The 57,046-nt window shown below is 38.4% G+C and overlaps 1 protein-coding gene across 1 annotated transcript; it reads right to left on the bottom strand.

Moving 5' to 3' along the window:
* Positions 1-29,410: 29,410 nt before the first annotated feature.
* Positions 29,411-32,124, bottom strand: LOC149115820 (uncharacterized). The gene is made up of 3 exons (XM_089283857.1): positions 31,937-32,124; positions 31,306-31,421; positions 29,411-29,687 (listed from the first exon to the last, which is right to left on the bottom strand). The coding sequence occupies exons 1-3, from the start codon at positions 32,061-32,063 to the stop codon at positions 29,484-29,486; spliced, it is 447 nt and encodes a 148-aa protein (XP_089139983.1). The 5' UTR covers positions 32,064-32,124; the 3' UTR covers positions 29,411-29,483.
* Between the last annotated feature and the right edge of the window lie 24,922 nt (positions 32,125-57,046).

Here is a 57,046-nt window from a genome sequence, read left to right as displayed (position 1 = left end):
GTGTGATGAAACATGTCGAATTATGTTTATAAAGGTGACTGCGAAATCGAAGGTCTTGCTCGCTCGTCCAAAAATGGCGCAATTGGTCAAAATACCTGTATAGTTTTTCGTCTACCGCGCTCAATTTTCACGGGCCAAACTAGCCATTTAGATATGGTATACCCATAGCATAGCTCTTGTTTTAGAACTTTTTATTTGTTGAGAGATTCGCATACTAGAAGAGTTATGACCCTCTAAAAGTTAGTTGAAATTTTACACGTAAAATTGGAACTCGAGTGCTAACCATATGTAACACTTAAGAAACCTTGCTCCGATGGGGAAAATCATTACAAAAGCTTCAGTCTTATCTGAAATTGGCTAGCAAATATGCGAAGTAGCTAACAAATTTCCCGTGACGAACCCTAAGAGCGTCTGCCTAATAGGCTAAGTTCGTATATTTACGATAGCTCTCAGGAAGTACAAATACTGTCAAGTTCTAAATTAAAGCATAGCTCACCTTAATTCCCACTTTTCAGTGTGCGCGTGAAACAAGAGCCGAAAACCGGATAGCAAAGGCATGCAACGGCGCATAAGTCAGCTTAAAAATTGAAGTTTGTGTTTTTAACTTAAGTGTTGCCATTTTTTGGCTAGCAAAGGATTAAGGGTTTTAGAGAAAAAGGTGAATGAAACACAGGTATCAAAAACTGTGTTCCGTCACCTTATAGGATTGCATAATTATGTTGAAGCATCTCGGAAAGTGCACTTTCTTCGCTCCACTTCAGTAAGTCGAAAAAGGTCAACCGTCGGTCAGGATAACATGTTTATGTTCTTGCCAATTTAACACTTTAAAAAGGGCAACTTCACTAATATTTCAACGCAAATAAGTCAAAACAAACAAATAAATGGTATTTTAAAAGTTTTTAATCATTGCCGGTTGCTATTTTTACTTTGCAAACTACGTAGTTTGCAAAGTAAAAATACATCAATGATTAAAAAAAAACAAGTTAAATAGAATGATTAATATACCATGTCGGCTAAGCCCTTCAGTATGAGGGTTTTTTGGTTATTTTAATCGCCTTAAATTCAAATCCCTGACATTTACACTTTACATCTACGTTCTATGGATACATAATTATAAAGGTCTTTGGAAGTCATTATCAACTTAATCAACAAAGGAGAAAAAAGCTGAAATCAATCTGATAATCAACCCAATGTTGTAGAGCCACGATATGTTATTCTAGCATCAACACCCCCTCGTCTCTGCGTTCTACGCGACGGCGTTTTAGCAGAAATTGTTAGAAAGCCTTTAAGTAGAATTGAGAACATAGTCTGCCATTTAGAACCTATATTGTCAAACGACGACGAACTACTTGAAAAAGGAAACTTTTGCGAGGCTTCCATATTCTCTGACTCTGCGCTATTTCACTCACGACTGACGTACGGTGATAGCTGCTCTGGGAAGCCAGCCAAATTGTCAATTTGGCTGAAACACGAAAAAGGTCACTAGGTTTGCTTGATAGCAAGAATTGTTAAAGTGGGTTCTGACAGGATAAGCGAAACCTAAAACAACCGTGAACTGCAAGGCACTGGAACACGATTAGCAACGGTGATTCGCGGACATTCTTTCTCCAGTAGTCGACTTTTTGTCAGCGCGGAACATGAATGCCGAAGTCGCAAAAAGTCGACCGTTTTCCACCCGACTGCAGTGACGGAAAACCCACTTTGCCAAAGTGTACTTTTCTGCGATACAGGCTATGCTCGGGTGAATTCTACAAACATCGCGCAATTGGACTGAAGAGGACACTCAACAAAGCAATTTGAATAGTAAATATCAAAGCGTAACTCTTGTGGTAAAATATCCTGATTCTATTATTTGTTTATTTGCGTGTATCTCTGTGTCGATTGAACCAGCCGTTCCTCTCATCAATCCGTTTGAGTGTTGAGATGTTGTTTATTTCTTGATTTCCACCTAAATTTCCCTGCGATGTGATCGGTTTTCGTCTGTTTTGGAGCACTTTTGGTGGTAGTTATCAGGCCTTTAAATGCAATTCTTTGTGTTTCAACTTCGTTTGCCTTTTGTTTTTTAATTGTGCCCGCTGTATGGTTAAATTTGTTGGCTTTAATTGTACAGCAGCTTTGTTGGCTTTTGTTGTGAAGGTTTGTTGGCTTTTTTTCCTGTCTCGTTGCAACTGTTGACTTATTGCTGTCCACTGCAATTGCGGTATTCAGTGTTGTAATTTCATATTCACAACAAAGTTCAAATTAGAGTTAGCCTGAGTAAGCTGTTTTTGGTTTTCTTTTTGCCTCTTACATTTTGGTGTACAATTTTGGTGTAAACATATATAGCATTTAAATAATTGCAGTTATAGTGAAATCATTTTTGCTGTATGATTTATTTATCTTTTGTCATAACCTGATAACTTGCCTTATTCCTGAACAATGCCACATCTTGAATGATGCTGTAGCCTGTTCCTGGTTCTCTGTCAGTGGGATGATCGCAAAAAGTGGCAGAGCGGGTTCTGGTAGAGAAAGAGACCGAGAGCCTGGAACAGGCTGATGATGTTGCAACTGTCCTGCATTGCCATGTTGTAATGACTCCTATTTCTTAAGCCTCCAAGAATTTCAAGGCTGCATTGTAGTCTTTTCATCCATTTAAGTTCTCATCATATTCCAACTAAAAAACAACCCTCCACTAAATGTCACCAAATAGATATTGCAGCATAGCACTCAAAAGAAATGACAGCAAATGCTAAAAAATGTGTTAGAATACCGAAATGCTGTGAAGACAATCAGACATTTATTCTATTTAAATATTTTTTTTTTAATTTTAACAAGTTTTATTCCCATAAGCTCTTTTTATTCTGCTTTTATAATCATCTCCTGCTCTTCACAGGTTCACATCAGCCTATAGTTTCAATTGTGACTCTATGTGCCATTTGATCCATCAATTATTTTCGCTTGCACATTTGTCCTTGGACATTATCTGTTCCTATCTTCTCGGAATGGATAATGTCCATGGAGTGGACACCGAATGAAGGCTACTTCATAAAACCTGCATTACCAAATAAAGAAATGATTGATTAACTGAATCAATTTCTCCCTCAGACTCCAGAGGCCCATAAGCTTCATTTTCCTCCAGTGTGCTTAGCAGCTATGCTCTCATTCTGACCATATATGGCCATACATGTCGTGCCTGATCCATTGCTAGTGGTTTTATTTGTGGTTAGTGTGATAGCAGTCAGCGCTGAAAACCTCGATGTTAGCTCCAGAGAATTTCCCCTCTTTTGCTCTGTTTTGTGTCTTCATAGCTCAATGTTCAGTTATCCTTGTGTAAAAATGGTTGAATTTCACCACCCTAGCTTTTTCTTCATTACGTTGTTTAAGTCAATAAGGTTGGTGACATCTATTTTAGTTACTGATATAACAGAAAAGTCACATTTTTTTAACTTCTCATAAATTAATTGAAACTATCGTAAATTTGGGATCTCAAATTAATTCCAAATTGAACTTGTCAATTGATTTATACTGACAATCAAGCTGTGGTAAGCCTTTGTATAACTCTGTGCCTTTAAAGGAAATATCTTTGGCTGTCAATCAATGGGAGTTTAACTAGAGGTGTGGAAAAGTGCTTAAGGGGGTGCAAAAATGAAGCAGGAACTTGTACATTTGACAGCATGATTAAACATATGAAACAAATCGTAGCTCTCATATGCATTTCTTGACAGGTGATAAAGAAATTTTTAAAAATCTAAACTAAGGTGAGTTTAAAACTCCATGCCAGTTTATCATCTGGGGAGCAGGGGGGAGGGGCATTAGCCTTCAAAGGGAAAATGTTCATCAGAATCCCTAAATGCTGTCCAGTGTGGCATTCTGGAAGGAAATTTGTGCATTATGATATGTTCCTTCCAGTGACATTCCCTGCAAAGAAACAAGAAGTGTCTTTAATAACCTGTTTTCAGTGGGCTACAACTTTTAGATGAACAAATGGAGACTATTAGCTGATTATGACCTTGCAAATCAATGGATTCTGATGGATCTATCGGATTAACAGCATTTATCAATTTTTAAAATATCGAATTCCAAACTAATATCAGGGAAAAGTTAGTCACAATTAGGCCGCCGGCAAGGAACTAAGCTGAGTTTTTCATGTAACACAACTATGTACAATCAAGAGAAAATATGGTCTCTCGGTATAAATTATATTTGCTGCAGACCTAGCATATAAAAGAAAATTAAGGCTCCTCTTTCTCAAATAAAATAAAAATAAAATAGAACCGAATCATTAATCAAGCCATAACTATTAACCAAATTACGGATATTGCTCTAAATGTAAACTGTAGTACGATAAAGGTGAAACCTTACCTAATCTGGCTATCTGAAACATGGCTGTTCTTTCCACCCAGCCATTCTTTGCACTTTGAAGGGATTGATGAGATGAACCACGAGCACTGAAGAACTGAAATTCCACATACAAGAAGCCAAGTATACCCTCTGTCGAACCTCCTATTCTTGGGTCAAAATGGCTCTGCTTCGCTATGCAGTGGCCCTCGAAAGGTCAACCAGCTAACAGTTTTGCTCGACAAATTGGCTTCAAAACAGAAAGTTCTCGATCAAATTATCTACCTTTTGAATATTTTGGCCACCAAAAAGTACCAAATAAAGATTCCTCAATGTAATATAAACCACATATTAACGAACCTAAGAAAATGGGGCAGAATATCAGAGCGAAATTCCGCATTTTTATCAACCTCTTGTACTTCAGCCATTGAGCGCCATTTTGAATTTCATCCAAGCGAAACGTGACGTCACACTGGTAGTGATGATTCAACCAATGCTTTGCTTGGAGAAGCCCCCTCCCTCCTGGGAGAGCAACTAACCGTAAAGAGTTCCTTTACTGTAAAAAGTACACATGCAGGCAAACCGTGGCGACATGATAATAACCTGCGTTGAGTAAAGATTATCTACAGACTTATTTAACTTTTTTTTCTTTTTTCTTTTCTTTTTTTCTTTTCTTTTTCTTTTTTTTCTTTTTTTTTTTTTTTTTCTCATGTCTTTTTTTGGTTTTTAGTGTCCCCGCGTGTCTCGTGATGTTAGGGAGTGTACTGTGTTCCTGATTTTATCTACGCCCAACTCGGGGATTTTGATTTAGATGCGGAGCACGTGCTGCAATTTTCACTGATCAAGATTTCTTAAAATGTACTCACGTTTATCTTATGTGGAAGACCAAAATTTCAAAAGTGATGATTTGTGAATGTTTTGATCTTGATCGGCAAGATCACTGACTCTCATAATGCATGACTGTAAGCACAAAAATTGTAAAAATAGTCATCAATTTGAGTTATTCATGCATAATAAGTTCCGTGAGAACTGTTAGATGACAACCTTTTTCAAACCTAAATTTGACCTAAATTTAGCATGTAAACTTCGTTTTCGATGCTAATTTATGGAAACATGCACCATTGAGGTTAATAATTTGTAACAAAATACAGACCAATTTCCAGTCAATCTTCAATATGCCTCGGCTGCCAATCCGAAGCTGTTTTCATTTATACGTAACTTGACAAGTAACTCGACCTCTGTCACCCGGAGTTCAGTGGACACGCCAAGGCCGAATATAATGTATTATTGACTGCGCAGCCTCTTTCTTCGAAGAAAGGAAAAGGTGGCGAAAATTACCGGCCACAAAATATATTCGGACGTCGCGTCGGCAGGGAAGAAAGAAGGCTTTCTAAGCTAAGGAAGCTTTGTAAATTACACACGTTTACTATTTTTTTCCTTTTGCTATTCGGCTTCGTCTACAGGTCATTCTGATACTGGTCTTTACCCGCTCCAAGGTCCTGCGACTTTCTACACCTCCTATTTTTTCAATTATTTTTGCGATTATCAATATCGAACGCAAACGTAGCAAGCTCCGGAAAGCAATACTTTCAGTGAAGATAGGGCTTCAGTCAGTGGGTTTATACACCAAGAAAAGTGAGCGAAGTAAAAAAAGAGAGGGATCTGGGGTAAAGGCCATCTCTCAAGGGTCCTCTCATTATTCTTCGTCCGCTTCCTAACTTCGCGCAAGGTTTCTTCACAAGAGCAAGAAAACTGATTTACAGGCATCAGCAGTATCCACATATGCGCAATGAAAAGCGTTCTGATGTGTTTATTTTGTGGAAAATTGTTGAGGTATAAAAGTATTATTTTAAGTGTAGAAGAACGAATCATGGCGCTAAAAATACGTGTTGCGGTGACGATGTTTCGTTGACTTTTCTTGCAGTGATGCGGTGTTCGTTAATTTTTTTTGTGGTGTTGCGGTGTTCAGAACCCCCCATGTCCCCCTCAGTCATGTACTTGTCAAACTGAACGCCTATTCCTGCGACTATACACAGAACAATTATAAAATAAAAAGATAACAAAACATTATGCTTGTTTTGGTTTGTATCGAGTTCACAACACATTGATGCGTGATGAGGAGAATTCTCAACCTTATTAAAATCTTGCTGACCTCTTTATTTCTAACACCTCTGAGATCCTTTACCCTCAATCCATGAGTTTAGAAGTAAATTTCGCTTCTCTTTCAATCTAAAACTCAATTTACTTTTGTTCAGAACCTACACCAAGATCATAACTAACTCTCAGACTAGTTTCTTTCTTTTCTATAAACAATCTTTTGCATAAGAGTCTCTTGAAAAGGAAATTTTGCATAGATATGATTATGAAATCTTTTGTTTTGGGCGACTCTAATCACCTATTTTATGCGCAACAAAGATGATTGATTTAGTTAGTTTTAGTGAATTAGGTTTTCTGACGTAAATATGAGTGCATGCGTAACTTCTGCCAATTATAATTGAAGAAACGTCGTAAGCCTGACGAATGATACTCAATAAATTCTATGCTGTCGAGGCATGAAATCTGCTTTGCAAAACAAACGACAAACGAGAAAAACTTAGGCTAAACTTTTCAAGATGCACAAACCTTGACTGACTCAGAAAATATGATCATTTTCTCTGTCAATATCGGGCGTAAGTGTTTCCACTTCCCCGCCAACGCACATGTCCTTTTCATGAATGAACAACGAAGTTTCCGCTGCGCCTGTTTTTAAATTTTGCTGTCTTCCGACAAAGATGTGCGTTATAGTTTCCTCGTCATTCATGTTCTGTGTAGTTACACTGTTTTCATTATATCTTTCTTTTAATTTCTTCACTGTTCTGTCGGAGGTTCAATTTTTTTTAGAAATTTCTTCGTTTTAAGTGATTGTTTTTAAACAATTAATTGTTTTCCTACTTGAAATCATTAGGGTCAAGTTAAAGCGGAACCGTTAGCTGTCATGACGACTACTGACGAATGCATCAAATTAACTACTTCCCATTCTAGAGTGAATTGAATCGCATACAGTGTTTAACCTCTCTTTTCCGCTGATACTGTAATTAATATGTCAGTATATAAATAATTTAATACCGTAGCATAAGAATTACCACTAATAGCCATTACAAGTCAAGTTATGTGGATTGTGATCCATATTTTGTATATTTGATCAGCAAAAAATGTATTAATAGTTTTCAGTGGTAGAGCAGTGTCGGATTTGAGGGGTTAAATAGCAGGCTACTTCCCTTCTTTTCAACTCCATATCCCCGGGAAGAAGCCGATTACGCAAAGTTAAGCGTCAAGTACAAATGATATAGGTTTAAGGATTTGGAGTCGCTATGTATAATAAACAGAGGTATCTTAGCGCTTTAAATATTTCCCTTTTCAGCAAACAGGTGTTGAACTAGCCCCAAGTTTAGCCGACAGAAGACGACACGAACGACAATTAAAACAATAATTTGTGAACGACATAAGCTTTCTTCACTGCGGATGTCATGCTCTTAAAGAGAATAATGTTTATATAAAAGTCGCGACAGGAGAGAAACCAAACAAAAAGAGTTCCTTTAGCTAAAAAGTATACATGCAGGCAACCTGTGGTCACTAAATAATAACCTCCATTGAGTAAAGATTGCTTATACACTTAATTAACTTCTATTTTCATGTTTATTTAGTGGTCCGCGGTATTGTGTGATGATCACAAACGGGAGACGACCCCCGCCGCTCATAAGGAAAACATGTAGCACTTAACGAAATAAGTCATAGAGGAAGTTTCCGTGCGATACAAATAAAAATGATTTCACTTAAATACTTAAAAGGACTCTCAACCATGAAAATTTATCTATCAATGCAATACAAAGCCTAAGTCAAACTGAATGTCACGGCAACAAGCTGTGTCAGTAAAAGAAACGAGGTAGGACTGCTTCCGCTCTTAAGCTGGTCTTATTTTCGCCTGCAAAAAAGTGTAAAAGATCAGAGCAATAGCACAAAACTTTTAGCAGCTCCCAGGGATGTTTCTCAGACTTCAAGCCGACACATTTTTTTTCAAATGTTTCCGGGAACAAGGCGAAACCGGTTGAAAAGCATACATGTACAAAACATATTAAAACATTTTTTGCTCGCGTGGGATAAGCTCCTCGTGACGTCAGTACGGTGTTCTTTTAGTTGGGCTGTTTTCACCAACAAGCTCTTCAAAATCATGATCATCGGCAATAGTGTAAGGTGCTTTTATTTGCTGCCAGGGTTTTCACCTCTCCTATCCACGTCACATACATGTAGCAGGCCAATTTTTAAGCAGTGTCGTAGTGCCTGCTTGCTGTGAGAGGTGAAAAATGATACTTTGTAATAGTTGGCGTAGGTTCGTTCGCGTTTAAATTTATTTTCTTTTGCATTCCTTTAACGTTACGACATCTACTACCGCTCAAGGATTCGCATTACCCTTTTTTTTTTACACATCCTTGACTAGTTTAATTTTATGCGTTAAACGTTTTTATGTTCATCTCATTTAGTTGAAGTAACTGGCAATCATCGTTCAACTATTTGGAAATACGTAAAAGTTTGAGACCAAATAGCTTAAATATTTGTCAGTGTCCCGGACCTGTTTCTGGATGTTCCACTTCAATGACTGCCTCTAAAGTTAAGCAGGGTATCAACTTGAAGTGGGCAAAAGTTAAAAAAAAAAAACATTGATCGACGAAGAGCTAAAGCTTGAAAAGTCAGCTTCATAAGCTTCCTACATCGGTTTAGTCGTCAACCTTATCAATAGACGCGTTACTGTTATCGTGTACACAGACTGAGAACGTCGTTTAAAATCAGTTTGAAGCCAAGCCGTTAATGCTGCAAAACTTCCGTCGAACACACCCACACGTAGCCTCAGTTCCAGAAAACTTAGAAGCACACTTTTTCAAATTGGGTTTTCCGTTTCGGTAGTCGTCGGATATGTCTCTTTCAAAAGCAGGGCTTTCATTTTGAATGAATAAGTGCATTATCACTAAACTGTTTCAAAACTGCTCCAGACGCTTCGGAAGAGCCCCAAAAAGAAGCGCTTCAGAAGAGCCCCAAAGAGAAGCGAATTCTTGGGCAGTTACATGCATCCCACATATATGTATACCTGTATTGTGAAAATGGTATAAAAGGGAGCTTAGCCATGAAAATTTCAACATTGGAATCTGAGCTGACCGAAAAGAGAGAGCATCAAATGGCGTTGAAGGGGATTTTTGTAGTACGTATTTTTAAAGAAACTTAAAACTTTGATACTGCTATTAAGATGTTTTCCCCAAGAGAATAGTTTGAATTTTTTTTCTGCAATGTCCTTTGTCCTTAGCTTTAAACATTAATTCCAACGCAAAGAGAAACTTTTTGTGCATTAAATGCCCTAGACTTTTCATGAAATGTTCTCACTAAAAAAAGTTGTTAAACTCCTTTTCACTATATTTCTGTAACTGGATTCTGATATGTCTACGTTGAAAACAGCTGCTCGCACGTTTATCGTGTTTAATATATTAGCAGAATCTTTTTGGTGATTTAGAAGTGTTTATTTGTCTTGTTAATCTTTACCTATAGATTGCTGTCGCGTGCTTGCTGGCTCGCATGGAAGTTGTGTCAAGTCTACATTGCCTGAGCTCGGTTTGGAAACTGAGTCAGAGATCATGCGGTGGAGGCAATCTTATGAAGATTAACAATACCTCTAACTGTCCTACAGTTGCTGGCAGCAAGCAATGTGGAGTAACAGTTACTGGCGCAGCTACCCAAGATACCAGCACACGTAAGTTATTGAAGAAAAAAGCCATTTTTTTTTAAACTCAGTCGACTTCATAAGATTCGAAGTGAAGTTTATCGTCATGATAGTCGTACAAACGCCATTGATTCCTATTATAACTGATTAGAGAAATTTGTTGTCCTCACCAATCAAACACGTTGCAGGTCTAATTTCAATAATAAATAAGCAAAGTTACAGATTTTTGCTGATGGCCGGAGTGAAATAAGCCAATCACCAACAGTAGTCTCTCAGTCGACATAATACAGTCAACCCCCGATAGCTCGAACCTGTAATTAAGGGAAATTGAACAAGGTTCAGGTTGAAGGTAGTCTGAGTTATCTGGAGTAGGGAACAAATGACTAGAATGAGGGGAAAACGGTATTTATTGTGCTTCTATTCATACAGTCTACATTTTATCGAAATTTAATTGTAGAGACGTCGATCGAGTTCATTTACATCAGTACATTTCTAACTTACCTTATAAATCAGAACGTACTAGAAACGTAGTGGGAAAAAAGAGAAAAGCAAAGCAGCAGGAGAAGTCAAGGTACTGAGAACTATGCAGGGTTCAAGGGAAACTGAAAATTGCTTCGAGTTAGCGGAAGGTTCGAGTTATAGATGGCTCGAGTTACCGAGGTTAAAATTGTAGTAAATGGTTCCAGTGACTGAGTGTGCGAGTCATCGGGAGTCGACTGTATAAAATATTTACATGATGACGTGGAAGACATAAACTTTCTAGTGCTTACTGCAGGGGCGCATCAACTCTCGTTTTATTTCGTTTCTTAAAGGATTTAAGATTGAAGAGCCGGACAAGAAGAACAAGCCCGGGTTGTACTGTATTCAGTTCACTGATAAACACGATTCTAATAAGAAATACGCACTGAAGGCCATCAATGGGGTTAGTCTTGCTTTTGAGGTGAGTTCAAAAGAAATCTAAAACACAATGGGATGCGACTGCAGAGAATCATGGTAGTTGCATTTATCATCTTGGCCTGGATATTTGTTTGGATGAAACAACTGCCATGATTCCGTACCATGTCTCATAGCGAGAATTTGCCATTGAAAATAAAGTAGTGTGATTAGATGCATTTACGCCGCTCTGGGTACCAATGGACTACAGCAAAACTAAGCTGGTTTAAAATGCCAAATCATGTATTATGATTATCATCGTCATCGTCATCACTTTTATAATGAAGTATATATACCACATCCAACATTCGACCTATAAGTGGCTCAGATAATTTGTTTTATTTAAGGTCATTCCACTAAAATAGAACCTCTACTGAGACTTTTGTGAAACTTTGCCTATTGATTGTTTATGTTATAGGAACTTAAATTTTGAAATAAAAATGAGGGGTCCCCATGTTCGTTTAGGTGCAACAGCCCTTGTCTATACCCATATAAATCCTTATAATACCATCATGATTGTAGTCACGATTCCTTGCTAAATTCATCTTTCCGACGATTGCTTTTTGTTCTACACTGAGAATTGGTCCATATTTATTTTACACAGAGAAATTTATTACTCAATTCAAAATGATAGGTCACCATACCAGTTTGCGAGAAAATGACGGTTTACCACTATGGCGAGGTCCAGCTGTAAAGAAAAAGCCGCCATGTTTTAATGCGCGCGCTCTAATCACGCGTCAAATTATGCGCAGTAGGGATGCGCAATGCAATACTGGGGAATGACCTTAAGTATGATTTCAGACAGAGTTACCAATAAATCTAACCATAAACAATCGTGGAAGTATCTAGACGAAGCCAAGCTTGTTTACGATTTTACCATTTAGGTGACAAAATTATCGGGGGAAAAATAATTTCTGAAAAGTTTTGGAAACTGATAGAGAAGTGTTCATTCTCAAGAAAAGGCAAATAAAGCTCGCACGCCACGCAAATGTTGCTATTTGACACCTTGTTATTGGATAGCTAAGTTGCCCGTTCCAAAGAGAACGTGCTGATAACCAATCAGATTCGAAGTATTTTGATATAATTATGACTAAGGCTCCGATCGGCCTTTGAGAACACAACAATCATTGACGGCAGAAACACTTGTGTGTGTACCATTTAACGGTCAGGGTTAATCACATGACTGTCGTGAGTTTTGTTTTCCGTAAACAGTTTCTCCGGATTAGTGTACACGGTAGACCTATAAACCGTTGAAATAAAGCTGCGTTTTCAAATTTCTCCGGGGTAGTGTGGGCTAGGCCTGATATGGAAAGTGCTCAAGCGTCGTTCTGCCGTAGCTCCAGCAGTCTGTTTAATTTTGTTACAGTGCATTAGCCGCAAATTATGAATGAATGTCGCGCACAGTCCAGTTTTTTTTTTTTGTTTAGTTAATCAACTCTGTAATTTACTGACAGTTAGTGTTTATATTGATTTGTCATTCTCTTTCAATTGCATTCACAGGAAGGGGCCTGTCACGGTAATATAGGCAATGATTTCCTGTTTGAAGAGCTGGCTACGACCAGTTACCCAACAAGATATACATACAGGCCGAGTAATTACGTGGCCAAGTGTCTAACAGGCCACTGCCATGGAGGACTATCTCTGATTAGCGTTAACAATATGAAGGTTAGGAGATGTCTCTTCCGAAAAATATCTGTGTAAGTTTTGTTACCAAACAACACTTAGCCGGCATGGTATTTAATTCATTGTATTTAACTTGTTTGTCATGTAAGTAACTAGAAGTAGTTTGCAAAGTAAACATAACAGATGAATAAAAATTTTCAAACTACCATATTTGTTAGCCTGTGTAGCTTGGCGGTTCAAGGAAGTGTTTAAGCAATTTGACTCCTGGTGGCTTCGCCGGCTTTGGCGCTCGTTATCACGGCCTCGCCGCTTTCTTAACGCGCTCAAATTGCTTAAAAACCGTCAAGCTACGCAGGCTACCATTTGTTTAACAATATGTTTTGACAGAGTAATATTTTCGTTAAAATGTTATTGAATTTAAATCTAGCTGCGATAACTGGCTTTACCTATGTAGTCACATGAACTAGACCAGCACAGAATTAATTGTTTTAATAAAGTACAGAGAATTAAACGGGTTTTTTACGCTGTAGTCATATATCTCTCCTGTGTTTTTTTCCCCCTTCCTGTTATCGATATCCTTAAATCAACATAACACAAAAAACAAAATTTGCTATTAGACTACCTTGCCCTATAAGAAATTGATGTACTCGTCTCGTTTACTCTCGTACAATTAACAATTATTCACCGAATTGAGGTGAATTGGGGAGACGATTTACCTTGCTGCGAGGACACAGTTTGTTACCGTGACATTTAGTTTGACCTAGGCTGTGCATTGATAGATTACTGTTCGTTGTCAATAAGAGTCCGTGATGTTTCTTTCATTTGTTTCGCGTTTTCCATGGCTCCCGGGGGGAAGTACTCCCAGAAAAGTTGGGTGGGGTTGTACGGCCCACTTCCCATAACCCTTACCCTATTTTTGACCAAAATCTGCGATTTTTCCTACCCTATTTATGACCTGGCCAAAAATTCGATACCCTATTTATGATAGTTGCAGCTGGCGTAGTTGCCTTAAAACTGAAGTTATGAAGGACTTTTGTTGACGTTCTTATTGATAACGATGAAAAAGTAGCTTCTTCTAAGAAATATACCCAATTAATGACTAGAGTGCTAAAACCATACCGTATTTATAACCAAAATTGCCACAATCGATACCCTATTTATGACTAAAACGGCTGAAAAAGCCTACCCTTTGGGGCCGCACATACCTATATAGCCCATATAAGGGAGCATTCCCCCCGGGCCATGTCTCTTAAAGAAAAGTCAGCACGGTAACTTCCGCTGTGACTTACTGAGTACCTGTCTGCCCGTAATTAACTGTGTAGCTCTATACTTTTCGTACAATGATATCGTCCACCAAAATCATTCCATAAAGTTAGGTCAGTTTGGGATTCCCGAATAGCAAGAACGTAAAAAATAAATAAAAATAATAACGAATCTTTAGACAGGATTAACCCATAAGTACTATAAAGTACTGTTATCAAAGGGGTCCTGTAAGATTTAAAAATTTAAAAATTTAAAGAAGGTAAAGAGTTAAAAAGGCAAAACTAGTACATTGGGAAACATAAAAACTCACGATTAAAAATTACAAATAAAAATGTTCGTTGGCCTTTTGCCTAAATAAAAGCCTAGAGTTCAGAGTTCTTATGTCCGCCGGTAAACTGTTAAAAATTGAAGCCCCTAAAAACGAAAAACTCCGACGGCCAAACTCCAAGTTCATTTTCGGCAGTTCGATCGAGGAAAATCTATTTCTTGTGTTGACATTGTGACTTACCCTTGTAAAATAGTTCTTAAAAGGCGTGCATACATTTCCAATTAGACAATCAAAAACATACAGACAGACTTTTCTTTTCAAATAACTGTCAACTGATGGAATACGAATGTCAGTCTTGTTTTGCAGACCTGAGGAAATGCAGCTTAGTCCACGATGTTCGAGGTTGCGAATTAGTTGCCTGCGCGTATTTGAATAGCTTAGTGTGATTAGACTACAATAGGTAAAAACAGGCATAACCATAGCCCTGTAAATGCTTTCTGCAGTTGCACAAGTAATGGAAGAACGAATTTTCCGCAGTAGAGTGACTCTCCCAGCCGCTTTCTTGTAGGTTTTGTTGAAATGGGTTTCAAAACTCAATGTAGGATCTAAATGAACACCCAAGTACTTGTAGGTTGTTGTGCTGTTTATAGGTAATCCATTCACCGTCAGATTGAGCTGTTTACCTTGGAGACGACTCAACCTTTGTGCAGTTCCGAAGATCATCGCCTCTGACTTCCCTTTTTTGAGATTTATGATGAGTTCATTCTTGCGAAACCAGGTAGCCAGATTGTTGATGTCATCATTTAGATTCCTTTCGATAACATCAAAATTGCTTGAAGAAGTAAAGATTACCATGTCGTCGGCATACGTGATGAGTCTGGATGATTGAAGAGGTTTGTGAACATCAGCAAAATATATATTGAACAGCAGCGGCCCAAGAATGCTTCCTTGTGGAACCCCAGTAAAAACGGGAACACCGTTGTATTGCACAGTCTGCTTTCGTAAAAACAGGTAATCTGTGAACCACTTCAGCTCATTGTCGCAAATCCCATAAAAGGGCAGTTTGTTTAGTAGGCCTGAATGACTAATGGTATCAAAAGCTTTAGACAGATCAATAAAAACTGCTCCCGATACCTTGCCATTATCAGCTTCTTTCCTTATTATGTCTGTGAAGTATGTAACAGCCAGTTCAGTAGAGCGTTTAGAACGAAAACCAAATTGATTATCAGGAAGGAGGTTATTACTTTCTAGAGAGGACACCAGTTGACTATACACCACTTTCTCTAGGATCTTTGATAGGATGGGAAGAAGTGATATTGGTCTGTAATTGCCTATCTCAGATGAGGAGCCAGACTTAAAGAGTAGTAAAACTTTGACTTCTTTCCATTCAGCCGGAACAGTTCCAGATCTAAGTGATAAATTGATAATGTAGGTCAGCGGCTTTGCTATCACTGAAGCAGCATCTTTCAACAAGCCAGGCGGAAAGTTAACTAAGCCAGTAGCTTTTTTCCTTTTGAGATTTCTCAGCTCTTTGTAGATTTGCGATTCGTGAACCTCCTTGAACAAAAAGTTTGTTTTCACTGGCTGTAGGTAATTTTGTTGCGTAGGACGGCTCCAGATAAAGTCACGAAGCAAGAAGGAACTTGACTTGAGTAATCGAGCCACATTTGTGAAATAATTGCAGAAGGTGTTAGCAATAAGCTTTTTATCTGTTGTTTTTGTTCCATTTACTAACAATGCTGAGCCTAGCTCTGAGGGTGATTTCGTGGGATACAATTCTTTAATTGCCGACCAGAACTTATCTGGGGAATCCACCGTGTTGTTTAAAAGTTCTCGATGATATCTGTTCTTAGCATTCTTGATTAAGCCAGTCACCCGATTCCGTTGCCGTTTGTAAGATGACCAATCAACCTCACAGCTTGTTCTTCGAGCTTTCCTGAGCATTTTGTCTCTTAAGTTCATTTCTCTTTTAACGTACGGAGTCAGCCATGGACACAACCTTCCTTTAACCTTTTTCTCGATGAGGGGTGCATGTTTGTCAATGCATTGTTGAAGAGAATTTTTCAGGAAAGACCATGCCTTGTTTACACAGGAAGATGCGAAAACATTTCCAAAGTCTTTGGATCTTAAATCATCACAGAATAGTTGAGGGTTATAGTTTGCATAGTTCCGACATGTAATAACCCTAGGTTGATATTTCACGTTGTGGAGTTTGCGTGCACAACCAATTAACTCGTGGTCGCTCAAACCAGCAGGGATTACTTTCGTACAACAGATGTGGTGTGGCTCATTGCTACAAATAACATCAATTAGCGTCTGAGATTCTGGCGTAATTCTCGTGGGGGTTCTAATGAGCTGATTTAAGCCAAAAGATGTCACAATTGATTTGAGTTCTTTGTGATCCGAATTCGCCAGAAAATTGCAGTTTATATCACCTATCAAAAGGCATTCTTTGTTTTGTGTCTTCCCGACCGCCGGTGAATTGTTTCCACCTTTTAAGACTTTTAAAGTGGAGCGAAGAAGGTGCACTTAGCGGGATGCTTCAACGAGTTTCAACGTCATCATGCAATCCTATTAACCATTATAGAATCGGATATATTCCTCCGTCGCTTGTTGACCGTCGAGAAACTCACAAAACAGGAAAAGGAAACGTGATAATTGAGAGATATTTCGTTAAGTGCTGTGTGTTTTCTTTATACGCTAAGTCTTGATAAATTATGAGTGAGAGGTCAGGCTTGTTTATTTGGCCTTGTTTTATCTACTAAACAGGGGTAGTCTTCCGTTGGGGTCACACGAAACGCTCCTCGCCGAGGAAGCGTTAGGAGACGACAGGAGACTATAGAATAAAGCGACTTGAAACGGAGTTGTATTAACAGGCTAGATCTAGTTTTAAAAGAGATCCAGCTAGAGATGGTTCAGGTTCTGTTAGCACTTAACATCTCTTATAAGTCTTATTATGCATAACTGACTTAAAATAATGCTTATTTTTATTATTTATGTTCCCGCGGTCATGTATTATTAGAATCAGTGATCTTTATTCAAGATCAAAACATGTACAGGGCATTTTGTCATCTTTGGAGACCTCACTTTTGAGCCATCCATCTTCCGCACAAGAGCACTGTGATTAAATCTCAAAAAAAATGGATCTGTGAGTTTCACGGCTCATTTTCCACGTCTAAAAGGAAATCCATGGCGCTTGAGCTGGGCATCGTTAAAATTGGGAACACAGTCTTCGTAAAACACGCCGGAACACTGAAAACAGTAAACTTAAAAGTTGCATTGGCTCTTTGAGTAATCTTTACTCGATGCAGGCTATTATCTTGTAACCGAAGTTTGCCCGCATGTATACTTCTTAGCTTAAGAAGCTCTTTGCGGTTAACCTTTTTGATCTGACCCTTTGCGGTTAGTCTTTTTGATCTGAGCAGCGGTTAATCGTCAAACTGATAAATAGCTGGGCGTTATAGTTAAAGTGTACAAAGATCGGGAACATTGTTTAAAATCAGTTGGAAGCCAAACCGTTATAACTGTTGTTGGCAAAATGTCTGTAGAACTCACCCACGCGTAGTATACGTCGCAAAAAAGTACACTTTGCCAAAGTAGGTTTTCCGTTACTTCTTGAAGTCGGGCGGAAAACGAGCGGCTTTTTGCAACTTCGTCATTCATATACTTGCGCTGACAAAAAGGCGACTACTGAAGAAAGGAAGTCCGTGAATCACCGTTGCTATTCGTGTTCCAGTGCCAGCTTGACGTTCACGATTGTTTGAAGTTTCCCCTTACCCGGTCAGAACCCACTTTAGCAATGCTTGCTATCAAGCAAACTATCTGAGACTGTGGTCAACGAATTTGCAGAAAGAACAGGATACTGGAATATGACTCAGGCAAAGGCGATTCACAAACGTTTTCACGTGAATCAAAGGATACTAAATGGCAGACGATGTCTCATACCTTACTAAGCCTAAATATACCATCGTAAAATTAACCAATGGTTCAAATGGCCAATGGCCTTGTTTTGAAATAGCCAATCATCTGTCTCGGAAAAAGACATCTACTGTTCAACCATTTTCTTTCTACTGTTTTGAACTGAATTTTCGCAGATATTTAAAATCCCCAAAGAACATGTCTTGGTAGAGAAAACTTCCTCCACATTGTCTACTGATTTCCTCATATTTCGACGCGAAACAAACCGGGCACAGAACAAATTCAGCTGAACAAAGAACTTCGTGAATAATGACGTGCTTTTAGTGTTTCAGTAGTAACTAATCATAACTGACAACTTGGCTAGCTTCCCAGAGTAGCTATTTCCACACTTCAGTCATGAGGAAAAAAAGCTCCGAGTTATTATTTATTATTATTATTATTATTATTATTATTATTAGAGAATGTGGAAAGTTACGTTTTGTAGTTTTCGTCGTGGCTTCTGTGAAGTTGTCCTGTTTTTTTTATCTTTTTCTTTGCTAAAAATCTTCTGATAATAAAAGTTTGCTATGGCGGACTATGCTCTCAACTCTACGTAAATTATCTGCTGCTACAGTTGTCATGTCAAAGCTAAAGACGAGGGGGTGTTGATGTTAGAATAACATATCGTGACTCTACAACATTGGGTTAACAGGTTGATTCATGTTAGGTTCGATTTCAGCTTTTTTTATCCTTTGTGCATTAAGTTGATAACCACTTCCAAAGACCTTTATTATTACGTATCCATAGAACGTGGAATGTAAAGTGGAAATATAAAAAAGAAGAAGTAGTGGCCCATCCAGAGTATAACTATTCGTACACTTTTAGCAGTTCAGTCCAGTTGGGATTTCAGTGGAACAGTTCGTACGATTCTGTGGAAGGAGTAAATCCCGGATAAAATCACTCGGGAGGGAGGGAACCAACAACAAACTTAACCCAAATAAATTATGACGCTTTGTAAAGTACTCCAACCCACGAGGCTCAGCTGGTAGGTCGAGTCTCCTCACTACTGCACTCCTGACGGTGGAATAAAACTTAATTTATGGCGTGTAACGAGCCAACTGTTTTGAGTGTACTATTTGCGAAAAGCTCTTTAAGAATCTCGGTAGAGAATATACTACTGATTGGTTCACTGACACAAAAGTAGAATCAGGAACATGAGGAGACGAAGGGAGGGGGCGGACCGGATGAATTCATGCAGGCCGTAAGCGAATCCCCTAAAACTTCCACTCTTGTTTCTATTACACGGGAAGTGCAATTAACAGTTGATTTTGTTGATTTTATGATTGAGTAAGCTTGATAATCGCTTAGCTAGGGTGTTGTGTTGAAGTGCCTATGAAGTAAAAAATAATTGCTACTTATTTGAAAGGCTTTTCAAAGTAAAGAAGATTGGCCTTTCCCTTTTTGGAATATCTTTTTTCATTCTAGAGATATTTACGTTTTTGTATTATGCAAATGAGGAAAGTGATGACGTCATAGGTGGTTCCATTTGAACAGTAAAACACTGAATCAAGAATATCTCTAGAAATATTGGAGCTGTGTTCTTCAAACTTGGCACCACAAATGTGCATCACAAAAGAAACAGAATGACACCTTCTGTGTTGTTGCCATGGCAACACTTTTGGCTCCAGTCTCTTTCTGTGAAAAACCAAATATGCCAATTTGCAACCCTTCGAAAAGGGACAGAGGGTCTTGCTCGGAACACACATGACTCCCATATTGTCTTAACTCTCCCCATTAGATTGTTGGGAGTGGATGACCCTTGTTTAAGATAAAATCTGGTAACGTTAGTTTTAATTAAAACAGGACCAGCGGCATAACTGTTGTCATGGTGACGGCACGACGGGTGTCATTTTGTTTCTTTTGTGATTTACATTTCTGGTGCCAAGTTTAAAGAACACTGCTTTAATATTTCTAGAGATATTCTTGATTGAGTGTTGAACTGTTTTAGTGGAACCACCTATGACGTCATCACTTATAACACAAAAACGTGAAACGTAAAATGAAAAAAGATATTCCAAAAAGGAAAACGCCATTCTTCTTTACTTTGAAACGCCTGTCAAATCAGCAGCAACTATTTTTTACTTCATAGGCAATTTAACCTTCTGGTGTTAAACTTGGATTATGCCTCAGAGAGGAGAGGTCAGAAAACTGCACGTTTAAGCGATGAAACGCTAATTCTTTCTATGCCATGTACGGAATATTGACAAATTAAATTTTGCCCTTTTATTTCATGTTCATCGTTTGTGACACGTTATTTGTGTTTATGGAAGTTTCTGAATTCAGTAAGAGTTATTCAGTATTTTGGGGTAGACTGTCATTAATAGTTTATTTTTTTTTAATAGACAGTGACATGCAAGGGAAATTGTTGGTAAAAGAGACTATTTTGCAATTGCTGCTGGTTTTAAAGTTCTTCTCGTTTCCAATTTTTCGTATGGAATTATCAAGTGACTCGAAGAATAATTAGCATGTTTTTAATTCATAGTTACTGAGAGTGCTCAGAGTAATAGTAGGGAATCACAGTTAAGAGGTCACTTCATGATTCGAGCATCTTACCTGTATGTTCGAAGATGACTGAATCTATTTTCTTCCTCGATCTTTGACATCGTTCTTCCTATCTGGTTCATAGTAACATATTTGGATTTTTAACTTTGTTAGACTTTCAAATTTTTCTAAGATTTCACTGAAAAATTAAAGGCTATTCAGCTCCCTCTACGCCATGCTCGTTGCTTAAATGTTACACATTTAAGAAGAAGGTGATATAGCAATTTGCAATAGAGTGTCGTTAAGCCAAAACCAAAGTGATCACTTTAGCCAACCAGAAAGGACACAGAAAATCTGATGAACAAATCCTTGAAGCAAATACACGTAGCTGACGTGAAGCGCGGGAAAACCTGTGCGTGGGGTTTCACGAGTGGCTTTACTTCTGATTGGATTAAAAAGTATCGTGTAGTGTACTAATGCAAAACTGCATGTAACAAATACTGATATCGTTCAACATTCAAGTTAAAACTTCCTTAACTAACGTAAGCTCAAGAAATTAACTCCCTTGATGCCAATTCTTAAAACATCGCGGAACACCAGAGAACGTGTCATTTGAGGAAGCTCTACATAAATGACTTGGCGTGGATAGGGAATGCTATTACTATTTTTACTTACTAGAAAATTGCGTGCCGAATTCATTTACTCCAGTGACCTTCTCACTCCAGTTATGTCTTCCTCGCCAATAACCGCGAACGTTCAGTTTCATAGCTAGATGTTCCTTAGTAGCCCGCAAATGTCTGAATCCTTAAATTTCATTCCGGCTTGCGTTGGTGATCCACTTTCTTCGTATTTCGTTTATTTTCGCCTAATATGGAAGATCTATCACCTTCCGGATACGTGTTTCACATGGAAAAGAGCTTTCGAAAAAGATCTCTATCACATTTTTGACTTATCGTAAAGACAAAAACGCAGTAGCTCTACCTATGAAAGAGAAAGATAATTCTTGGAACTTCAAATCTTCCAATCACATAGAATAACGATGGCAAGGACACCTTAACGTAATTAGAATTTACAATATTTCGGAGAGAAAGCTACATCAGGCTTAGCTGGTTTTCGTTCAGGTCCTCTATTTTGGTGGAATTGGAATTTGGAGCTAGGTGTTGGTTTTTGTGGCGGGAGGAAAACCGGAGACCCGCAGAAAAACCCTCGGAGCAGGGCGAGAACCAACAACAAACTCAACCCACATATGGCCCCGGGCAGGAATCGATCCCTAGACGCATTGGTGGGAGCAAGCACTCTCGCCACTGTGGCATCCCTGCTCCAAAACGCATGCGATATTAGCCAATACGTCTTTCACATGTCGCATTCCGTCATAAATTTTAGCATATTCTGAAAATTACATAAAGTAGGTAGTATCGTTATTTTTTTGCAGGGTCTATTGGTTTTGCGATTGGGTGAAGCCTGATAACGGATGTTTTGAACATAATCCTTTTATGTCTTTGTTTTGGTTTGGACAACGATATCCTCCTACAAAACATACCACTCTATCCCTCAGTGGTTAGTTATTTATCCGTTAAATACCATATGGCATCGTTTGATAAGCCAGGGCCAGTATTTTTTTTTAAGGATGAAAGGCAGCTACTTTAAGGCATGCTTTGTGGTCTTCCAATATTTGGATCCCTTTTGAGCAAAAAAAATAGATTATCTCTTTGGAATAAGATAGTGTGTTTTCTTCGTAGACATAAATTACAATACTGAATTTGCTCCACGATGCGTTTCCTCGAAGCTTTTAGAAAGCGATCGCCAAAACTGATCTAAAGAATTCAGTAGTTTGAATCAACAAGTCATGACAAAAGTAAAACAATCTCTTTAAAAAAGCAGTTAAGGTAAATCACACGTTTGTTTTAGCCATTACGACTTTGATTCTTTCAATCCACGAGCGTTCCAAATGCACTAGCACAGTTTTGACCAAAACAGTATTAAAATTATGAGATTAGAATTAGGACTAAGTTCCTTTGCTTTACAACTCTAGGATACCGACCATGATAAATTAAGATATTACGTCAATTGTTCAATGAAGAAGAAGTACATCTAGTGGTTTTTTCGCGGTAAAAAATGCGAAAAAGTCTGTCTTTGTGAACTATTTTCGATCTGACATCACCACCTCGTGAATGCGCAACCCGTTATAACAGATATTCCATAGTTGCTGTTATTTATCGATTTTAGTAATAGCACTAGATCAGTACTTTAAGTTATGAACGGTGAACGAGTGTCTCTTGGGCTTAAGGTTACTTCCCACCTTCAGAGGCCAAAAAAAATCGTTTTTTCTTTTATTTGACAAAATTTAAGTTCGTCATTTTATTTAGTGTTTCCAAAAGAAAAACATTAAAAATCTCAAAAAGCAGCCGAGTTATTTAGAAAAAGCGTATTTTCAAATAAAGTTAATAAACTAGGAAGGTGTAAGGAAGACAGAAAAAGCTCCATATTGTCAAGGAAGGAAATAAACCTTGCCGAAAGCGACAAAGGCTCTTGGTTTGGCCAAACACCTTCGACAATCTCGGCATCTGCTGAAGATCCGGAGCGTTCGAATATCCTTGGATCAAGTAGCTTAAAAATCAAAGTCAACGTCAGTGCAGGCTGCGAACAAGATTCTTCGTCGGAATCTGGCGGAAGTGATGAAGAAAATGAAACCTACCCAAGGGAACTCATTTTAGCAGTAAGAGTATTTCTCAAGCTGTCCGTCGATTCCTTAACGTCTTGTTTTTCAGCGGTACATTTTCCGCCTTTAACCTTTTTGGCGCGGGTTTTGCCTTTGCCTTTGCCTTTGCCTTTGGCGTCTTTGCCCATATTACGTTGCCATCCTGAATTGAACTCCACTGTTGCAATGCGATGCTTTTCCCGGGAAATCTTGAGCTATTGTCATTGGTTTGCGGTTTTATCAGGCGTGATAATCTCCGGACGTGGCGCGAGTTGTTTACGAACCTTAACAAGCTAAAATCTCGCATTTGATTTTTGGAGGAATACATCCACTTTGAGCGAATTTACAGGGTATGCAGATTTGACGGATTTTCCTGAAATTTCGCCAGAACATTCCAGAGATAATGACAAACCAAACCATTTTTCCCGTGGCGTCCATTTACGCAACACGTCTCGCATATTTTTAGCTACTCCAACTTTAGAAGTGGATATCTAGACAACCAATCAGAATATCGAAAAAGCCCGACACACTTTTCTTGATTGATGCCTTGTGAATAAGACTCTACAGCCATTTTGCTCGTATTGAGGAATCCGATAACCGATAAATTCAATAGAAGAAGCCTGGGTCGTTTCACGCCTTACCGCCTCCTGACACTTCCTAAAAGAAAACATTGCTAAAATTGTATTTTTTTCGTAAAGTACATTTATTAAGCTTTCTTATGATATATAGTTTGTTGAGGTTTTATTGAAACTGGCGCGCGTGCGATTTTTTTCCCGAAGGGCACCCGCTAAGGTGGGAAGCAACCTTAATGTACCGGCTTTGATTCATCAGGTCAACTTCAGAAGACTCTATCCAATTACGGAAACTTAAGCGGAACAAGCTCCCACTCAGAAAAAATAATAAGTAAATTAATAAAGAAAACAACTTTACTTCAGTGCTATATGTATTTATTTGTACAGAATGAGACGAGCTAATTGGAAACACTAATCTAAACTAAAGGAGAGAAAAGAAAGGAAATCTAAATGAGATAAGTAAAGAAAAGCTGACACTAACTATATCAGTAAGACTGCCATTTAACAATAAATACCGTAGTGGATTTCCGTAGGTATCAGTTCTCACTGTGCTCACGAACCTTTCTAAAGTCTGACGTCCAGAAATGAGTTAAAGGAAGTGTTGAAGGAAAACGAGCTCGCGAATCAATGGAAGAGAAGAGTTCTGGAAATCAGCTCGCTTCCTCATTTTATCACTTATGCCAATCTGATTTTAACAAATTGTTGTACCTTAGGGTTAGGGTGTCATGATGCTTGTTCGGTTTGCGAGGGCGCATACGAGTGAGGAGCTTAAGTTGACATGGCAAGAGTAGAATGTGACGCCTGTACTAAAGGTTACGTGACAGCGGTACGTTTAAACCCCCGTGAACACGTAAAGTAAACAAGGCAGGAGTTGCCTGCTGGCGGAAACTCCTTCACCCTTGAAAGCTTCCGTTTCAATTTGAGAGTTCAGTTGAGCAGCTTTGTCGTCTAGACTTTTCATGTTACGCAGTGCAATCGTGATTACTAACTGACTGCAAATTAAACCACAGTCTACACAAACAAGTGAGGGGTAACCTAAGATCAGGCGTTCTTTTCCTTTCTCTTTTTTTGGCGCCAAAAAAGGAACGGCTGATCGCAGGTTAAGTGAAGAGCGCCGGATTTCTTAAGGTCTAAATCATTACAGATGTTGAAATAATGAGTATTATCAGGAAGAAAGAAGAAGAAGAAGAAAAAAAATTGCGGTTACGTTGGATAATCGTTTAGAAAAAAACAAAAATGTATAAATTTGATTGTGATCGATCAATAATCAACAAAACAAATGCTGAAAGTGAAGAATGATCATCGCAGTTAATTTTCCAATTTAAGCAATTGGAAAGAAGAAGCCTGAAAAAATCAGGGCTTCAACGGGATTCGAACCCGTGACCTCCGCGATACCGGTGCGATGCTCTACCAACTGAGCTATGAAGCCACACATTGGGAGCGAGGTCAATTAGTTGAGTTCATATCTTCCCGTGAGGAGTGAAATGATGTGAAGTTTATATGAAGTAATTCATATATGAACTGCGGTTGTAGATGAAAGTGAAGAATGATCATCGCAGTTAATTTTCCAATTTAAGCAATTGGAAAGAAGAAGCCTGAAAAAATCAGGGCTTCAACGGGATTCGAACCCGTGACCTCCGCGATACCGGTGCGATGCTCTACCAACTGAGCTATGAAGCCACACATTGGAAGCGAGGTCAATTAGTTGAGTTCATATCTTCCCGTGAGTGAAATGATGTGAAGTTTATATGAAATAATTCATAGCTCAGTTGGTAGAGCATCGCACCGGTATCGCGGAGGTCACGGGTTCGAATCCCGTTGAAACCCTGATTTTTTCAGGCTTCTTCTTTCCAATTGCTTAAATTGGAAAATTAACTGCGATGATCATTCTTCACTTTCATCTACAACCGCAGTTCATATATGAATTATTTCATATAAACTTCACATCAAAACAAATGCTATTGTTTTTTAATGAATAAATAAATACAACACTGTAATGAAGTTGAGTTTGCGAAGAACACATCCTCAAGCCGTTTGATTTCAACTTTTGCTCTCCAACAACTCCCCGAAGGTTATAATAAAGATGCTATCAGAGATGAAGGCGCTTCTTGGAAAACAACGGCGCCTTATTTGGTTAAAACGCATGCCGTAGTTTAGGATAACTTGGCAGTCAAAATACCCTTTATCGGGAGTATCACAGAAAAGAGATCTCAGATTAATTGATTAAGTAAAGCACCTTGTTTGGTTTAAAATCACTCTTTTAGCATAACGTTCTAATGTTGCTGCATTGCAGCGGAAACCCAGATTTCAGGCGTTTTGAAAATAAGCGGAAACTGAAGCGGAAACTGCTCTTAGTACACGAAACGAGATTTTTTCAACCTGAATAGACCTTTACTTCTACCGTCACGAATGCGTATCTCAATACGAGTAATGATAGAAATGTATAAAAAATGAAATCAGCTGCGTTGTGTGTTAGTTGTAGTTTTTAAATCATGCAACAAAATGCTTTGACCGCCAAAAGAACACCCACCATCCATGTCGAAGTACATGTAAATGAATAAAATTCACTTTATTTTAGTGTCGGAACGCTTAGCACTGCTTCACTAATTGGTGACCAAGCAAACAAAGATTCTAAATTGAACCGAAACTTGTTAAAAATACCAGCTAGTTACAGTTGACTATTTACCAAGCGTGGAGCAGTTGAATTTGGGAGCACCAATCACCGGGCCGCTCCGGATTACAATTCCAGTACTTTAACCAGAAGTCCCCGCCGCCTACACGAGCACTTACTATATACTGATTGTTCTCGAAGCAACTCAATATATTCCTGTTATAGCGTCAACGTTCTTTAACGTTTGCGTTTTCTTTGAAACGTAACAGTTCCTTTTCTTTTCACTTTTTCTATCATAGCGATTCGTGTTCGGTATTCAATTCGATTCAATCGAGTAGAGCTTTCATAGTTTTTCACATTTCGTTGGGGAGCGCCAAGCCATGAGCGTATGAATGGCGCTATTTAAATAAACGTTAATAAGTTATAATTATTATATCTGAGAATCGAGATATTGTTCGAGTCAGTATATTGTATGAGGACTAAAGGGAATTAACAACTGAAGAGAAATATTACAACAAACAAATTTATCTTCTGATTCAAATCTATCCATATATTGTGACAACTGAAGTGAAACATGTAACAAAGAATTCAAAGATCAAGACTGAGTTACGATCTCGGCTAACCCGCGAAAAATTAATATACATGCGTATCTCAATCTCAGCGATAGATCACTTTAATTACTTTGGAAAAGGTTTCACTCTTTCTAATATAGATTAGTAGAATTCTACTGGCGTTTTAATACGAATGGCGTTCTCTTATTGAATACTTTATTCACAGCCTATTTCTGTTCTGTTGAGTAACGTAGCAATGAGCGCTTAATCCACCATAGGAAAAAAGATGGCGGCGGTACATTTTATCACGATGCCTTGCGAACCTAGCACAGCCTATAAGGCACAAAGAAAGCCAAATTTTTACAATATTTGTTCCTGTACTAAGAACAGTGAGAAGCCCAGGTTTGAAGGTTTTATAACGTTTCTGTACGTTTTTTAAAACGTTGTTAAGGTTTTCGTGCTCTAAGAATTGTGGGTAAATGTACTAGTCGCCATCTTTTTTCCTACGGAGGATTGTTAACAAACTGGTGACCGCTTCTTTGCGTTTTCGAAGTGTCTGTGAAGAGTTTTTGGATAAAGTTTTGAACGACTGCTACAGTTATACTAAAACAATTAGATTTTTCGCTCTTGATTTCTATGTGTGAACGCGATAGAAATCCCGTGCTCATAATTGTTAAATAGCCTTAGACAGGAATTGATCTTTCTGAAATATGTATAATAACAAAAAAAATAAAAATAAAATAAAATAATAATAATAATAATAATAATAATAATAATAATAATAATAATAATAATTAAAAGTTCTGTTGTTACGGGGGTGGGATTAGGTCTTAATGCCCCTTCCAACCCTGAAATGAATCAGTGGCAAGCGATTACATGAGATTTCAACCACGGTCTTTCTAGTTCAGTAATTTTGAAAATCAAACAATATCGTGGGTAATCGGGCGCAACCGCAAGCAACGATCCGTAATCTGTGTCAATTAAGGGTTGTATTTGTTTCAGTCGTGATTACAAAGCAGTTTCTAAACGTGGGCCATGTGCAGTCCTTTTTTTTTCTCCTTTTCTCGTGAAACAAGACTGAGACATGGTTACGTTAAATCGTGCTGTCGAAACTGCGTTCTTTGATTGCCAATTGTAACAGCTCAATAATGTGTCAATATATCCACTCTATATTAATTGTTTATATTTGCGTCAAAACGCAACTTCCGGCGTTTTGCGTCACTGAAACAAAGCGATTTTAGGGTGGATACTAGGGATCGCTAGTTACCGTATTTACTTTTCCTTCAACCGAAGGCTCTGGCCTGTTCTTAAAAAACTACCGGATTAACTTGTTCACTTATCCTAATCAGCCTCGCCGAAAATCCATATCGCGTTGTCAACTTGTGGCTAAACTACCCACAAGTAACTGCGATAGAACACGTGCCGGACCGTGGCCTTCTTTATTGCGTGGGTTGAAGAATTGTCAAAATTAGTTCACTTATTTGATTAAAAATCAGAACTGAGGAACGAAGCTGTTGTCAAGCGTCAATTTGGCTTGTGCTTGAGAATTTGACACCGTCGTAAGTTGTCCATGCTGCAGCCGCTGGAAAGAGTAAGCTACTCCTAGGAGAGAGCCAAAGCATTGGCAAAGCACTGTATGCTCCCCCATGGGTGATAAAGGATAACCATGAAGATGTAAGTAAATGGAAAATATCGATCCCCATTTGGACTTACGTGACAGAATGCCCAACATCCCATAGTTGAAAGTAACCGGATTTATGTCTCCTAGATTGGTTACTCTTGCCTCACTTAGCAAAATGCTGTTTAATAAGATTATACAAACAATTTTCTCAGTTTTTATCTCATTTCTTTAGAAAGGCGAATCTGGTTGGCTCTCCTGCTCATAGAAAAGTCGGACACGTTGTCCTATCGTCAATGGTGCACGTGCTGCTTATGAAATGCAAAATCGTTCTTCAATTCTGCCGTTAATAAAATATTGAAAATTGTAGGTTTTGAACTGCAGTCATTTGCAGTGCGTACTAAACCTTTTGCCTAATTGCCCTGACTTTCAACTCGGCTGTACCTCATCGACTTGGTTCGATTCTTCTACTAATGATTTTCTTTCAAGTCTCCAGATAAGACAATAATTCAATTAATTACATGACTAGAATACCGGTCAAACGCAAGAAAATATACGCAAAAATGTTCCGGGACGCTGTTTTGTAGAACCACATTTATAATGTAGAATAAAGTCTCTAAAACTGGTCGGCGTCAAGTGGTGTGTTAATCAGAAGGAGTGGTTTAAAAAGGTTTAATAATGCAAATGGAAAGTCAGTAAGACAGTATCACCTAACTTTACGTATGAATCAAAAACATTTTATTACGTACGGAGAACTCCACAAAAAATACAAATCTTAATCATAACTGCTGGTTTTTATTTTGTTTAAATGATTGCAAATACAAGAAAAAGAACTACCGTGTTGGTGTTCATGGTTTTTCAAAGTAACAACGCCTATCGCGACCGTTCTCTTTAGTTAAACTGATTAAATATAAGGTCGCATCATCACAGCCTTTCTTTACTCCTAGACACATAATGCTATTATCAATGCTGTATTTGTATACACGGTATTTTCCAATTTTTTCCTCCTCAAACTGGAACTCATTGCTAATGGTATCGTTACATCTTTGCTTCTGAAAATACAAAAGAGAACAAAAAAGACACAAATCTAACAAATCTAACCTTCTAAATCAGGCCAAACCTTACAGTAAGTAGCGCTTTTAACCCAGGGTTCCGTAGGAAAGCCTGAGTCTAAAAATGCAAACCGTTCGTCGTCGTCGTCGTCGTCGTACTTGGTCGCCCAATGGGGGGACATAGTCCCAGGCGTTCCTAGCGTAGTGCGAGGAAACTGGAGATGAGAATGTGACAGCGCTCGCTCTTCGTGAGAATGCTGTGATTTGTGAAAAAAGGTTGGGGAAGACTCGAAGAAGATGTCGATCGTTTTCGGAACGGATTGGCCCACGAATTATATTGCTTGACATTTCCAAACAGAGATCGAGCATTCTCAGCAGGTTCGAATGGACATTTCGAACTTGCGGAAAGAATTTCTGACTGCCGGGTATATATAGCTTATTTATTTTCTTGAAAATCCGTGCCTGTAAGTCACGCAAAGTTCATCGGACAACTTGCAAACTCAAATCATTGAATCACATGATCGCGTGGTGTTTATGACCAAAGATCAAAATATTCATATACTCTCGCGAGGTTTCAAATAATAACGATGATCTTCGCGGAAATTGATTATCTATGAATTTTTGACCGCCGGGTAACTAGTATTTTGAACAACCTTGCCAGTGAGTGAAGATTTTTGTAGTATGGCCAGGAGAATTCGTCCACTACTAAAACAAAACGTTATTTAGAGTTGCTTGGTATTTCTGACAAAATATTTTTTCATTGAATTGTGGACAAAATGTCAAAAATCGAGATTGTCCAAGCTCGAAAATTTCCTCAACTACAAAATAATACCTGAAATCGCTTGGCATTTCTAAACAAAGTTCTGCTATTCTAAGTGATAAGTTATTTCGTGAAAATTCTATAATAATTTCAGACTGCCGAGTATCTAGTACTAGTTTTCTGAAAACCCCTCCCGGCTGCCGGGTGTCTAGACACAATGTAAAGTTTTTGTGTTGTTGCATATGCTTACTTGCGGTACGAAGCCTGAGCAAACGCTCTTAGAGCGTCTGGTATTATTAGTATTCTTTTTGTTTCAGTTTGTCACTTCTTTACTGACATGAACATACAACTCGATAAATCTCATGCAGTCACAAAGTGCCAACTCAGTCCTATAGGTACCCAAATTCTTGTCAGTTTAGCCTCGCGGGGAACCATTTTGGACAAACCATCCCCTATAATATAAAGATTTAGGCCAGCCTAAAAGCGTAGCTCCTGGGCCGGGTTGTTCAGAGCCCGGTTAAGCTAACCCAGGAAAAGGTGGAATTTTGATTTGAGTGTTGTAACTTTGCGGTGAGGTTTTCTGTATATTGTTTGGCCTTCTATTTTGAGTTTTAATAATCATCATATACCATTCTGGCCAATCACATAGGACTCAGACAATCCAGAGAACCAATCATAAATCCCGGGAAACGTAATCGAGTGAATCACAATTCCTTTTGATTTTACTACTGATTCTATGACAAAGTAGCGCGAGTATTTGAAGGCACTCGCTCAGCGTAGTAATTTCCCTAGTTTTGTGACACTCATTTGAAAACCACTTTAAACTGATTAGTTGAAACTAGTTTTTGTCACGCTCACCTCTATGAAAGTAACGTTGTTGCTGTTGACGACCGCCTTTAATGCGTAAGTGTATTTATGACCACGAAACTCAATGCACTTCTTTCCTGTAGCACTGATAGTCTTGATCCTAAATTCTTATAAAAAATAATAAAAAATACATTATTAGCGAAAAGCTGACACAAATTTAATCTTGAAAGCTGACAAAATTTCTGTTGTATGCAAATACAATAAACGGAAATGGTTCTGAATTCCCTGTTAAATATTTCTGCCGTGAACTTATCTGCCCAAGGCCCTTGTCTGGTGATTTTAATAGAATATTTTACCGACGCCCCCCTCAGTCCCTCCCTCAGTCCCTCCCTCTTCCTTCCTTCTCCAAAAGCAGAGATTGGGTCGTTACTTTTTTTAAAGCAGATAAATTTTAATTAATCTTGCTGTCAAATTCATAGGAGCTCAGTAGCGTATAACTCAAAGCAATCTCAAATCAGCGAAAACTAAATCTAATGATCCTTGCATCCATCCCAGTTCGTTCAGTCTGGACTTAATTCAACTTGCTGTAATTTTCCTCTGCTATGTGACTATCTGATCAATCAGCGTTCGGCAATTTCGTAGCCTGTGTTAACGCGGACGGTAGCATTATAGCAACACTTACTTGCTTTACTTTCTAGTGTCGACGTCCCATCTAACTTTGCCTCATACTGTCCGTTGGTACATTTATTAGTGTGAATCTTAAGGAGATTTCCTCCGCTGCAAGTCATTCGTCTGTAAAATGATTGCATAGGGCGTGGTCTGTTTAGTTTCAACGTTGATCCGACTTCTACATGGGCCAACAAGAATACTACCACGGTCTACGGATATAAAAATACACCCCATATATTAACATGTACAGTAACCAAGGTAACCAATCAACTGATGCCAGTTTTGCTAGTTGATTCTGCATACAGTACACGTACAGTGGAAACAATGTCTGGATAAAATTGATTACTTTTCTCCAAGTAAGAGGTTGCAAATAAAATTAATTAGCATCAAAGTTAATTTTTTCACAATCTAGTAAATTAAGAAACAAAACTTTAATATCTACTGGAAGAGCCTCAGAAAGCATTGCTATATATATTTAGTTTTTATGTGCTTGACAAGGACATTTGTAGTGCAAGGAAAATACTGTCGTAAAACGAAACAGCTATTGCAGACAGGGATGAAAAACAATGCTGGCAAAATCAGACGATACTTTCGTCGACTTCATACATAAAAAGAATCCCTAATCAAAGTATCAAAAGTTGCAACTAATGACTTAGTCACTGACGCTTATTTTACTTACTAGAAAGATATGTGTTAAATCCATGTTGCCCTCTTTCTAATGAGCTTGTTCTTTTAGATCGAAGTTACGATGGTCTTAACGCTTAGAGCGTCTATTTATACGGTTAGGTTTTAATGCATGTACGATTTATTTTAACCGCTCTTGCACATGTAATTGATTAAAAATGAAAAGAATTTCATTCTGCATGTAGCTCAAATAAAATAGATTACTAATGAATAAAGTATCAGTCCTTGTTAAAACCAAAGCGACGCGACGAAGAACTGACCCACCAGCACCCACATACATAGGTACGTAGGCGAAAATAATTAAGGGTCTTAATTACTTTTTATCTCACAGATCGTTCGACGAAGAGGGTGTATTTTTAAAATGAAGGTCAATAGAGAGGTTGCGCATAAAGTTAGCTAAACATCCAATACTGGGACTCGATCGTGGTCATAATGTAAACAAAGTGGCGAAACAAACATATCTGGTCCATTTGGGTCACAATAATTTTACGGATTTCTCTGTTGATATCAAATTTCAAACGCCGTAGACAACAAATCACGTAGGATGGTATATTAATTTGTTCCTTTTTCATTGCTACACCCCCGTAAAACCACACCTTAGACATGGCGTGAACATTCTTGCCGAGAACATTGACTGAATGATTCAATAGCCATGCAAAGTTTCCTACAGAATCAATCAATACAGAATAAATTGTTTTGAGTTTCTTTAAGTCAATCTCGTTTCTTACTTAGTTTGTATATTGGATAACGTTGAAATTAGTTTTTCCAGCCCACTAACCCACTTTTTCCAAGGTCGTGAATCGGAACTCACGAAACTTTACATAACTCACGCGAACCAGCGAAGTGACTCAGGTACAGACTATTTTCTTCCGAGGGATGTTTGTCTGTCGATTAGTCACGGATAAGTAAGATTGTATAATCAGTTTTCTATGCAAGCGGTGTTAAATAAAGGAGTCCTTGGCTTGCCGAATAACAACACTGTTGTCTCGGGCGGGGAGACGAGTGAGTGATAATATTTGTGACCATAGAATAGGGCACGCGCATTGTTTATGCGCTACGGGTCGTCCATATTTGCCACACTCTTGTTTCCAAACCATACAATTTTCAGTATTTTAAAGACAAAATTGAAGAATATTTCTCTCTTTTAAGAGCAGCACGGGCACTATATCATATTATCATTTAAGCACCAAGCGTGAGAGCCAGTCAGGTCTCGGGGAAAATCTATATAACACGCTGAGTGTACTGAGAAACGCCGCAAAGTAGCTTTCTGTTTAGAGAGGTGTTACTATTTTAGAAGAATGCTGAAACCCTCCGGCTCTGAGAAGACTTCTTTCTCTACTTTGCACCCTTGGCAACATCTAATTGTAAATATTCAAACAGGGCACGAAAAAATTTCTTTGCTCAGTACACTGGAATTGAACTGGTTACTTTATCTGTTTATTATCTCTCGTAAAGCTTCTATATCCCGAGGCCGTTGTCCTCTTTTACTTTAAGCTGCATTTACATGGATTTCAACGTAACTAACTCTACCGCTTATCTTTTACATTGCGTCGGCGGCAGGACCGTGGTTACGTAGAGAAAATATCGTATCATCTCCACGTTTCAGACGTTTCATTGATTTTCCTCTAATGGTTTAATTGACTTTCAAAGACAATACGAATATTTTAAACCTTGAGATTGTCGTGAACGTTCTCAGGTGATCAGGTACGTAGTCCACGAAACGTTGGCTCCTGTATTTTCCCTTATTTGCTAGGCGTACTTAAGACTGCTGCTCGAATTTAGCTTTAAAACAGTTCCTCACAGCAATTCAACCAGATCAGTGGAACGCCCAGGTGAATCTTGAGCAAACAGGGTTACTGGAAAAAATGGAGTTTCTTTGCCCTTTTGGTTTCTTGGAAAGGGTTGAGCCGAATACGGCGGAGCCTGTGTGTACGGTCGGCATATATTCTAGTTTTAGTTTCTGTCGGTAACTGAAGATACCTATGGAAATAAAAATGTAACTTATAGGGAACTACTGTGAATCTCAAGAATGAGGATTTAATAAAGTAAAAACAAACACGCTGAACCTAAGAGTGGAGTATGTATTTTCTTTTTTCCGGTCTTTTCTTACATTGCCTACTATTTACTGTTATTTTAAGGCGAGATCATATATGCATAGGCGCACGAGCGGGGGGGGGGGGGGTGGGGGGCAAGGGGGACTGCGGGCATAACGCTAATGATTCGGGCAACGACAATTGAGAGAAAACATTAAAAAATAATGCTGTTTGCGTGATTTCCAAAACTCGTTAATAAAGTTTCTAGTTAGTTACCTTTTTTAGAATTTTTCTATTAACAAGTTGTAGATTTTACTCGGATTGAGACTGTTGACAGAGTATGATTGATTAATTGTGTAAGCTTTGAATATAACTATTTTTAGTAGTTTCATTAGATGTGGGAATTGTGAACATTTTTTGTTTTTTATGTTATTTGGGTTCGTTTGGATCCCGATTTCAACACTTTTGCATTCGGGCATTGCGTAAATTTTTCGGGCAAGTAGGTCACAGCTCCCAAAGGTATCCGCACGCCTATGCATGTATGTAATCTCGGACCGGATGGTGGATAATATAATAATTACATGGAACCCTGTGCATCTCGCCCGACATGAAGTCTCTAGAAGGGTAGAGTAGGTGGGCGGATATGAAAAGATCAACCTTTTGACTTATGACAAAACGTGCAAAAATTTCAACGTGCAGTATTTGCTAGGCCAGTCGAACATCAGTCAGCTGGATGATCACGTTATCAGGACAACGTTCTGGGAAGGGAGGAGTGACCACACACCGTTGAAATGATTGGAATCACGCAGCCCTTAAACATCCTTTAAGTGACCGTAAATAGTGTTTACCTTGTTAAGATTTCAGAAATGTGACACATCCGTCAGTCTTTCTGGACCGTACCTGGTAGCAATCGGTAAAATTGTGTTTACGCATTTCAAATATATGAAAATAGGCGAAGCTTCGATTCATACCTTCAGTGATGTGTGTTAATGACTTCCAATACGATTTTGGCCTCAATTACTCCAGTTTTAAGCTGAAAGTAAAGAAACTCTTTTGTACACAGCAGTTACACGATAATTTAATAATTGTTATCAATGTAGTTTGCCGGCTCGTAACCGATTTGTCCCCCGGTACTGCTCGTGTTATGAAAAAAAATTTTTCTTACAAATGTCTTACATATTTTCATTTCAAACTCCTAAAAACTCTGATGTCACGTTCTGTTGCATTTGATTGATGCCAAAATACACAATAATTATCAGTCCTGGCTAGAAATCGATTTGCCGACAAATCATCAGTTGCTGTAAGAAAAATGATAAGCAAAGACAGAAGAAGCTTTACTTTTAAAGTGAACGCGTTATAACTGCGTATAAACTTCATTATAGACTAAAGTAAATGCACAGAAACATTGTAACTTTATTGCTTCAATAAAATGAACTTAATTTTACGTTCAAAGCTGAACTCGACAACAGTTTTGTCGTTAAGAAACTAGCGCTCGTGGGACTGCACGACCCAGTTTTATTAGAAATTGAATGTTGCATGTGAGGCGGCGTGAACATGGCGTCCAACGTGCTGGAAAATTAAGGTAATTACCAATTTAAGATTTAACAAACCTCACACTGACGTAATGTTATCTAAATAATATAATCGTTCTAATTCTAGAAAAAGTAATGGGGTATTAAATCAAAATCCGCAGTCGTTACTGAGACAACACAGAAGACAAAGAGATTTCAAGACCCACTTTGTCTTTATTGTAGCAGATCGTAGCATAATGCATGTTTTATCACCGTGACCTTTGCGTGATTTCAGAACGTGGAGCCCCCAGTTGCATGTCTATGTTAATTTAAGCTAATTTAGCGTCGTTTGTTAAACCATCACGATGTCAACAACAATTAAACCCAATCATTCAATTCGAAGTAAACCGTTCATACGACGGACCACCTGGTGAAGCACAATGTTGTGTCGCTGTCTAATTTTAACCGTTGAGCCAAATTAAACTTAGTATAGAAAATGAAAATGAGTGAAAAATTATACATTTGACAGCATAGTGTTTATTATTTAACTGGCCCTAGTAGTCTGTGAAAAAATGTACAATGAATGTGCCCGGAATTCATTTCTCACTTAGCCTTTTAAAATAGGGACTCTTTCCCTGCTGTTTAGTGATTTATATTTACCTTTATTAATGTAAAGTGGTTTAGACGTTACTTGGTAAAGGTTTACGAAGTTGTCAAATAAGGGTACACATCGAGTTTGATAGTGGATGGGGTGAATTGAATGGGTTCCACTGAGATTGTGACAAGCAGATGAACAAATATTAGTCGTGAATGATTAACGTCTCTTCCCTTTACCCCGAGGGGGGCGCGGAGTGAAGGGAAGAGACGGCTGAAATTCAGACTATGATGTAAGATATCGTTTTGCCGTTCATGATGCACTGCTACGTTAGTCTGCCTTATAAACATTTAACTGCTCAGGGGAAGAGACGGCTGGAATTGCCGGTTTTCACATGACGTCACTAAAATTCAAACTACAAAACTATCGATCTTCCTGAGATTTTACTTTAATGATGTATAAGAGCAGCTGAAAACTAATATTCATAGAAAGTTTTGCTCCGAATGGGTTCTTGGTTTTGTGATAGACTGCGCCTGGATTTCTAAGCTTTTGCGTGACACGGCATTTACATGACGGCGAAGAGAGCTGTCATGTTGGTTAAGAAAGTGACTTATTGCGGGGAATTTGGCTATCTGAATAATTCTTGTATTAGAAAAAGTATTATTTTAATGTTTTAGAGTTCCTCCAGAGATAAATGCACGCTTTTGTAGCAAAACTCAGTGACAGATGTTTCTGTTGGTTTCCGGCCGCCATGTTAGAGCCCATCCGGATGGGCACCAACATGGCGTCTCCATACAAATCTCTGTAAATTTAGGTAAAAAGTTTTTCCCCATATCTTGCATAAGAAAAATTGTTGTGACCGGAATCTTGGCGAGAGTCTTGGCATATTTACCTTCTTTCTTTTCTCAGATTCTGGACTTTATCTGTTGAACAGTTTTGATTTTTATTTTAATCTATTTTTTATGGCGTGACACTGAAAACCACCAATTCAGACTACTTACATCACGGTCTACATATAAAGTGCCCACCCATGCGCCAACGACATAAATTTGAACTGGAACGAAGAATTTCAAAACGACTATAAGAACTTAGTGTTTTTACGAATTACACCCACAGCCTTAGAGGAGTACAGCCCTGTTCTTATAGAATTTCAAAAATAAAAACACCAAGGTAGCAGCAAGTTCCGCGCCACTAACACCAAGTAGAAAAAGAGTCGCCCCTGAACACAGCCCGAAAAGTTTAGTTATTTAGAACGACCGGCTGAAGCGTCGCAATTGATGTGCATTCGCTAGAAAAAATACAAAAAGCTGCCTCTAAGATGGTGCGTTTTCATCCGAAAGTGAAAGCAGCTGAAGGACCGCCTTTCAGACCTGTCCCTGCTGATTTAGCGAGACTTGGCGCAGATAAATTCTAACAAGGCACCTCAAATAACGCGCATGGATCAAACTGAACTTGTTTTTATATCGTTTGTTTGTTTGTTTGCTTTTGCTGGCGGTATGTTTACTAACGGCCTTTAGTGGACAGAAATTAGCAGCAGTGGATTGCTTAGGTCGTTAGGTTTCTAATTCAGAGCGAAAATAGATCACGGTTTGCCTGTACCCATATGGTGGTACATGTTTCAATGACGAAAAAGCCGGCACTGTCGCGTTCATTGTTTGGCTTCTTGTTATGGCGTTTTTCAAAGCCAATATGACAGCTTAAAAAATACAGTTTCTTTATCTGTTCATTTTAATCTTTTTCTACCGATATTCTGTTCGTGCGCGTAAAGTGAATCTGCCATAAGGATCAAAGATTATATTCAAGTCCTCTCTATGCGCAAACTTCCGTTCTCGCGTGCGTGTCGCTAACCCGCGTGGATGAGAAAGTATACCTTCAATCTGAGGTCAAGTGGACAGAGGTGTAACGATAGCACGATAGTGGTTTATTGACCACTTGATATTAACTTTAATATATACACAGCGTAGCAGTCTTTTAACGATATGTCACCGCGTTTTCTGCGTTTATCAGATAAGTTGTCTTCGATCGAAATATTTTTCTGTTTTCATCCAGTTCAAAAAATTAGAATTCATCATTGTCCGATATAACAATCCATTTGTCTACCTTGGGCCAAAATCCTTTGGTCCTGTAGACTTTACGTTATTTGCGATAAACTGATATAAGTATTTCTCGGTTACAGTTCACTAAATTTTCGTGTAAATGTTGCGTAGAAAAGAGTTTCTTTACTTTCAGCTTAAAACTGGAGTAACTGAGGCCAAATCTTATTGGACATCATTAACGGACATCAAAGGTATGCATCTATAAAACTTCGGCTATTTTCACATATTTGAAATACTTAAACATTTACCGATTGCCACTAAGTTGGGTCTAGAAAGACTGACGGATGTGTTACATCAGTCTACAATCTTAACAAGGTGAACACCGTCTACGGTCACGTAAAGCATGTTTAAGGGCCGTGTAATTCCGATCATTTGAATGGTGTATGGTTACTCCTCCCTTCTCAGAACTTTGTCCTGAGAACGTGATCATTAATTATCATGCTCGACTGGCCTAGCAAATACTGCACATTGAATTTTTCGCACGTTTTGTCATAAGTCAAAAGGTTTATCTTTTGATATCCACCCACCCACGCTACCCTTCAAAAGACTCAATGTTGGGCGAGATAACTCAACTATTGCGACATACACCGTGTTCCATGTAATTAGCATATTTTACACCCATGTTTAAGTGCTCCGTTTAAACTTAAGCATCCGGTCCGAGATTACATACATGATGATCTCGCCGCGAAATAATAGTAAATAGTAGGCAAGATAAGAAAAGGCCGGTTAAAAGAAAATACTGAACAAACAAGCAAACAAACTACCACTGTTATGTCTAATTTATTGGAAAGTTTTGGTTAAAAAATGTCCAACACTAGCCAAGAAAGGGACAAAACTATATTCATTTGCATTCAGCGTCCGGCCGCCCACTCCACTCTTAGGTTCAATGCGTGTTTTTTTTACTTTATTAAATCTCAACAGTAGAGTATTCATAATTTGCTAAGGGTAGTTCCACGTTAGGTTAGATTTTGTTTTCCATAAGCATCTTTAGTTACCGACAGAGACTGACAGTAGTATATGCGAACCGTACTCACACGGTCCGCTGTATTCCGCTCTATTGGAACCCTTTCCGAAAAACCAACGGGGCAAAGGAATTCTAAGAACCCTTTTTTTTCCTGTGACCCTGTTTGCTCAAGATTCACCTAAGCCTTCCTCTGATCTGGGTAAATTGCTGTGAATAACTGTTTGGGAATCTAAATTTAGCAGGAGTCTTAAGTACGCCCAACAAATTAGGGAAAATAAAGGAGCCAACGCTTGTGTGGGCTACCCGGAGAAAGTTCACGACGCGATCTCAAGGTTTAATATATTCGAAGAGTCTTTAAAAGTCAATTAAACGTTTCCCTTTCCAGCGAGGTCACCCGTAGCTTCGGGCGACGATAATTCTCGGCTCCTCTTAAGGCGGCTCGTCTTGTCGGCTGCTCTCAAGCTATTGCTAGATTTATTGCTCCCCTCAGCCAGGAAAATATCCTAGTAGGAGAAATTTTACATCGCGTCGAAACACAGGAATGTCTTATGCATACTTAACGCCAATTGCAACTAAAAACGGTGTTAGTCCAGCAGCTAAAACATATGTCATTAAGGTTACAGGAGTTATAAGTATTTCTGATGACAACTGGTGAATATTCAGTCCGTATTTCAATTTATAATAAAGCTTCCATATAACGCGCGCTCTGATTGGCTGAAACAACGTGCTTTATCAGAGAACAGAGCACGGGTTGATGACAGTAAGTTGGCTTTCAAATTTTTGCTTCGGAATTTTGACAAATTTGACCCAAATTAAACATCCCCTGTGACTCAGACAAACGCAATAGAAACGAGCTATTTGTCTGTAGTAAATGTGGCTCACAGAGACCATTGTTAGCAACAGTAGCGTTAAAACTGTACTAAAATAACAAGTTTTGCTAGATTCTCGCCAACAAAACACGTCGCGAAATAAACAAATTCTCAACCTAAACAATGCTTCGATAAAAGACATTATGTTTGTTACGAAGGCAGAAATTATACTTAAAAAGTAAAACAACGACAGAAAACAACAATTGAACTGTCTCTGTTTATGATGAGAAGCTTTATTTTTGTAAAAATACTCACTTGCTCAAACAACACTTACATGCAGTGTAGTAACGCTCGTTCTCCAGTCATCTCAGAGAAGTGAACCAACGAGTGGTCAGTGCAAAGCTTGCTCTGATATTCTCTTCTCTGCTCGGAGTAGAACCAGTGGGAGCCGTTTAGTCTTTCTAACTTTTATGCTAGTTCGGGCAATCTTGCTGCATGTGGCTACAAGCCGTAAATAACTGAAGCTCCTTTCAAGTTCAACTCGGCATTTCGCATTTTCATCCGCAAGCTTTGAACTCCGCGTTTCGTAATTTTCACTGGAAAAGTGCACGTTTTCATGGGCCGCAATACGGCCGGATTCCTCTGGACTATAAACCTTTACCTACCTTTAGATCCGTATTTAAAAATTAACTTAAAAGCGAACTTTGAAGGCATCGTTTTTCTCTCGAAAGTCGCTCAAACTACTCGAAACTGAAAGCTTAGATGAATTCCAGTTTGTGATCGACAGCGGTCGCTTCGTTAGCCAATCAAATTATTTGAACAATTCTAACAAGGATTGTGATTGGCTTATTTTAGCGTGCTTTATCAGAGAACAGTGCACGGCTGACGCCACTTTTGCTCGTTTGGAAAATAAAGTTTGGTTTGAAAATTCAGCCGAATGCGTGAGGAAATTATCGGATTCTTTACCATAAAACAAATAAAGAAGCCTCGACTGTGCTCTGTTCTGTTGTAAAGCACTTAGGAAGCGGTAGAGCACACAAGAAGTAGGGAAAAACACTCGACTACGTCTCGTGTTTTCCCCTACACTTCTTTCGTGCTCTTCCGCTTCCTAAGTGCTTTACAACAGAACAGAGCACAGTCGAGGCTTCTTTATTTGTTAATTATTGAGCACATCTTCACACCGCCGATGTGAACATCAATGAGTTTCGAAAATTTGAAAATTACCCGACTTGTCTCGAATTACGGTGTGGAAACTCCAATTATTCTCGTTCAAAACGTCACTTGGGGTTAAAACGAGAATATTCAGAGATAGCATATGACTGGAAACGGTCTATGCAACAATAGCCGAGATTTATTCAGGTAAACAGCAGTTTAATTACAGTAAAAGGAAGGATTTTTCGAACCGCCACGGGGTAGTCAGAAACGGAAATTAGTTTGAAACAACGTGAGGTTTGAAAAATCGAGGGTTCGTTCTCATCACTTGTAACCAAAAGAACAAACCGTTACTTCGAATGATCTGGCGATTCCAAAAATTGAGGTTTCGAAAAATCGTGATCTCGCAACATTGTCTGCACTTGGGTTGCATTCGTCCCGACAATCGGAATTACACGAGAATGTATCGATCGCACGATTGGTTACCAGCCGATCACGATTAGCTGATTTATGGAGCGAGTAGCAACTTCGAATGTGTGAGAAAAATTCTTAAATTTAAAAATGTCAATGTAAAACAGTAAAACTTAGGCAAAACGATATTTTGATTCCCATTATAGGTGGAAATACATGTTTGTAGGGGCGTATAAGATCCGTACATGGAGAAGAGGGGTTTGACTATGTCCTGAATGATACGAAACAAGTTGCGAGTAGAAACTGTGACCCCTTGTTTTTTGACGGTATTTAAATGGATAATTAAATGGCCATGGCATGGTATACTCGTAAAATTAAGAAATCATTTCCCGCCCGTTTTGTTCAAATTCTAATAATTTCCGAGTCTTTACGTTCAATATAATGAATAACAAATTACGACAGTATTACTATAATGGGAAACAAATTGCGCCCACAATCTCTGCGACTGTTTTATTGTATGGAGACGACGTTACCATAGCAATTCTGATCTGTAATTCTGTGTTGGATTTGAGCAGATCGACGCGTGTAAGATTATCGATCGCTTGACTTAAATCTTGATCAAAGTGTGATCGCGTATGATTATTTGAATTCCAAAGATCGCATTGCCGGTGAATTTAGTTTGCAATATCATGGGTGCCAAGTTATTTCTGAATTTTGGATCACTAACACGAGCCGACGATTATCTTCGCCCGAAGGGTGACCTCGCTGGAAAGGGAAGCGTTCCGGACGAGGCATGAAGTGGCAAGGAGAGAAAAGAGCGAGATAAGTCCACAACCATTACCGTAACCAACTTTCGTCTTAAGGATTTCATCTCAACAAATGCATAACACAATCCATGTGGCTAGGTTTCTTCACGTACAGTATAGTGATTTCAAACAAGCTAAGATCGATTTGCGCTGTGACTTTACGTTGAATGTCGCTGGAAGTACGATCAAATAAGTCTCCTATAACTTCTCTGAGCGTATTACAAAAAGGTGAGGCCCATTAAAGGGACGCTCGTAACTTTTCGGATGAAATGTTGTTTAAGACATATTTCAGTGTAATATAAATTATAATGTTTCGCGTGCTATCATGCATACAGAGTTCTACTTGCATTGTACACTCACTAGTCCATTTGAAGTTACAAAGTGTTCTGTGAAAATGTTGTTGTTGTTTTTTTTTAACGGAGACAGGTAGATCATCTGTAAATGGGTCTGGGAAGTGAGGAAATTATTGTAATTTTACAAACAGAAAAAAAAAAAATGTTTATCTACGGTTTCCATCACCACAGCTCAGTGATTTTAGCAGTCGTACAATATGCTTGTGCGATAATTGCATGGTTACGGTATAATTTAACCGATCGAAAGGATTCGCTACAAAACACTCTACACTGATACATTAAAAAGAGACCTGATAAAGTAATTAGAACCCAATGGATTTATCAGTACGATACGCGGGAAAGTTACAATAACAAAAGAGTGTTTTCTGACTATCAATTCACCATTAAACTAGTTTTAGCCCACTACTAAACTGGCTTTAGTCACTACTGACAAAACTCACAGTAAACATCGATGTCTCCAGTGGAATATGCCACAAAATCGCTCTATAGGTCTCTTAATTATAGCTTTTCCAAACAGTCGGTCTCTGTAGATATATAACAACAATCCCCTCTACTAGCTAGCTGAGTCCTTATATACAGTTATTAGGTATCGAACAACGTTCTGGAAGCTTACAAAACAACACTAGTGGACCATTACGATGAACAGTAGAATTAGTAACTTAGTAACTTGCTTGGAAACCTACATGTACTTAAAAGCAAACCTCTCATTTCCTAGTAACGACCTTTCTGGAAAAAATAAAGGAAAAAGGTATAACCTTTAGGAGATGGATAATGGGCCGCGATGGATCACTTTTTCGTTAAATCGCTGTATCTTTGTACTCAACATTTATTCACCTAAGTGGAGGTAAATAATCTTGGATATTTACAACGCGGAAGGAAATGGTATTGATGATAGACACAAAACAGTTTCACCATTTCCTTTGGAATCTTCAATACTTTTATAAGCAACCGTTGGAAGTTCACTTTTGTAAGTTGACAATCACATAAGTAATTCTGTTTTACTTATCTTTTAAAAAAATGGAGGATTGTTCTGATCCTGACTACCCTATATTCATCATATAATGCAAACCTCTAAGCCGATAAATAAGATTCTGGGAATCGGGTATATTTCAGGGCCATAAATATTCAGATATTCTAACGTAGCATGATAGACAATTATAGTTGAACTATCACACACATGATTATACATCTGATTAACTGAGGCGCGAAGTTCGTTTGCATTCGCCAATAGGCCACTTTCCATATACTGAAATTCACGTTTGATAGTGAGGCCTAGAGGACACAGACAAAAGAAATGAATAAACATGGTCTTTCAATTTCCTTTGTTTGTGTCCTCTAGCCCTCGCTGCCAAGCTGAATTTTAATATATCGAAAACGTATTTATATTCCCTCTATGAGATGCACCTGCAGGAAATCATGGTAGTTTTGTTAATCATCTTGGACTAGATAATAATATTATCTGTTGTGATGAATACAACTACCGTGATTCCGTGCAGGGTCGTCTCATAAAACGAATTGACCATTGTCGACGATAGTTTGCAACAAGCGAACGCTGCCTACCATGCTCCCTCGGCGTAAATTATAAACAGTAAAATAACGTTGCGTTAACAAGTGTTAAGTATTCTTCTTATAGGAAAACGGCAGTTTTGTTTTGCTCCGCTTAGTTTGAACTCAAGCCCATGAGAGTGGCCAAACGGAAAGACGATAACCGAATATCATGACGAAATTGGACAAGATCGACCTGTATGGTACTGAGATAGTCAGTGATAGAGCATGGTACCGTAAAATCCCACATTAAAGCCCTGGTCTCATGTAACTTGTAAACGGGGGGACTTATAACCGGGGGGGCATATAAGCGTAATAAAAACATGTTTCGAAACGACGAGATAAAACATATCTGAGAAACGAATTAAGGATAACATACTATTACATTCAAAGGTATTACGTTATTACCCCAGAACTTTCGATTAAAAAAAATTGATTTTTTTAAAGAAACGCAAAAGGAACGCACTTACACATTAGATGGGCTTATATCAGGGGCGGGGGCTTATATCCGGAATAATATCTTTGTTAGCAAAGGGAAGGGCTTATATCCGGTGGGGCTTATAACCTGGGAGCTTTAACATGGGATTTTACGGTATGTAGTGGTCAAACGTGAGCTCGACTTTTAACTATCACTGACCATCATCAACTATTATTGATTGTTAGCTGTCGTTGGACCAGGGCTTAATCTACTAGGTTAAATGCACGCTTTACTATGCCTAGACAACTTTTTAACACGTATAGACTATAAGCGTGTTCAACAAGAAGTCGTGGTGAACGGTAAATGCGAGACTAGCATTTTTCAGTTGCAAGACCGAGACTTCAAAGAACGAGACTTCCAAGTGTTGTAAATGCGAGCTCGAGACGTGCAGGTTCTAAGATGTCATTTAAGCTTACATAAAAAAAAATAAACAAATCGGTACTTCGCGGCTTTCTTAGCCTTGAAAAAAAAAAAAAAAATTGAAACTGTGTGACAGCTTTGTGAAAAAAACGAGACTGCGAGACGCACATAACCGAGATTGCGACACCCATGAAATTCGGCGAAAGGACCATTCGCCAGCCCAACAAGAAGAACATCCATGATTTGATCAGTCAATTATTGGTCTAAAACCGATTAGCACTGTAAAATTATACTAAACATGTCTGAATTTAAACAAGAAACACAACTGACATTCTTTCCATTTATCCTTAGAGTCATCAGAATGATTCCAAGAAATTCTCACAACTAGACAATGCTTTGGGAACACTTGGCGGCAGTTTTGCTTTAAAGTTTGCGAAGCAAAATTTGGCCACTTATTAGGGGTTTTAAGAGAACCACAACGGCAACGGCTAGAGAACGTCGCTAAACGTACAAAAGGTTTACAATGGTTTACAATACAATGGCTGTGCACGTATGCCCGGTTACAATCTACAAATAAACGGATGCACATGTTTCAGTCAAGCACACGCTACTGAAGGGGTGTTTTCAGAACATGGTATAGATAAGAGGACACTTGTTTCGAGATACTGCCAAGGACTGAAATCCTTCTCACTTACCCATCTTTAGCTACAAACCATTAATCAAGGACTGCTCAAGTGAAATAAGTGGCTAACAGGCTATAAATGTTAATGTTGTGGGTCAATATAACCCTTGGTACAAGTTGGTATTTTCGTTTCAGCAGAACTAAGGAAAATATCAAATTTGTACCGAAGGTAAAAAAGGTAGAAGAAAACTAGAAATGAAAATTATAACACAAATGGTTTTAAATTATTTCCTATTCCAAGGGAGGCGCGGTGGCCTCATGGTTAGTGCGCTCGTCTCCGGATCGAGCGGTTCGGGTTCGAACCCTGGCCGGGGACATTGTGTTGTGTTCTTGGGCAAGACACTTTACTCTCACAGTGCCTCTCTCCACCCAGGTGTATAAATGGGTACCGGCGAACTTAATGCTGGGGGTAACACTGCGATGAACTAGCATCCCATCCAGGGGGGAGTAGAAATACTCCTAGTCGCTTCATGCTACAGAAACCGGGATAAGCTCCGGCCTGATGGGCCACTTGTCTCGCATGCAGACTTTACCTTTACCCAAGCAAAATATGTACTTACTAGAAAAATATACGGTGCTTTATCCATTTAGCCCACTTTCTTAAAACTTTTTTAAATCGGGTTAATGGCTATGTCGAAATGCATGGTTCCTGGTACCGTTATTTATACCAATGTGTTTTTGAGAAGTTGCACTATGTGCTGAAAAAGTGTTATACAAGTTTCACAGTCAACGTAACGTTTCCGATTTATTCAATATCTTTGGCGGCTCAACAACCGAGAGGTTTCGGTTTCCTTGAACATTCAACAATAAGACATTGATCAACCTCTTACCTTAGAACTTCAAATCGCTGTTTGGAACATTTATTCATTGGATTATTCATTTATTCGTTCATTTTCTCTCGTTTCTTTGAATTTTTATGTGAAATTTGGTCTTTATATAGATCCTACATTGTGTGAAAATATGGCTGATTCAAATAGCAAAGAATTTTACTTGCTCTCGGAGAAGGTCTCAATGGGGTTAGCCGTTAGCCAGAAAAAGAGTAAAAAGGTATGCCATTTACTAGGTTCACAAGCGACACGCGTCCTGTATACTGCTAGGAAAACGTCACTGTTTGTGTTCAAGTCCTGTCGGAGGCTCAGTTTTTATTTGACCTACCCTCGTGACAAATGAACATTTCATCTTTACCATTTTATTATCGAGCTGCAAATTTACCATCTTTCATTATTTATCGATACTTGCCTCCTATCTTGAGTTAATAGCCTTGTTGTGACCACAACAAGTTTAATATGTTGCGTTCTTATGTCAATTTCCCGATTCCTTAATCGCTCGTTAATGAAGTCGGACGTCTTCATCTAGGCTAGATATGATTACGACAAAACAAGCAAACAAGCAAACTCTGAGAAATTACAGTCAGTATCAGACCAATATTCAAAATGAAGTTGGCCTGATGTTATATTTTTGTGCCTGCTTGTTTGCAAACGCGGATAGAGAGGACAATGTTTTGCCGTTTAATTGACATGAGGCAATAGTTTAAAAGGATCGTTTTTGTATAACTGCGGTCTTCATACGTGAGAAAACTTCAATGAGAAGTTAAAACCCAGGCAGGAAATACTAAGGAACACTACTCAAAGCAAACAGACTTCCGGTGCAGACAAAACGTAAGATAATCAATTCTGGCTATGACGTGTTTCTGGTTGGCGGCTCCGACTAAAGACATGGATATGAATTACGACAGTTCAACTGATACCGAAACTGTTTCGCGACCACCGTTTACTGTAGGAATAAAAAATAGATCATGTTGCTAATGCATCTAGTGCTCTCGGCCTGGCAAGCTTATTTTACAAAGAGGACTGCATATATATAACAAGAAGATCTGTTAGATCTTATAACCGCGCGTTTAAAATTTAACTGTTTTCTTAGTACTACAGTCGCAACGCAGTGCATATTCCTAAGCAATCTTTGATGATTCATTGATTACTGTAGACATCACAGCACTTGATCAACACAAACTCTATTATCGCACCATCAGTCGTAGCCGTTGTGACATCTCCGATGACGTAATAGTCTTAATCTGGAACTTTCTTCGGGATATGTATGGGCATGAAGATACGAACACTATTACAAACCGCTTTCTTTCTTTAAAGTCACAATTCAATTTAATTGGTTTTTTGCCTTGAGTTAAGGGTTAGCACAGAAGTCACACGAGTCACATAATTCAAGAATTGCGTCATCTACGGCTATCTTTAGTACGGTGGTTATTTCCCTACCAATGACGTAATCTTTGCACGTTCTGACACGTTCTTTGCTTGGCTTGCAAATATTTAATTTTCCTTCCGATCTATGAACTGGCTGTGATGAAACAGTCAAAGGATTTACTTCATTTGCGTAAAACCACAAAAAATACTCACAAAATTACAAATAAATTAATGACCGTCGCTTCTGCCGAAATAAACTTGCAAAGTAAACACGATCGTATTTGTCACGTAGCGAAAGTGAAAGCTGCAACGTCAGCGCATTCCATGGCTGACGTAATACCTTTTTTCAGCGTATTTATTCTTCCCTTTAAATCCAACGCTTTGATAAAACGAAAAGAAAATATATTTTACCCACAAAAAAGAAAACAATATCGGTAAAATTGTCCGTGTATTTATGTTTTAACAGCTTCTGGCGGAAAAAAATCACACGTTGCGTGACTCAAAGTTTGGCCGAGCGGAGGTCTGCGTCTGGTCACCGACAAAAAAAGAAAAATAATAAACCACGGGTAAACCTAGAACCGCGCTCGGCCCATGGCCGCGCGGTTAATAAATTCACACACTGAAATGCGACTAATTAATTTTGTTCTGCATCTGATATCGATAATCGTTTTGTGTTATTGCCGATCAGCAGTAGGGATTTTATAGCCCCACATCTAAAGCATGGCTCGCTTTCTTGTTAGCCTAAATGACATACCGGTTAACCCACATGTACATTCTAGCACTCTTTTAGTCTTAACAGCACTTTGGTTAGCATAATTTACCTGGTTAGCTTGTGGTTTACAATTTGTTTTTTTTTTTTGCTATTACTATTTTTTTTTTAACTGCAGTTGGTGGTCCTGGTTCGTATGGCTCACGTGGCTCGCTGGCTCAAAAATTAACAAAACTGTCTCGATGAAATGGCCTGTGTTCTGATCAACTTTTCAAGGCAAAATACTCTTTATAGCTTTACGTCTAGCACCCTTAATTTTCACGGGTCAAACTAGCTATTTAGATATGATATACCCATAACATAGCTCTTTCTTTAGAATCTTTTATTTGTCAAGAGATTCGTATACTAGAAGAGTTATGAGCCTCAAAAATCAGTCGAAATTTTACATGTAAATTAAATTGCGATAGTTGTATTTTTCAAACGGTCAAGAAGTAGACAAAACGTCTTTACTTCAAGATAACTTTTAGCTCAGAAGAATGATCAAAGTGTAGATTACAAACTGTGTGAATATGAAATCCAGCCAAGTTCCCCTCTTTCTGTACTGGCCTGTTAAAAATGTGCAATTTTGCATAACTTCCATCGGCCATTTTCGTTCATTGAGAGGTATTTCGAACTTTCCTAGATTTCACAAAAATGTGAACTCGCTGGGACTTTGGAGGTATATTTCTGAAAATAGTTCACCAAAAGGGTTTTTTGACGCAATAAAAGAAAATCCGAATTTTCCTACCTGTCGTCGGATTCTCCATATTTACAGGCAATGGCTCTTAAATCGCAGTCGCATTTCCGAATGATTTTAGAGTGCAGGAAGTTTCCACTCGATGATGTGAAAATAAAACTATTGAACTCATAAAATCAAATTGATCTTGAATGACTGAAAAGACTGATATGTAAGGAATGTAAAATTTCTAACATTGCGATGAACCATTGAAACAATGCGTTAGTCATGCGTGATATTTTGCACATACTTGCCTTTTTAGCATCATGAACGTTTCTATTTTTGATCGAGCTAACCCCATCTGGAGCATTCTACCTTCTCTAACGAAAGTCGTATGCTAATTAAGCAAAATGTAAACAACGTCTAACTGATTTCACTTTTCGTCCGTGTGTCTTTACACCACTTTTTTATGACTTACTTTTTTGTATTCTTATCAAGGCCTACGCATTCCTTTCAAAAGCTGTGAATAAGAACCAGGAGGTTTGTAGTTTATGAACTATGTAGGTATCACCATCTACGGGTATATTACAAACTCACAAAGTGACCAGCTCCCAGTTGGCTTGATAGCTCAGTTGCGGTATCGCAGAAGTCGTGAGTTCGTACCATGTTCAAGCCTAAATTTTTTTTCAGGCTTAAATTTCAGAGCTGCTTAAGCTGTGTATATAACTGTGATGATCAATCATGTCTTCATATTTTTCTCCACAGTTTGAAGGATATTTAATATTCACATGTATGTAGGAATCGGCCATCATTCAGTTACGATTACGTAACTGTAAAAGAGTTCCAGTCACAACTCACTCAACAGCACTTTACTTCAACCATCTTAAAGATGATCCGGTATTACAGAGATAACAATAAATTATAAGCAGAACTTTAAACATAGCCATCTTCGTGAGTCTTCTTTTCCTTTGTAGCTTTAAACCAGCTGGTTGTTTCTACGTCTCGCTTACGGGACGTAACTGGTACAAACCCAACAGTTTACTGTTTAGAACAGCTTACAGTTTATTTATTTCCATTTCCGATTGCTCAGACTGCCGGTCTCTTTTCTTTCCTTTTTTTGAAAATGGATTACAACGCTATATACTTATTAATTGTGGTTGAAGTACAACTTCAAGTTCCAAATAGCGATTTAAGTTCTAAGGTAAGAGGTTGATTGATGTTTTATTGTTGTGGAATGTTCGAGGAAACCGAAATCTCCCGGTTGTTTAGCCACCAGTTCCTGTATCGCTACTTTTGGCGACAAATCGCCAAAGTCGCTTGCTTTTCATAAGAATTGAATTTTAATCGCAGGACCGAAGGTCTGACGTCCTGATGATAGCTCTGATGGATGCAACTGAAGTTTTTCGCATCCAGGAAGTGTTCCCATGAGAGAGTGCTACTAAACAAACAGTGTGCAGTCATACTTGAGATCATCAGATAAGATCTTGGGCTCGATTACCAGCCGCTGTTCGAGAAAGGAACCCGCGCTCCTGCCCCGAACTCGGAGAGAAACGTAGACCTGACTCGAGAAAGCGGCGGAAATCGAGCCTAATAAGATCTTGGATCGGTTATATTCCTCTACAGCATGTATTGATTGTACGTTCTGACAACATACGTCTGGCGGTCAGTATTGAGGAATTTAACGTAAAGCGATGTTTCCTTTCTACGTTTAACTCTGATAAAAGGCGCAAGGTCATGCTTCTTTGATTGGGGGTGGTTTCTAGTAATATGATTTAACAAAAACCTGCAGTTTCAGATGCGGGTCAATCATTTCCTTCCTCAGTCTAACGTTTGGGATGATCATCCCTCTTTTAGCAGAAAAAATCTATTGGGTCAAAGTCATTTTTATTCAGCAAAATCCACTTTTGATCATTTATTTCTTCTAAAAACGAAATCAAGGAAGATCATTCTAAACGTAGCAAGGTAAATAAATTAAATTTACATCGAAAACGCTCATTTGTTAATCATTACAATTAAAATTCACCACCAATTCTCCGATTTACCGTTATAAGAACGTGGCACGTCACAAGATCAAAATAATATGTTTAAGGTAAGGGTTTTATAATAATTAGGAAGAATTTCAGCTTGATGCAACAAATATATCAAGAGATATAACTCCCGGCATAGTCAATCGAAAGTTCGGAAATCGAACTGAATCGAACCCAATCGAACCCAATCCGTGTATAATTTAAAATGTTTTAACATTTTAAAATAATTTTAAAATATTAAAAAAAATTAAAATAAATTTTAAAATAACTAGACGCTTTGCTGCGTGTACCCAGGCAGTCATTATACTGAGAAGTACTAGCTATATTACAGTTGAGCTAAATGTTCTGCATTTGAAGTGCTACGAAATTCAATCGAATTGATATGCTTAGCTTAAGCTATTCTGCTTTTGATTGCATTTCTTGGTATCGATTAATAGCTTTTTACTCGTTTGCAGGTCTTTAGGGTATGAAATGAGTCAAGGTCTTTATATCAGCCTACAAACGTTTCAGTCTATTTTCCTTAGCATTTGTCGTTGTTATTTGCGTTTCTCAAGCAAGCGAGACATTTTGAATTTCATAGTTATGGCGGTGCGTGACATACACCTACAAACGCGTTTGTCGAAATCATATACGTATCTCGTGATCTTTAGCCCATTCAGAAGTTAAAGTGTTAGGAAAAGTGCTTATGTAAATGCTTGTTTGTTCAGTACAGATAATCAGTTGCCTAGATAGCCAAAGTAAGTTCCAGATGTTTACACTATTTTCCGGCCGCAATGTTGACGTACTGCCGAAGTACACCAACATAGCGGCTCCATACTGGTCTCTGTAAATTTGTGCAAAATATTTCGACGAATATTTGAGCTTGGGAAAACGCACAGACTTAAAAATTAGAGGAGTGTCATCTTTATTAATCTCCTATAACATCACAATTTCTTGATTTTATCCACTAAATGGTTTTCGGATAAATTTTTTAATACGTCAGCCGGGATTGCGTGACAGTGCAAGGCAAGAATTGTTTTGCTGGGGGTCAACATACATTAGTTTCTTTCAGCTTTAATGTACAATAATTCGCTACATGAGTTTCACTCTTGTAAAGACACATAACTCTGTTACAAGAAAATAACGAGAGAATATCGTTTAGTTCGAGATTTTATCTTTATTATACTTTACGAAGTTTCTCAGAGCGTTTTATTTAGGTGTACTCGAACAGATACATTCGTAAACAAATTCTGCTCTTGTTGCTCAGACGTTCTTGAGTTCGTGCTGGGATTCTGCCTGGTTCACGATCACGTCTAAAAATACGATGACGCTTCTGAAGATGCATTTTATCAAGTTGAAGAGTTGCTAGCCCCGGTTGATGGCTCCTTTAGTATAACATGATTCTTGATAAATTCACTCAAAATGATCGCTCGTAAATTGATCTGTCGTAAGGCTTGCGGACCGACCCGTTCCGAAAACGCTTAACGTCCTTTAGTGTTGGTCTACCTCGAACGATGTGTTCGTTTGTATGTGATTTCGTCGCCCTAGAAATCATGGAATCCGTGCTAACTTTTCACGACGAAAAATTCTGCAAATTCCATGTGCGTTACGAATGCACAGGTGACGCATGCGCTTTAGAGACCAGACGGCGATTTATGACTGAGCGTGGGAAAAAAAAAAAAAAAAAAGAAAAGGGAAAAAAACGGAGCCGAAATTTAAACCCAGGCCTCACTGCTTGAGTAAAAATACTTGTGGGCAGCACGCAGCAGCAACTAATGATCTTGTACAACTGAGTTTATTAATCGACCGGTTTCGTCTGCTAGTGAGACTTCGTCAGGATTGAACTACAAGATACAAAGATGGAACTTGTTTCATACTAAATATTGGTAGTACAAAGTACGATCCTACTGCAGGGTGTAAAAAACAAAACACCCACAAGAAATACGTGCAGGATATGACTAAAATCCTGCGCTGGAAAATGTGCAATGTAATGTAAGCGGGGCTCACAGATTTAACGTTAAGTCCATCCTCGTATGGGGACTGATTTATTTACTCATGAGTCGAAATGAGGCATATGGATATGAGGAAGTAATTTACTACGGTTTGAAGCGATTATTCTATCATATTTTTAAAGGACTCTCGACTGAACAAGACGATGAAAACAGCCAGGAATGTGTGTGCCACTCAGTGTACATGTCTCATCTCAAATATAGACATTGCCGACCTTGTCGAATTTTATGGCGGTTTATGCTTGCTGTTTTACTGGAAATATTTTACAGAACAGCTCACAAGGATACTGGGAAGTTAAAATCGCCTCTAAAGCAGCAGAAGGAAGGCAAGTAACGGTGAGTCGTTGTTTCATATTTTAAACCGTTGACTTCCAAAGAATAACCTTGTGATTTGCATAACATTGAACTCGCTTACATGTCATAACATTTTATTTTACTGACGGGGAACATTTTAATTCCCAGAGCTGTAACTTTTCGGGTGAAAAAGCAATAACCAAGGTTTCTTAAAATGTAGATATTTTGACCAAATAACATATAGCAGAGGCCATTTATACTAGTCAAAGTTGGCCTTTTGTTCCTTGCCATTAGAGACACAAATGGCGGCTGTACAAATACCCTTCGTTAAAAAGCTACAAGCAAAACTTCAAGAAACTTGTTACACGATTTTAAAGTATAACAATGAAATAATACTTGAGCCAAGTTTTGTTTTCATAGGATTGTTTTTACGCCCCCGCTGTTTTCGTAAAGAAGCATGAAATTCTGAACATTTTAAGCCGCGAAAACCGCCATTATATGCAAATTTCGAACTTTGTTCAATTTGGCCGTAAAATAAATCGTTGGGACCTTAAACTATTTTTTCCTTGAATAAGTTCACCCAAAGGTATGTTTTGGCGAAATAAAAGAAGAATCGATTTTTCGTCACTGTCTTCCGATTCTCCACACTCTCAGAAAATCACTCTTAAAACCAATAGTCAGTTTCTTTTCAACTAAACAATAAATTCAGAGGTTTCTTTCTTTCACCCGTTTATGACGTTTTTATTGGAGCTGCATGTCCTACTACAATTTCCTTTGTTAGATTTTCATTTTGGATTGAACCTTTTACCTTTACAAAGGTACTCTTTCATAATTTTCTCGTTCGATATTTCTGTCGGGACTGAAGTTTGCAATTATTCCACATACGTTAAGTATTCAAAGGAACGTTTTACGTTTTACGAGTTCTTTTTTTAGCGCAAATCGCGGTTGTATGAGCAGAATTTTCAATTAGCCTTAGCAATAAGTTAATTTGAAAAGAAGTTTCTCTTCTCTTCATGCGTGGTCATGAGCGCTTGTAATTTTTATGTCACAGATGATAACATAAGGCAGGTTTGGCATTGAGACACCAACTGCATCGATCTAGACATTTCAGAAAAAAGAGTGCCCAACAGTGGCCGCAATCAGTCCCACAGTTGATAAACAAAAAATGTCTTTATCTGGCGAAAAGCCTCTGGGAACTTCCTTCCATCGGTCAAGGACAATTGCCAGAAATTTTGAAGACAGGTAACATCAAAGAATTATATAGTATAAAAAAGTAGGCTCGATCGATATTCTGGGACAACCGAATTTACTGCGTAATTAACTCTAATTTGAAAGTGATGCAAAATATTTCTCTTTACAGTTTTCATGCTCTCACGGAAAAATTACTATAAAAACACTCAGTGCGTTCCGCCCAAGGGTGAATTGAATTTGTCATGACAAATTATTTAGAAATATCCGTTCTTCAAATAAAGAGCTGGTATTCGAGTGGATTAATCGACAAAAGTTTTGTCTCGCGCAAAGTCTATGAACAAAAAACAAAAGATGTGCAGAGTCGTTCCCTTTGTTAACTATGATAGTAAAAATACACTTAACCTCTCAGTTCCAGTTTGTACTCATGCAATAAATGACTTTAAGAAATCTTTGCGATATATATCTTATATTGTTAACTTAATAACTCGCAATTATACTTGCCAGAAGAATCCCCCTGTACTCCATTTAGTCGTCTATCTTTTCACCTTGCTTCTCCAGATCAATCGCTGTGTGTTAACTTTCTCCCCTAGAGGCATTTTATTTATACTGCTCGCATGACAAAGGTCTCTTTTTATATGCATATTATATTTGTAACAGCCAAAAAATTCACCTTTTTGCCCCTTCCGAAAGTTCCTGAACAGGAAACCGAATTAGTACGTGATTCTGAGCTAATTCTATTGTGTCCAATTAGGGAGTTGGCTACACATGCAGCATGCAATACATGGAAAACTGTAGCAAGGAAGAAGTACTTGCACTGGATTGATCAATCAGAGAAGCCAGAAACGTAAGCGAAATACTGTATTTACTAAACGGACTATTCTTCGTCTTGTTTAGTGACGCCCTCAAACAAAGCACCCCCAATAAAGTGTACTCGTAACCACATCTTTTCTGTGAAACTTGTTCCCTTGTAAGAGCCAGGGATTTGAGCGACAATTAAAAAAACAAAAAAAAGCAAAAAAAACATCGTACTGAAAGGGTTATATTTTTATCCCTTTATACGTAAATTTAAACTAGAGTACAGCCCTAAAGTAATGCACGCGCGAGAAGTGACGGAAGAGGTTCTTGCGCCGCAAGAACACGCAAGCCGTCGCTAGCACGAAACATGTCGTGTTTTCGCGGTTTACTCCCAACTTTCGAAACACAAGAAGTAGAAATTCTAACCACAAGAGGCCGCTAGAGTTTATGAATCTTACCGCAAGCTGCAAGAAGGGGCAAGAAATTGCTGCAGGTCAAACTGTTTGTTCGTAGTGCCGTGTTTGTGGTCGAAATGCTCAGCGCTTGCTCTCAACGCTATTCATAAGATAACTCATTTGCTGTGGGAAGAGATCTAGAGACAATGGTTGTTTATCGTTTACTCGGAAAAAGCGGTCGCTTGATAGTTGTAGTAAACGGGATGCGTTAAATCCCGAATGGAAATTTCCACGGGGATGCGCTCGTTCCATTTCCACGACTTTTTCTCGGAAGA

Source organism: Orbicella faveolata, unplaced genomic scaffold (assembly GCF_042242905.1).
Source record: "Orbicella faveolata isolate gen_17 unplaced genomic scaffold, um_ofav_v1 contig_13, whole genome shotgun sequence".
NCBI classification, from domain to species: Eukaryota; Metazoa; Cnidaria; class Anthozoa; order Scleractinia; family Merulinidae; genus Orbicella; species Orbicella faveolata.
The sequence above is the reverse complement of the archived record's forward strand: the minus strand, read 5'-3'. Positions and strand labels throughout refer to the sequence as shown.

Bases quoted from the DNA above. Each gene is read 5' to 3' on its own strand.
- LOC149115820 (XM_089283857.1), bottom strand. From the start codon at position 32,063: ATGCAATCATTTTACAGACGAATGACTTGCAGCGGAGGAAATCTCCTT. The intron at 31,422-31,936 runs GTAAGTGTTGCT...ATTTTTTATAAG, and splicing joins GACACTAGAAAGTAAAGCAA to AATTTAGGATCAAGACTATC. The intron at 29,688-31,305 runs GTGAGCGTGACA...TTGTATTTTCAG, and splicing joins ACAACGTTACTTTCATAGAG to AAGCAAAGATGTAACGATAC.